This window comes from Dermacentor albipictus, chromosome 2, assembly GCF_038994185.2.
Source record: "Dermacentor albipictus isolate Rhodes 1998 colony chromosome 2, USDA_Dalb.pri_finalv2, whole genome shotgun sequence".
Taxonomy (NCBI): Eukaryota; Metazoa; Arthropoda; class Arachnida; order Ixodida; family Ixodidae; genus Dermacentor; species Dermacentor albipictus.
In genome coordinates, this window is record NC_091822.1 from 56,710,256 (window position 1) to 56,782,344 (window position 72,089).

Here is a 72,089-nt window from a genome sequence, read left to right on the forward strand (position 1 = left end):
ACGTGTCTATGGAGGAAAAAGGAAAATGCATGCAGTCTAACTGCCGTTAGTGGTGATGTTTGAGCTGATAGGATGTAAGATGCGGTAGGCTAGATGTCTTAGGCAGAATAAAATTAAATAAAATTATGGGGTTTTACGTGCCAAAACCACTTTCTGATTATGAGGCTCGCCGTAGTGGGGGACTACGGAAATTTAGTCCACCTGGGGTTCTTTAACGTGCACCTAAATCTAAGTACACGGGGGGTTTCACCCCCATCGAAATGTGGCCGCCGTGGCCGGGATTCGATCCCGCGACCTCGTGCTCAGCAGCCCAACACTATAGCCACCGAGCAACCACGGCGGGTCTTAGCCAGAATAGTGCGAGAACTATTCTAGTGCAACAAAAATTAACTGGAGTTCTTCACTAACACAGGAATGCAAGCGCATCACACAAAGCACACTTGGAAAGGCAGTTGCTCTGCGTGCTTGTGTTGGCAGCTTGGTTCATGCATAAGACAAGGGGTTGGTGATAAACTAACAATGATGCTAAGGGGCATGAAAAGGAGCTTAGGTACTTTATTCGTTTTCCTTAATTTACTTTTCGTACTAATTATAATCGTTTAAGATTGTGTTCTAGAACGCTGTTAACTTTTCACATTAATGAGCTCATACTATATCTACTTATATTTGCAAAGTCGCATCTTTAAGCTGGATTGGGCCTATACCGTCAGACCGACATACAGCGATCTAACACTTACATAACGAACTCTCTTGAGAGCTGGAATATTCGCAACAAAGCTATGCGAGATATATCTGCTACCGCTTGCTAGCATTGTCTGTATTAGGAGCTGTCACCGCATACTACAGCGTCTTTATCACAATAAAAAAAATGATGTGATGTACAAAACATCTACTCTGTTGTATTATTATTTTGTTTTATATTCAAATAAAACATTCCATTCACCCGTGTATACATGCAGGTATAATTCTAAATGCCGTTTCATGGTTGGTCCCTTTCTCGTTGGGCTGGGATGCTCATAGCTTTGATAAGCTAATTAAATTGAACATTTTGAAGCAAGGCTCCCGTAATTATTGTTCACGACTTTAAGTTCCACAACAAGCTCGCCTTGCTGCGGTGCGCTTCGCGTCCTTGGGTGAGCGTATTCAGGGACTCTATCCGAGTACAAACCACAAACCGCGCAGACGGGGCGGGAAGCGGGGTGGGGGGGGGTGCAGGGCCTGTCGGCGCTCGCGCAGCCAGATCCACATCGAGGAATCGAACACAGAGGCAACACACGCACTAATGGCAGGTGTCTTCGTACTTTTCTTTTCATAGATTCGAAGTCCACCGTTATGTATCGCGCCGTGCTCGAACTGATGCGGCTTTGCACGATCAGCCGCGAGAGATGCGTGTATGCACTGGTGCCAATAGTATTTTTGAGCATTGGCACGAAGAATACCTGCATGCAGGTCAACAACTGGCTCATGCACGGAGTAGGACGACAGTCACTGCACTAGCTCGCAGTCTTCTTGACAGGATGGCCGATCTGTCTCGCCTCGGCAGTGGAATGATTCCGTTGCAGAAGCGCTCCAGAGGATTTCACCGGTCCCTAAAAACAGGCCACTGAAAATGCGCAGCATTGTTAACTAAAGGAAAGCTACGGAGGCAACTGGCGCCCATCAGAAAAAGCCGACGAGACGAGTGACAGATCACAAGGTAACCCTGTTTACGCACTACACCCGAGGAGCGATTCAAGGTAGCGGTGGGGCTACCTTGAGATTCTTGAGTAAAACGCTCGAGCTTTGCTTAACTCAAGGCGCGTTTCGAGTGGAGGGCGATTAGTAAAACAAAAGGAGCATTTCAAGGAGCACGAACCTCAAGGAGCATTTCGAGTAGAGGGTCGAGTCAAGGTGTGTTCGTGAATACGGGGGTGAAAAACTGAAGGCACTGACTCCAACGTTCTTGATAAAGCCAAACAGTTTCCTTCCGCAGTAAAAATAAAGAAGCTAGCCGAAAGCGTGCGATCATTCCGTCGAAAATATTTCTCGCTTTCTTCGTCTGCTTCATTACCTACGATGGTGTTCCCGCTAAACTGAATGAGTCATCACATATTGGAGTCAACGCGCTTGTTTTATACCTTGAGACAGCATACGCGACCGACCAATAGTGGCGAGTGCACGTTTTAGGTCGCGTTATGGCTGTTCCATATGGCGCGATTTTCAGTCAACGACCCAGCGAATTCCGTCGCTCAGCGACCGCCGCGACCTCGTGGGCCCTACCCGACTGGATTCCAACAAGTTGGTGGCACCGTCGCTCAGTCGCAGCGATTGGCGCAACGTGGGAGGGGCAATGTGTGTGACGAAACAAAGCGCCATCAAAACCGCAGCTTTCACCACCCGTTCGTAGCTCTGTGGAGCAATGTCGCGCGCCAGTTTTAGCTATGTTAAGGGCATACCCACCAAATTGACGTTTGCGAAGCGACCTTTCTGGTTACGCTCCTCACGAGACAATCCTTCAGTCAATCACCAAGCTGACTGGCACCTATTTTGGACCACCACCACATATTCAATAAATTGCAGATGCATTGCACAGGCACGCTACCGCTCACTTTCATTTTGAAGCGCTAACATCAGAATATAGTTGCCAAGGACCAGAAAAAAGCATTAGTCCATAATGTTTGCAGCTCTACGTCACGTTAGCAAATTTTCCAACCGCGAAATTGCATTTGAGAAAACTTCCGATTCCGGGCACAATTGTCAAAGCACGTGAACTCTCGAAAGCAAATCGGGGAATCAACATGGCGGACATTCGCAGCCGTGCGGCTGCCTTGCGTGTCGGGAAATAGAGCCCTAGAACCCATCTCACGAATAAAGTCGATGTTATTGCGATTAGCAATGTTGCGATGCTCCGTATTATCAAACTCTTCGCTTCTGTGTAGCCGACTTGCTCAATTTACGGTTACAGACATGTTCACTTTTCGTATGACTCAATGGCCCTCGCTCAATGCATACCCTGGTACCATTGTGTCCACTTATTTCTCCACTCTCAGCTACATTTTATGCCGACTTTCTCACTTATCTATAGTAGATATCTTCAGATTCATGTTACCGAGCGTTTGTTTCATGCCTCTTTCCTGTCGCCGGTCTATGTGGGCACCTACCTAGTGGCACACACCTATTCTGGAGAATTCTTCATTGTGCAAAATTCCTACATACCTAGTGTCCCAGGCCCGTACACAATGGCACAAGCTGCCTGTCTGGGCACATACCAAGCGGCACATGCCCAGCTTCACATATATATATAATGGGCCAAGTTGACTACGCGGCCACATGTCTAGCCACACATGCCCAGTGGCACATACCCAAAAGCCCGAGTTGTCTATTCCCAACTTGCTCGTTCGGCATACACAGGGTGGCACTTGGGCGGTCACCCATGCAAGGTGGTGTGAAAGACGTTGCATACCTTCAGACATACCGAGAAGTGATTGAAGTTCCTAAATAATGCTGATCGCATTCAAAGGAAGCAAAATTAATGTCTTTAAATTCCACTTTTCAATGCGGTCAGGGGCAATCGTTAGGAACTTCACGCACTTTTCGGGTTGGTGTGAGTTTCTATTACTTCTTTCACACTAACTTGGGCCACTGGTATGCGCCGCTGTATATCTTCCCCTGTATATGTGCCCGAACGGACAACTTGGGTGACTGGGTACGTGCAACACGGCATGTGCCTCGGGGTATGTTCTGATCTCCACTTGAGGGACTTAGCGGAGATCAGTGACGGTATGTGCCGCCCTCTCCCGCCAACATGGGTCCGTAGGTGTGAGTCTCTCTTCTATGAAGAAAAAACTAAATAAAGGCAAGCGCGAGTGAAGAGCCCGGCCACTCCACTGGCCGTGTCAAGCTTTCTAATAAACACTCTTGTGCATATCAACCCTGTTTATGGCTCGTTACAATCATCATCGATATCATCAGGATAACCATAACAATAATTATCGAAATATATTAAAAGAACATGTAATCGCCAATTACACAACCACCATAGTGAGGACTGCTAATCGCATTGCCGCCGCCAATCATCCCTAAAGCGTGGGTGCGCCGCCAAATTTTTTGAGGCAGTTCCTTTCTTGCCGCCGCTTCTCCTTCCGCAGAATGTTCCTCGTACCTCGAGCTGGTAGTCTAGGCTTAAATTTGTGGGCATCATACCCATAAGTATTAAAGGACTCCGCTATTACCGTTCATTGCGTGTACTAATTGAGTGGGCTAGCCACAGCCTCATGATAGCCACTCTGCGTACTGTCGTCGAAGCGTCCAGAAGGTTATGCTGCTAGTGGTGCCAACTGTGGTGTACGTTAATCGATTAGATATCAAATACATGCCGTATAAAATTCTGTTGTCTTCATGTTACGCATTAGGCTCCCTTTCTTCTTGCTTCTTTTATTATTTGTTCTTGTCGTATGTAATCTTGATCCGCTCCATCCCACTCGCATGAGTAATCATCGGCGACATGCACAGGCAGAGAGAAGATATAATTATTCAATCAACTTTCCCTTGGAGCGTCTACGTGCCAGCATTTTCAAGGATATACATCTACATTTATATCTACGTCGGGATAGAGCCCCGAAATGTTTGTATTGCGACCAAAGCCTTAATTCTTGACACCCATCGGCTACCTTTGTAAAAAAGTTAATTTATTATAAGTAATTATCCAATTTCGTATTCACTTTTGCAGCATCACTTTTCTACTTTGAACGTCGTCCCTGGTAAGTAATAAGTCCTTCCACGGTAAGAAAAAATGTTTTTTTCCTAAAGCGTTTTGTACGTAATTTGTGCAAACCACCCGATTCGTGCCTGATTCCCCACAGTGGGTATGTGCCATTTGTGTATGGAAACAACAACAACAACAACAACGACACGCTGACCGAGCTTGAGGTTGCAGGCTGTCCTACGATCAAGGTCAACTCAACCTGCCTCGGTGTGCGGGCACCGGCGGCTGGGCTGGCGTTTTCCAGGGCAAAGTGGATAAGGCAGCAGTGAGTGACCACCGTTTGTTAGAGTAACAGCATTAGAATGTTCAGTGTGAATAAATCCAATGCGCTCTGGTCATTGCTTTTAGTGGCACTTTACACGGTTGACAGAAGTTGTGTATATATTTAATTACATATTATACGCTTCATACAAACAAGTACATTAATATTTTGCACTCCTTTTTGTTTCTTAACCCATAATAGTCTCTGAAGTAATCTATTTCATTTTTGTAATGGGAGAGGATATGCTATTGCGTTTGTATAGTATGGTACTCAATCGTAACTCATTAATTTGAGGTACGTCACTCATGCCCGAACCCATTTAGCGCATTTTCATCACACCCAAATTGTTGAAGAAGTGTTGAGGAACGGCTATTTCATGGGCGTGCAGTAACATTACTTGGTTTTCTACGTGCATTCTTCTTTACTTTTTCTAAAACTGAAAATTGGTCCGCCTAAACGGAGCATATGGTATCGGCGTACAAACCTCGATATTTCTTGGAGTTTGGTACGTCAAAACCAATATTTTGTTTTCTCTTTTTCAGGGCGCAAGCGCCTTTAGTGGCCAGCCATGGACGGCAATGTGTAAGTTTTCGTTGATGTTCTTTCGACAGAACGTATCAGAACACATGCGAATGCGCTGAAAAAGTAACAGAAGAACTAAGCGGAACGTGCAACAAAGTCGCGCCGAGTACGCTAGCACTCACACTTTAAGTGCCGTAAATTGTGTGGTGATCAACATAGGTCAGAAAACAGATCAGTACTCAGACTCACTCACGAGATGCACGTTTTCTCGAGGCTCACTCAGACTGAATCGCGACCAGAATCACACAACCTTGGTTATTCAGACTCGACCTAATCACGATCGAACCCACGCTGACTGACTCGGCCTGAAAGGTACACCAGAAGTTAGAGCAGGTTCAGTAATAAGGCAGGCTCACTAACGCTGACTCAAGCTCACGAAAATACCCATGCGGAATTAGTTAAGCAATCATGTCTCGCGAAATCGAGCTCAACTCCGTTCGACGGTACGTAGCATCAGATTCTGATTCGCTTCGACTCGCGCATGCTAGAGCACACACCCAGTCGAAATCACCGGAGCTCACGGCTGTTTGGCCGTGAACCTCAGTGTGTCTATTCATAGGCCAGTCTGCGAGTGTATATATGGTGATCGACGGCCTTCCTTTTTTTTTAGTCTTTCTAGAGCGATAGCTTTCATAGGCTCTTAAATGATTAGATGTTTGCAAACTCGTCTGTGGTTCAAGTTGTGCACATTTTCTCGCAATAAAGGTGCAGCTAGCTCTGAAAATGTATCACAGGGCACTAAATACAGCTTCTCACAAATATACAGGTTCTCAACCGTAACGTAGCCCTTTCTGAGGAACCGCCATTATGTGTAAGCCGTTTGCTTTGAGCCTTCTGCCATCACTGACATATACTATGGTCGACATGCTATTGACATGCTGTTGTAGAAAACGCTTAAGGCTGACATCTTACGCGTGCACTTTAGTCTGCTTGCGAGATCTACCGCAGATGCGCAGCGAACTTACAAACGTGTACAAACGTGCTTAAACTGGCATGTCGCTTTGACAGCTATTTGCTGCTAGTGAATGGTTCCCAGACTTTCAATTCGCATCAAACAACGTACCTGCTTGAATACTTTGTTTAGCGCAAAACAACAGACACAAGAAATACGACAGGACAAGTCGCTTGTCGCTTACAGATGGATGCCGTTTACAGAACCGTGATACCTGTTCTTGATGCAGGGCTATGATTTATAAACTTCGCGGGTTTATTTTTTGCGAACTTTCGAATTTTTGAAAAACCCTCTCACGAAATGCAGGCCCTAAATCGATATTCCGCTTCAAATAGTCAGTAGAACTTAACTTTCCCTCTCAAATGCAACAACATTTATTAAAATCGGTCCAAGGGCTATCTCAAAAAAGCGTTTTTGCGTTTTACGTGTATTTGAATAGGCCGCGTCGAAGTTGGGCCCGAGCTAACGTTCCTCTTAATGATTGCTTTGACCCATGATAGTATGGATAACAAGTAACTTAGACTGGACTAAACACATTGATTATGTCGTAATAAATCCAAACTGTAGGTTGTTCTTTTTACGAAGAGCTTTAAAATATACTACTCTTGATGTCTTCATGACCGCATATAAAGCGCTTATTCTCCCATCATTAGATTACGCAGCCATAATCTGGGACCCCTTCACTCGGATTAATAGTAACAAGATTTAAAGCGTACAGAAAAAGGGTGTGCGATTCACATATAACAGCTTTGGACGTTCTTCTATTTTTGCCCTTTAACCCGAGCGAACTTGCCACAAATAACCCAAAGAAACCGGTCAGCTAGGCTAAAACTTATGTATCAAATTGTAAAGGGGCACTATAACTGAGACACTTCAGATGTAATAACCTTTTCATCCAGGTATGCCAATAGACAAAGACATCTATTAACAATTGCATCGTTTCGCACACGTAACAACTCCTTTAAATACACTTTCTTTCCGAGGACAATAACGGGATAGAACCAGCTTACTAACACCCAAGTTCAACAGCCTTCACTTACCTTGTTCACATCGTGTCCAACTTAGTACTTACCGTATGCCTTCCATTTTAGTTTATGTTAGTTTGTTTACTCTTACGTATCTATGTATTTGTTGGTTGCCTTTCTTGTGATCTTTTCAACATTTGTACCTTCCTGCCAAAATCCACAAATTGGGATTGCAGTATAAATAAATAAATAAATAAATAAATAAATAAATAAATAAATAAATAAACACTGAGGATGCGCAGCGGCTGTTGTAGCGTGAGCAACATCAGTGTTAGGGAGAAATCTCAGCTATTGCTGTTCGTGTTCTGTGAACTGCACACGGCATTTCTCGATTTTTATTCTCTTAATTCCAGTTTGTTAAGATAGTGACTTTCTTGGAAGCTAAAGGTTCATAGTGAAATTAAGTGTCTTTACTGCTGCCGTGGACAGCGCCTTTGTTGTTGAGCTATATGCTGTTTTGCTTGTTCATGCTAAATGTAGGAGCAATAAGGTTTTTAGTGCCGCCTGCGATGTGTAACGACTAACTACCGCACCCTTTTTATTCATGGTAGCAATTGGTAATATAGCAGGTGTCGGCTGATTTGAAAGGGAAAGGGTTAATTTTTGCTTAACGATACCTCTCAACCCCCCCTCCCCCCCCATATCTTATGTCTAATAAATGTCTATTGCTACGCTGCTTCGCTTATTGCCTAATAATAAGCTGCACTGCGTCGTTTCACGAAAATACTGCTTCACTAGCGGAGTGATTGTCGATTCTGAGACACATGATAGTTATCATAATATGATACGGGTGTCTAAAGTGAACATTTTTGCAAAAACGAACAACAGCAACCTAGTTCTCTGTGAGTTTGTTTTAGGAGCTTTGTAGTTTTATGTGTATCATTCAAATCACCGATATGAACGGAAACCCCACGAACGTTGACCAAAACAAATTAATTCATCGAAAATTCTACTACAATGAACTATGCCATGAAGCCCTGTTTGCACTTTGCAGTGCAACGCTGCAGTTCTTCCAAACTTTGCCTAATTTTCGGGGTCAATCAATAAGTATCAAGTTACATGGTCTCGACGCTGCCCCTTTCCTTTTTTGCATTGGACAGGTACAGGTGTACCTTGCTCAAGGAAAGAAATTACTTCTTCAACAAAATGTCATCGATTATCAGTTGCTGGCGTAAATATTTGTTTCTCTTAATTTCGAGGTTACTTATTTTGCTGTCGGGAAACAAGGATGGCACTAGAGTTTTAGTTTAGCGTGTTTAGCCTAATGGCGGGCTTAGTGGAATACCAGGATTGAAATGTGCATGCTCAGAACACTAAGCGACCCATACCGCTTAGCGTACGCACGCTATTACTCAGATTTAACGTTACCGTCTTAGCGCGGTTTACGTTACCGCGCGGTTTACGCGTTAACGTTACCGTCTTAGCGTGGGCCGCCGGGACTGCCTCCATGTCTTACGTAGTTTACGTAAAACATGGAGGCAGTCCCGGCGGCCCGCTTCGAAATGAGTTTGGCGTTGCTTTTATAGAATTCGCTTCGTTCGTAGCCAATGACTGGGCAAACGGCTTTCGATTAGTCTCAGGGCGCTTCGACGACAGAGTACTATGTATAAGCTAGAGGAGTTTTCGAGATCGTTTCTCGTTCCGAACGCGTCCAAACCCCGAAAGAGAAAACTCTGAGATACCAGTGCCACCTATAGTTGAAGTAAGGAGACAGGCGCAACGAAGGCATGTGGCCTCTGAGATCTAAAGATTTCGGAGGCTATGGTAGACATCTCGTTTCGCCGAAGATGGGCGGACATGTATAGTACAATTACGATGCGCTCCTACCTTCTATTGCGCAGTTTCTCGCACTTTCCGGACGCGCGCACGCACAGAATCACTTAGGTGCATTATGTAGGCGAAATTCATAGCGTAATTGAATTGTGTCCCGCACGTAAACTACACTATCACGCTATACAAAAACTCCCTTTCTGCAAAGTTAGTTTGCGGAACAGTAACGCTACTTCCCCCCGCTTTTACGCTAACTGTAAACTAAAACTGTCTACTAAGAAAGGGATTCCATTGGACCACTGCGACAAAGAAACGAAACAAAAAGAAAACAACCTTTGCTTACTATCATCCCCGTAAAATTCAGCAACCGTGCCAATCCACGTGGAACGTACGATAAAGCAAGGTATAGCAATACGACATCTTCTGTCGTGTGTATGTAGACAAATGTTGGGAGGAATTATGCCCGTACGGCCGCGTTTGCCTGCGTGACTCCATTTGTCGCGTACAACAAATTTACCTTCCAGCACACTGGAGTGACGGATGAGTTCCTAGAGTGGCTGACAAAGGCCTTGAGCCGCTAGCAGTATAGCTACAGGCTATGTATGTATACGAACGCCATATGTTCACGATTCCCATTGATCTCACTGCTACTGCCCTTCCGGAAATGACCCAGCCAAATCACGACAACAGCGCGCTCGCTACCTTTTGACCTGTCACAGCATGACTAACGGGAGCAATCAGTTCCCTGCACGTGGGAGGCACACAAATGATTTCTCGTTCGCACTGTCCCTCGAGTAAATTGACTGAAACGACGACAGTAAGCATCAAAGGAGAGTTTCAATCGCAACCGAAAAGCGGAGATACCAAGTAACGGATGGTACTTCCTCCAGTCTTCTCCTTGGCGCCCAAATCACGGTGTACCAATTGATAGCGGGTGCTGGCTACACCGTAGAGTTGCATGAGTAGCCGCGACGCCATGTTCGACGCTATACCATACGGACAGCCGGGCTGCAACGTCACCGTCATCGCATAAATGTCGCAACGCGAGCTCAACACACTCAGGAGGCTAAACAAACATTGCCACAGACTTTTGTGAGTCCGCGTGGGAGTTGAGACGTTCGACATCGTCCACAATGCCTTAATCACGTCCATCAAATGGCTATAGACGAGGCAACCTAATGTTTGCCCGCGCGGCACCAGCGCCGAATACTCCCCTAGCGGACCGATGGAAGTTTCGAGGGTCGTCGCTGCGCTGGCGCGTGCCCTTGTTCTGTATACGGCGGGAGCGCTCGTGGGCGTGGTTTTTGCGATGCCGAGTGCGACCTCATCAGCCAAGAAAGGTGGCACGCAATACTGATGTGTTGTCGATTGCCACAGCAGCCTCGAAAACACGAAAGGTCCTACGCCGCCCGTGAAGTTCTACAGATTTCCTGGGAAGTGGTACGAGAAGGACTGACGACAAGCATGGATAACTGCAGTGCGCGGCCGAGTCAAGTAAGTCTCACACTTTCGCATTCGCGTGTAATATCTTGAAAGCGGGATAGTCATATACCTGTTTTTAGTGCACGGCCGTTTGTTTAGTCGTGTCGCGTTGTTGAATTGTGGTGGCATCCGCCGTTTGTTAGCGGTAAATGCATGCGTGTTGCGCCGCTAAGCTCTACGACGCGTGCTCGATTCCCAGCCATGGCGGCCGCATTTCGAATGGGGCAAAATGCAAGAACACCCTTGTTACCGTGTGCTTTGATTTTTGTGCACGTTAAAGAACCCCCGGAAGCTAAAATTATTCCTGAGACTCCCCATTACAGCGGGCCTCAATGATTTCGTGGTTTTGGCATGGTTTTGGCCCTTAGAACCCCCGAATTTATTTGATTGCACTGTGCCTTCCCACGCGATCGGCATGGACGAGCTCAAGAGAATTATTTCCCTTTTCCAAACGCTGCAACTTAAATTACTAGTTGTGCAGGTAACGAAAGGGACCGCGCGCTACTTTTGTGTGATAGCAGACCATATTTAAAGGGAAGCTGAAACGGTTTTCAATTTCTATGAATTGCTGGGATTAGGAAGAACAGACCTAATAATTTACGGTTCCGAAATTTTTTTCTTCGTTTTGTTAATATAAGGGGCAGAAATCGCTTTCTAAATCACCCCCGCGGACACGCCCCCATTGCTTCCTGGAGCGCCGGGTGAGGTGGTTGCCAGAGGAGAGAACCGGCGAGAGTGACGTCACTGGCGGGGACCGAGCTGCCGGACCGGCGTGCTGGCATGCGCTGGCATGCCTCTTTCCGTCCTGCGCTTTACTGAACGACGCTACGAGAGATTTGCCGCCGCCGCCGCTCACGTTTGTTTTGCGATTTTCGTAAACTGTTTTTTCCCTCTGTGCTGCGTGAGTGCCTACAGCCAAGGGCGCCCAACATGCCCTCGTTCTGTGCAGCATTCGGCTGCGCGAACACACGCGGGCGAGACGATGTGGTGTTTGACAGGTTCCCGAAGGACAAGAAGCTTGCAGCGCAGTGCGGTGAGGAGAGATAAGTTCGTGCCGACGAAATCAACTGTGCTGTACTCGGACCATTTCCGCGATAGCCGGGTAGCCTTACGACAAATGCGGAAACGCGTTGTTGCTAGCGTTGTTATACTCCGTTTCATACATCAGGTGCAACGCTGTGGAGGCTTGAGATACTTCTAGCAGTGGCTGCGTTCGCACTTAGAAAAAGTTCGGTGTGTCTTGACCCGATTTTCGAGAAACCTTTTCATGTATAAGCTCAGTTCTGAATGAAAAAAAAAGAATTTACCCATAGAAACAATCGGCGTACTTATACGGCTGCTAACACGTTCTTTTAAATCAATTTTCTTTTCGGCATTCTTTAATTGCAGCCCGTCGCGGCAGCTTCACGTGCACGCTCGCGCGAGCAAACGCCGCTGGCACGCTGCGAACCATAGACGGAAACGCGCGCAGTAATAAATTTTGGTAACCGGACTTCGTGCGTAGCTTCCACAGCGTTGCACCTGAGGTATGAAATGGAGTATAGGCTTGCCTAGTGACATTCGACGTACGGTTGCAGTTATGTTTACCACACGGCGGTGCTAAAACTGCCTGAGTGAGTGAGTGAGTGAGTGAGTGAGTAAAGACTTTATTTGAAAACAAGGTATTGACGGATGACCTTGTTGTTAGGCAGCCACGAGCCCCTGGGCCCGGGCGGCTTCTTCAGCTTCTCTCGATGACCTTGGCCTGCAGGTCAGGGTCGGAGCTGAGCAACACGGCCTCCCACTGCTCAGTATTACTTATTTCGTGATTTGTATGATTTTCGGCTGGGCACGACCACATAATATGGAATAGATCCGCTTTTTGCTGACAGTGCTTACATGTATTAGGGTATTGGTCCGGGTAGTAGTAGTGATAGGCTACGGGGTTGGGGTAGGTGTTCGTCTGAAGTCGTCTCCAAGCTACTTCTTGTCGCTTGTTAAGCGATTTGTGTGCTGGCGGGTACACTGCCCTGGCTAACCTGTAGTGCTGAGTTATTTCCTGGTAACTGACCACGCGATCCCTCCCTGATCCTAGCATGAGCCGTCCGGGTGCTCGGTTGGCGAGTCCTCGAGCGGTGGTGTGGGCGGCATCGTTGCAGGGTAGGGAGGAGTGTGCTGGTGCCCAAATGATGTGGATTGGTCGTGGGTGTTGGTTTGTGTCTATTATGTGTTTTACGGGAGCCGAGACCCGACCTTTCGCAAATTTGCGTACTGCTGCTCTGCAATCGCCTAATATCTTTATGTCAACACTAGCATGGAGCGCGCATACCGATTCTTGATCGAGCCACAATCGCAAAGTCGTCCAACCATATTCTGAATATTGCACATATAATCCCCCTGACCATCTCGATCTGGATGTGTATGACAAGCAACTTCCATGACTGTACCTCGCAGCACTGCATGTGCGCGCTTTGAAACGCGGCACTTATGTTCGCGATTGTGTATCAACGCTCAGAAAACCACGGGACTTTAGACAAGCAGCGGCAAGGTGCTTGACATCGCGGAATTGCACCCGTGTTTACAATCTAATGAGAAGTTAGTGCTTCGGCATTCTTCCAGCAGAAAGTTCCCAGTGACACTATAGCGCGTTTTTTCTCCCGTCATTGGAACGTGCAGCTACATGAAAAAGAAAGCATACGTAACAGCTAAGATTTCCAACGCGCGAGAAGGTGCACACATCGCTCTCGCTTTTGGCACACTCAACATCGTCGTTGCCGCCATCGTTTTCCGTATCGGCTGTCGGTTCGAACATGTACGGCTAAAATACAAGCTGTCCGAGACAGCGAGAACATTCCATAATGCTTACAACTCAGCTATGAAGCCAGAACAGAACAGCGTGCCTGAGCGTGCTACGCTCTGAAACGGCGGCATGCGGTGGCGCCGACCGGCGACTGCCGCCATTGACGTCACAGCGGCTCCGACCAATCACAGGCAACAGCGGCGTTCGCGCGATACCCTGAGGCGCTGGTGCGCGTTTTCATGAAAAAACAGCCGCTTGCGCTTGTTTCCGCCCTTTTTGAACGAGATATTCGTGTTCAGGGGACTCAAAACTGTAGAATGCTGCAGAGGACTCATTTTTTTCGAAAAGTGTTTCAGCTTCCCTTTAATGCAAGCCGCGGTCGTCGCGTACGTCGGGACGCGGCGGATCGGAAAGCAGCCGCTCGAGACGTGCGCGTTATGTTTGTTGTTTGCCCATGCTTTCTAAGTATCTAAGTGTGCAAGTATCATAACTTGTAGTGGTACCACTCTTGTAGAATAATATATGCACACAATCACAGGAACGTTACCTTTGCAAACATATTATTGGAAGTAATTTAATCCCCACAACAAATAGGCACACATACTGTTTCATTTATATGCGATGCAGATGGAAGCGGCGCCAAACAGACCAATGGCAATCACAACAGTCTTCTCAGCAGTCACCACCACCGGGACATGTGCTCTCGTACTGCAGCGACGCAGCTCTTGAGCAGCAGCAAGACACGTGTGAAACAGACTCCAGAACCTGCCTTTGTGAAGTTACGGAACCGTCAAGAAGCAGCCCAATGGATCTGCAGTAATCGAGTAATATGACAACAGAAGTTCCTGCTGCCAGTGTGACTTAGGTTGTAATTGAAATAAAAGTGGCTAAATTTCTTAACATGGTGCGTACCTCTAACTCGACGTCGTCTACGATCTTGTCGGACACCTGTGACACGCACTTAGCTTTCACTCTCACATAACGTCCACAATTTGTTCAACGCCGTACACGTTCGGAAGCAGACGCTCGCCTATCGTGAGGTTGCCGCCACGAAAAAAAGCTGTCAGCGTCGGCAGCCTTCTTGAAACCGCACGGCAATCTTTGCATCGCTGTTGCGCAAGCAGGCGATCTGCCGCCGTCGAAAACGGAGCGCCATGAGAACGAGCAGCGAAGATAAGCGCGGACGGCACAACATAAACGAAGCGGAGACTAGGCCACGACGCGACCGCGCTGCTTGGCGTTTCCACAAAGGGGCGCTGTCAGGAGAAGCGCAGTAGCGCCGCCTGGCCATAGTTTTCTCGTCTATACCCAACGGCCCGATAGGCGCCGGGTGTGACCCGCTGTGTGAAACTTGGCCCTGACGGACGACGTCGACGGCCAGTTCTCAAATGGTCACTACTGCTTCTCCCCATTACACTTATATCCCAACGCCATCATTGCTGAGATATATACTGTACCTCCCTATTTGGCATTCTTTTTTTTGCTATGTCTAGAAGAGAAATATATCTGTAAATTTATGTTCCTAAGTTCGGCATAAAATTTCGTAGCAAATAGCAGTAGAAAATCAGTCATTGGCACTCGCTATTACTAACTTATTTGAAGGAACAGTGAATATGAACCCCGAAATTTCGTGTGCAGCAGCAGCAGCAGCAGTAGCAGCAAAATTTAAGGCTGCTGTCCTTTAGGGATCAGTAATGCTAGTTGCGAGACAGGCCTTGAGTAACTATCTCAGATTATCATGGGGGCTCCATTGTTATTCTTACTAGTTGCAGTAGAATTTCCATCATGGGTGCGATCGGAGATGGTTGTTCGGCGCGTTCGTTCGGTTACCGGCGCGCGCGATTGGCCTACTCCGCGCCGACGTCGCCAGCCGCGGGGCGCCGCCCCGTTTTTGGTGACGTCAAAATGACGACACGCTCGTGTCAATCATCCGCCCACCGAGCATTTCGTCCGAACGCGACGGGAGTTGAGAAGTCTGGAGCGATCATACGGCTTCGCATGGCGCGTCTGGTGGATTGGATTGGATCCAACAGGCGGCCTTTTCGGCTGCGGAATGGCACGTTTGAATCCAATGCATAGTTTAATTTTAGAAAATGGCGCTTCCGTTGGAAACAGGTTGTTGCGCTGGCGTTTCTAGAGGAAGGAGGAGAGCGGGTGGCGGTGCGAAACCCGTTTGAAGAAATGGCAGAAAGTGAATTCCGGCGTCGTTTTTGTTTCTCGAAACAAATAATTCGTTGGGTTGTACAGAGAAATCGACAGCATCATCGGGGTCAGCGAGCCTCTGGGATGTTGTCGCTGCCTCTTGAAAAGTGCGCCACTCTTCCCGTCGTTTTTAGAGCGCAGCTCTTTGGCGTCCGTACCTGGGTTTCGCGTCGTCGTCGGCGTTGTCGTCGGCCTCGTAACCAGCTCCGCCCCCCTTTCATCCCCCCAGCGCTAGCAGCGACCGACTGATACCGCTGGATGCCGCTGACGCCGCTAGAGAGTCAAGATAACGTGACTGCATAGAACACCGTCGCCGCCATGCAGAAAGAGGAGGAAAGGGTCCCCCCCCCCCCCCCCCCGCTGTTCTTGTGTGGCGGATAGGGTGCTCTTCAGTTGCCGACGCGCCGGTTATTTCACGTAGGCCCCGGCACGTCGACGGATACGTGACCACCTTCCCACGGCTAGACCTGGTTCTTAGCGCTGCGGAAGCGAGGGTATCATATTGTTTGTGTCGGCATCGGCGGCGTTGTCCCTGAAACCAACTACGCAGCTGGGGTTGACTCACTATCGGCGTCAGCGGCATCAGTCAGTAGCTGCTATCTCTTCCCTCCTCCTTTTATCGTGTTGTCCGCTTGCTGCGCGCGCTTCTGCCCCCATCGTTTGCCGCTGGGTGTACACGCCGCCCCCCTCCCCCCTCTTCCTGCGAGTCTCCGGTTGTCAAAGCGCCAGCTCGAACTTAATTCCTTTCTTCGCTCCTCCTCCAATGCAACCCCTGTGCGGTGGCAATCAGAGAGCCAGATCGGTGGCGGCGGATCTGTATATATGCACCGCCCGAGCCGAAATTGCCGCTGCCGTTCGCCCTGTGCGGTGGCAATCAGAGAGCCAGATCGGTGGCGGCGGATCTGTATATGTGCACCGCCCGAGCCGAAATTGCCGCTGCCGTTCGCCACTGCGAAATTATCTGCCAGTTCTTTCTGAGCCATGAGCGAGACGACCGATGGAAGTCCTCCGTCTGCTGCTGCTGCTGCTGCTGCTAAACGAGCTGCCAGAGCAGAGGCCCAGCGCCGTCGCCGTCAGAATCCAGAGGTGCGTGCCCCCGAAGCAGAAGCTTACCGTCGCCGCCGTCGAGATGATCCAGGAGTACGCGTCGCCGAAGCAGAGGCTAAGCGTCGCCGCCGAGAAGGCCCTGCCGTTCGCGCCGCCGAAGCGGAGGCTCATCGCCGCCGTCGAGAGCAACCAGCAGTAAGCGAGGCTGAAGCAGAAGCTCATCGCCGTCGCAGAGAAGACTCTACCGTTCGCGCGGCCGAGGCCGAGGCCAAACGCAAACAAAGGCTCGCATTTGCTGCGCTCAAATTTCGCATTAGGAAGTAACGTAATCGTCGGTATTTTTTTTATCTTTTTCCTTCTCGCTGTGCGCGACACCACCTAGGGACGACGCAAAGAACGTAATAGTTGTAAATTGCAGTATTCACACGTACTACTATTTGAAAACGTGTTTGGGCTTGAGAAGAAAAAAATATTTTTTTAGATAAAGATTTCATTCAATTGGAAGACGAGAAACATTTGGCTTTGTAGTATACTGTTTGCAAGCAGACGACAAACGACGGAGGTAAACTTCCGGGGAGGTCACCGCTTCCTGATTGGCTGCTCTCTCCGCCCCGCTGTCACAAATTTTGCATACTGCAACTTTGTGACGTTGCAGCAACTGAACAGAACGCGTATCGAACAAGATATCTCCGATCGCGCCCCATGTTTCGACTACAAGCCATGAAGCCGTTCGAATCATGAACTAGCTCCTTGAGGTTTAACGCGATGCTGGACGTGAATATCCGGCTTGTGACCCCGACCCTGCTTCCATTCACAGCGGAATGGGCATGGGCCTGGAGGGAATGGACGACGACGAGATGCCCATCATGGCCGGAGCGTCCAGGCCTTGGCTCTCCACTACGGGCATTCTCGCGCTCCTGTCCGTGTTCCTCATCACGCTCGTGGGCATCATCCTGTTCTCGCTGTACTTGTACTTCCTCCAAGGTATATGCAGAGGGTGTGGCATTCATGATGGCTCCCTCTCTCTCTCTCCGTGCGTGTGTGCGTGTGTGTGCGTGTGCACATACGCTCTATGACTATGGATAAAAGTTTCCGTATGTTCTCAATATCAGCCGATCTTGAAATGGATTATCTGTAACGCCGTGCACCGAGAGACAACGACGAACAAGATTGTCGTTTCATCTGTGAGTGCAAACACTGTTACCAAACTGTGTCTCTTAAATGAGCCCATTTCTCCAGCAGCAGAGAACCTACGATACACATTCAAACTACTATTTAACGCGCGCTTACGCCCGCTAGCACCTGCCGTATTCCGAATCCAGGTTCACTATTTACTGAGTGATGTATATTTTGGGGTATTGAGTACCAAAGAGTCTGTGTGTGTGTGTGTGTGTGTGTGTGTGTGTGTGTGTGTGTGTGTGTGTGTGTGTCATTTTCTGTATTCCTCTGTGTACATATAACATAAAACTATTCCAATCTGTATTACAATGTCCAAGCGGCGACGCAAGCATCAGACGATGCCCGGCAGCGTTGCCTGAGATAACCAATCACACACTCTCATCAAGGTCACTATTATTTGCTTTCAAAACGAATAGCATTGCCTATCGTGACAGTTTTCTTTTTCTTATTTAAGGTGCTGACAAGATGCGAGGAGAACGTAGCAGAGGCGATGATTTCGGTAGGCCTCAGGTACAGCAGTGAAGTTAGATAGCCGGAGAGGAAGGTGTTGCCGGCGCATGCGAGTGGCCCGTTTCCCCTGGCTTGGCCTGTGGTGGCTGGTCTAAAGTTGCGGCGACGTGCAACACAAGGTTAAAAATGCTGCTAAAAGAGTTCCTCAGAGAACAAGAGCTAGCAGATCAATGTTGTAAACGTGCCGAAAGGCCGCAAACCTGCCGAAACGCGAATAAATTAATGCTTTAATGCCTGTAGGCATTAAAGGGGCATTCATACACCGAACATTAAAGAACATGCACAGTACATGTACATTAATGCACCTTTAATTCCTATAGGCATTAAAGGTGCATTAAAGGTGCGCGTCAAAACCATGTGGATACACATGGTTTTCACGTGGCGAGCTCTCGCAGTTTCGTTGCGATACGTGGCAGACAGGCAAAATGGGCGCAGCCTGAAAGCTTTTGACCAACAGTGGAGGCCTAATAGCAAAAAAAGAAAAAAGATGCACAATCATAAATAATTATTATTCTTTTGTTCGGTGTAATCACGCATGTTCAATGAGTACACGTCATATAATATGGGGGCACTTCATGGTTTTGGTGATGTCGCGTGACGGAAAGGCGAAGTCAGGGTGGCCCAAAATTGTTTCACTAATTGTGAATGGCAGGTTGCAGAAATGGAATAGAAACAGTTTGGAATAACTTTACGCTATAGCGCCCCTGAATGTGTTGAATTTTAGTTTCTTTCCCATTATGAATCTCGCCTTTGGCTCTGGTAAATACACCCTCGCCCTCTGGTAAATACACAGGGCGATACACTGCAAGATCAGGCAGGCTCACATGGGGAGCACTTTGAGAGCGTGTCAATTCCCACCATTACTTGCAATCATTTCTCAAATATACACAAATGCAAGAATGTATGCCACTCATAAGAAAATGTCGACAGAGTGAACCATACAACTGTCTTTTTAGTATAGCCGAGTTGAGAGCTGCCTTGGGCTCATGCAAGAGCTCCGCACCGGGTTCTGACAGAATCATATATTAAATGATCGAAAACCTACACAATGACACCCAAGTTACACTACTCACAATTTTTAACACCATTTGGGCTGCAGGATACCTTCCAACTGCATGGGAAGAAGCAATTGTGGTCCCTGTTTTGAAGCGGGGGAAAGACCCATCCATGGCGGCAAGCTATAGCCCGATAGCTCTTACAAGCTGCCTGTGTAAGCCTTTTGAAAAAAAATGATTAAACGCAGACTCATACATTTCCTTGAACTCAACAATATACTTGATCCCTATCAGTGTGGCTTCAGAGAAGGCCGGTCGACAACAGATCACCTTTTACGCATTGAAGGATATATTAGGGACGCATTTGTACATAAACAGTTTTTCTTATCAATATTCCTTGGCATGGAGAAGGCATATGACACAACATGGCGCTATATACGGCATCTTGCGAGACTTGTCGGGAATGGGCATCTGTGGAAATATGTTGAAAATAATTGAAAGCTTTTTGTTGAGTCGCATCGTCTGCGTGAAAATCGGCAACGTATTCTCGCGACCTTTCACACAAGAAACAGGTGTACCCCAGGGAGGCGTGCTTAGCTGTACGCTGTTCATCGTGAAGATCAACACGCTTCGTGCTTAGCTACCACCTGCCATTCTTTATTCTGTCTGCGTGAACGACATTCAAATCGGCTTCAAATACTGTAACCTCTCAGTATGCGAGAGAGAGGTGCAGCAGGGCTTGAACAAGGTTTCTAAGTGGGCAGACAAAAACGAATTTAAAATCAACCCCCACAGAAGTTCTTGTGTTCTTTTTACTAGAAAGAGAGGCCTGGCTCCAGATCCTTGTGTTCTACTGTGTGGAAATCAAATACCTATCAACAAAGAACAAAAATTTCTAGGTATTATACTTGACTCCAAGCTTACTTTTATACAGCACATTATATATGTTAAAGAAAATTGTCTAAGGAAAATGCACTTGCTTAACATTGTATACCACTCAACTTGGGGTTGCGACAGGAAGTGTCTCATGAATGTTTATAAGAGCCTAATTCGATCACGATTGGACTATGGTGCCGTCGTATATAACTCTGCCGCTCCAAGCGCACTAAAGATCCTAGATCCTGTCCACCATCTAGGTATCCGCTTAGCCACTGGCGCTTTCAGAACAAGCCCGATTGAAAGCTTATACACGGAATCAAATGAATGGTCCCTCCATCTACAGAGAACTTACATCAGCCTTACATATTTTCTGAAAATACACTCCAATCATGAACACCCATATTTTAACACTGTTAACGATATGACGCGTACTACACTTTTCCATAATCGTTCCTCTGTAAGACAGCCTTTCTCGCTTCGTGTGAGGTAGCTTAGTGATGAAATACATGTCCCACTCCTCGAGCTTCGCCTAATGCATCCAACCAAGTTGTTACCACCTTCGGAGTGGCAGGTCATAGAATGTGACATCCTTTTTAGATGTAACAAAACACGCACCAGAGATCGAAATACGAGCGCATTTCCTAGAACTCCAGCACGAGCACTCCTGCGCAGAGTTCTACACAGACGCTTCGAAGTCTAATGCCGGGGTGTCCTATGCTGCCGTCGGCCCATCCTTCTCAGAATCCGATGCACTACATCCAGAAACAAGCATATTTACGGCCGAGGCCTACGCATTACTGTCTGCTGTGAAGCATATAAGAAAATCAAAACTTCAAAAGACAGCGATATATACAAACTCCCTAAGTGTCGTGAAGGCCCTGATGTCACTCTATACACGGAAAAATCCAGTACTTAATGAACTATATTCCGTCTTGTGTAAAGCGTACATATCTAACCAGCATATCATTATATGCTGGGTGCCTGGCCATAGGAGCATCGAGGGTAACGTTCTGGAAGACGAGATGGCCACGTAAGTTGCCTCGCAAGCTGTTAACCCTACCGCCGAGGTGCCTGTCACAGATCTGAGGCCTTTCTTGCGAAGGAGGCTGCGAGACCACTGGCAACACATGCGGGATGCGGAAAAAGATAATAAGCTCCACCTAATAAAACCACAGTTAGGACAGATGTCCTAATATGTCGTCTCAGAATAGGACGCACATTTGGCACCCATAATTTTCTACTCACCGGAAGTGAGCCTCCATTGTGTGGGAGATGCGGGGAGAGGCTGAACGTGCTTCACGTCCTTCTGGAGTGTCGGGAAGCCGAATTTGAGAGAATGAGACATTTTTGCTTAGCATACAGGCAGCACATTCCTCTTCATCCCGTAATTTTTCTCGTTCCAGAACCGCTTTCGAATTCAGACACAGTACTAGGTCTTAAATGTTATTGGTCCCATGCATTCGTAGCGCTTCTTCTCTTTAGAGGATGCCGCTGCGATAGTTGTACTGTACAGCATATGCCTCCAGGCCCTTGTGTTTCAAGGGCTCTAAGGAGGCAGTAGTGCTCTAGCATATATTATACCCTTACATATTTTTACACATCGTATTATTTTTCTTTAATGCATCTTAATGTTCATAGCACACGTCATACGTCATCGTCATAATCTTATTATGCAGATTTTACGCACTTTAGGCCGACATTTTCTAAAGCCCCTTTACAGCCACGTCACACCAATTTCATAGAACTCATAATTACACTGCGAACTCATCACCAAGGACATGGCGCTCTTCGGCCATACCTGCCCCTTGCGCCAATAAACATCAATCATCAATCAATCAATCGCCTTTGGCTGTTTCCTCACAGGAGGGATTTCATACATTGAACGTGAAGAATGGGAACCGAGGGGCCCAATTTTTGTTAGTCACAACCATAGGAAGCCAACATACAATTACACCAAGGAAATCCCAGGGAAAAGTATTATTTTTCAAGTTTTAATTGAAGTTTATAAGCAATAAACAAATCAAAAGGAAACTGGGTGAAAAAACAAATTGCCGTAGGTTGGATACGAGCCCACGTGTTCGATTTACACGCGTGATGCTCTTACAAACTGAACTACCGCGGTGCCGCATCGCCGCCCACTTTCGTGGCTGTATATGTATATATACATACTCGAACTAATCCTGGAAAGCTGTTAGTCAGCGTCACAACTCACGGCCATGGTGGCGGTTGCGCCTTCCGGGACTTTCGTAATTACGACAAGCATTACCACGTTATGACCGAAACTTACCGCTTTTCTTGAAGGGATAAGAGTATAATCATTGATTTATACAGCACTAACGCATGGGGAAGGAACATGGTGGTTAACAAAGAAGCTTGCGAACACGTTAAGGAATATGCAATGGCCGATTGAACGAAAAATGTTAGGCGTCACAATAAGAAACGGCAGCCTGCATGAGAAAGCAAAGCTGGCTAGCCGATTTTCTAATTAACATTAACAGAATGAAATGGAGTTGGCAGGCCATGTAACGCGTAGGACAGGTAACAGGAATACTATCAGAGTTACAGAATGGGTGTCAAGAGAAGGGAAGCGCAGTCGACGACGGCAGATAAATAGTTGGTGCGACGAAATGAGTTCATTCGGCGTAAGCTGGCGTCAGATGATGCAAGATCGCGTTAATCGGAGTTCGCTGGGAGTGGCGTTCATCCTGCAGTGGACTTAAATACAGGCTGATAACGATGACAAACTGTCGCAATCGTGCAGCCAAACTGGAATGTCCCGATTGCAAGGTGGCCGACGTGGCGACGCTCAAGAAGAAGAAACTCACCACGACCACCACGTCGACCGAGTCCATCCTGCGGCAGATCGTAGCGCCCGAGGAAGAAGTGCCGGCCCGGCTGCTGTGGATGCGGCTACGGCGCCAACGACTTCGCATGCGAAAGCGGCGTCGCAGGCGGCTGTTGCGCATCTGGCGCCGACTACGTCCCTACTACCAGGCGCGCCTCTATGCGTGGCTGTGGCGCTCGTTGAGCGCAGAGATGCGGCAGAAACGACAACTCCGAGCTCGTACGTCACTCGTCGCAAGCAGAAGTCGTCTTGTAGGAGGGCGTCAGCGATTACCTTTGCGAGGTAAGAAAGGTTAATGCTATTAGTAATACTTGTTGGGGGGCTAGTTGGTGCATGTTTCCAGAAGAGGGTTATGGCGCCGAAAAAACACAACACACAGCAAGCGAGACGGGACAGGCGCCTGTCCCGTCTCGCTTGGTGTGTGTTGTGTTTTTTCGGCGCCATAACCCTCTTCTGGAATAATGCTATTAGGCTTGATGCCAACCAACTTGCATTTCATGAGCGATAGTCGACGCCAGTTCCGTGCTGTTTCTTGCTCGTGTAGAAAAGGCCGGACGTTTCCTGAACGAGCCCCGGAGCACACTTCTTTTCACGAGTGCATTAAATGCTTTAAAGTCGTTCCCTACTAAGCCTGTACTCCGTAGGAGAAAGCGACGTGAGGATGACGCCGTGCTGCATTGGTGAAACGACTAACGAAGGGTAGCACATCCGCAACTATTTCGCGAGCTCCAAGATAACCCAGTGGCATTTCAGCATATCGGAAACGCAGTTCCTTAGGCGTATGGAGAAAGACCGAAAAAACGAAGTTATCGCCAATACATTAGCTTCACTCTGTCTTCTAAAGTCCAACCAAATACACAGAACTTTTGTTGCGATGAATGTCTTTGCAAGATTACACACAGACCTTCACCATTACCAACATTAGCGTTACGACTTCTGAAACAACACAGCAGAAGTTACATATGACTACAAACATATAAAACTCTCCAGCTGGCACCAGGGTTGTCGTACAATTAAAATGCGTGACGGATGAATTTTAATGCAATATACAATAAGAACGCTACTTACATAATATCCACGCGGAAGGCACATTCTTTATATCTGAACACATGAAAACCATGTTCTCATAGTAAACCGCGGGACAAAATAGGCATTTTTCCTTGGCTAAATTTGCGGCGATAAATGCAGGAGCAGATGTTTTCCGGGGTCAGAAACAAGCTGCCGCTACAGTGAGAGTTAAAGGCGCTATTCCACTCGTCTCTTTGAGAAAAACACCACGAACAAACAATACAAAGTTGTAAGCGCTTTGTCATCGACATAGTACACGTCAAAACGTTTTGCATATTTAATTTCTCGATTAAAATATTCATGCACCACAAGATGTCCAGGGCTTTACGGTAGGTAAAACTGTCATATAAAGTCATCTCGACGTTGCTGCTCTCGTGCACGCCTTCTAGTAAGCAACTTCATTTCTTTTATCGTGCAGCCATCCTCAGGCACACTACTCTAGAGCACGGTGACAATGGGGCCGCCGTGCGACAGCAAGTTGTATACAGAAAGAGTGGCATAGGATTCGGTATATTCTGCGTTTGTTGTGTCTGATCTCACGCTTCAAATCGGTTGTGTCCCCACAACTTGAGCCTCTTGCCCGTCTACTGTATTAACCCGAAAACTCCCGGTGCTTTCCTGAGCGATCGAGGCTGCTGGCTGGTGCTGTAGTCTTGCAGAATAACTCCCAACTTTGGTAACCGTGTAGTCCATGACTGAATACACGGAGCATTGCCTGCTGTGCTGAGAGGATCGGGTTCGAAACCAACTGTCGAACCGACTTGAGTCACTGGGTATATAATAAAACTAAATTGCGTGCACGATGCACATACTGAAGCACATGGCCCCATAACAGGAGCTCTGTTTTCTATTAGGTCACAATCTCGCGTATACTGCTCGTGGGCCAACTCCAATTAGCTCGCTGAGATGACCCGCCGCATGCTCATGACGACGATGATCTGTAATATGATACACATCCAGATTGGTAGATTGCAGAGGAACTGAGCACTACATTAATGAAAAGAATCGCAGTTCCGCCCTCAAGGCGAAGCACCCATTGCGATAGCAAATTAGTAGATAGTAGATAGTAGTTTTATACGCCGTGTAAATTTGTAAACCTTCACTTACGAACTAAATGCAGAATGATACAATGTGTAAGCGCGACTGAACGAGGGCGTAGAGAGAAACTGTCCCACAGACAGCGCTGTGTCTGCGTGTCTGTGTTTTTCTACGTCCTTGTTCAGTAGCACTTACACATTATATCCTGAATTGAAACCGACTTACCTGCCAACCTGTTTTAACTTAATTAACAAGCACGGTGTCACATGCACATAGGTAAACATGAACACATCTCTCTATATGAGCGCACAAACACGTTGCCAGAATGCTGGAGGGAGCGATCGCGGCAGCAGCAGCGACCGACTTGACCATCGCGCAGCTCTCGCTTGAACACGAACTAAACGTCCAAAGCACAGCGCACACGAAGCTACCGGCACTATGAGCGCCCTGCAAACATCTAAAAACGCTTTGAACATGAGGCCAGTGCGGGCGCGCACTTTGGCCACGTCGCAGATTGCTTGCAAGACACGGTGCCTGCTCGGCCCCACGGTAAGCAGCAGCCGCCGAAGAAGAACGGCCCCCTTCCTCGCCTCACCCCCGTGCCTCGCGCGCGACAAGAGAGGGCGCGCTTCTGACCCACGTACATCCCTCGCAGACGCGAAATTCAGCCGCGTTCGCCAACTCACCCTTGCACGCTTTCGCTTGCACATACAGCATACGGCGCGCGGCGACTTTATCATCCTTGAACTTTATACGGACCCTCACGGCGACGACGACGGAAATGGCGACGTCGGCTTTGGCGTCTGCTGCAGAAATGCGCCTGGAGTGGCCATATAATTGCTATCGAAATAAATGTTCCAGTTTAGCCCGAAAGGTGAAACATCGATAGCGAATTCGTAGACAGTTATACGAAGTAAGGATAGCTGCTTTGTCGGCCGTATAAGCTTACGAAACACCGCTTAAGCACGCAGATGCAAGCATGAACACATTACACTCCATAACCGCGAACACTCGCTGTCAGAACGCTGGCGTAAGGAAGCGCGGCCACAGTAAAGGGCGAAGTGACCTTCGCGTCCTCTATCGGATCAACGCAAACTGAGCAGAAAGAACACATCACGCACAAAGGAATGAGCCGTCTGCAAATCGCTGTCATAATAGAGGGTGCGTGACCGCGCGTGCCTGCGCACAGTACGCAATTGCAGCCGGAGTAGAACGCGCCGTGCTCCACTCTCTGCTAAGCAGCGCTCCACTTACCTACCTTGCGCGAGCGAGATTGAGCCGCGAACGTCGGTTCCCCTTGAGCAGGGTCGCGAAATGGGCCATTGCTGCCGTAGAACGCCGCCCCGTTCTGTACCCCCCCTCCCTCCCACCCGGTATTTTACGCGACGGAAGACGGCGCGTTTCCTGTCGGCTTTCCTCCAAGGTTGAGCCGCAATCGTCAGCTCTGCGCACGCGCTTTCACTCGCACATGCCGCATACGGCGCGGAGCGGCGGTGTTATCGCCCTTGGATTTTATACGGATCATCACGAGGATGGCGACGCCGACGGTAAGAGCGCCCATGGAGTGTTCACTTAATCGCTATCGCATTGAAGTTCGCAATTACGTGCTCACGTGAAGCACTAATAGCAATAACAACATATCCCGATGCTCTTGAACTCTTCGGATGGTGTTCTAAGCATACGTGGGTGCGACAACAAGCAGATGTCACATACTTGTGTTCGCCGGGATTTCTGGTGCCCTTAATGTCTTTATGACGCCAAACAAAGCATGGAATGACATCGCTAAGGCGTCACTTGGCTGCCCCTAAAGAGCGGCGCCAGGGAAATTGCATCACTTTCAGATTTTGAGCACTGCGATTGTTTTGCCCTGTTTAGTAGTCGGAGAAGATTTACGATAAAAGCATGCGCTGTAAATTGAATGTTCCATGCGTATCCCTCACTCCCAGAAAACGTCGAAAATGCTGAGAATTATTGGCCAATGATCTGATTTGAGAAACTTTGGTGATGGAACAGTATAGTATGTACTTAGGATATCATGGATAAACATGTAGCACATATATGCCTGAATACATGCGGAACATCGCGACGACAGAGAAAATCTGACTGGAGCTCGCAATGTGTTTGTGTTCGCGATACATCTCGCAACCTCGGCCAAACAGTACTGCTACGCCTGTTGAGAAACGCCATCATTGTTTAAAGGGCCACTGACCAGGGCCCATAGAAAATTTTGGCTATACGTTGGAAGTTGTTACGTGTACTCTAGGGAGTGTTCTGCCACAATATGTTTTGAAATCGGCTTATTAATAGCCGACATATATTTCAGTGCCATGAACCGATGATATTAGCAGGTGGGCTATACTGCCAAGCAAGACGCTCTTTCCAATCGGCCCGTCTAGCCTCCGCAAGCGAAATTCCTTCCCTGTGTTCTCCCATACCGGACCTCAAAGATGGCGTGAAAATACGTCACCGGCCCCACCTTTACTTTTTTTTCCTCGCTTTTTTTCTCGGCGCTACGCACTTCCGCTGAAGGCGTCGCGCGCGATCTGTTGTCTCGTTCGCGCAGCGAGAGATTTTGCGCGCTGTGAACAAGGAAAATGGCTAGTGGTATGATTCAGTGCTACACGAATACTGAGGCAGGGCATGATCACGTGCTGAAACACGGCAGAAAATGGCATAGTTTTGGTACCTGTGCATGTGACCGCATTACCGTGGGAACAAGCAGACGAAGCGGAAGTACATATCTCTTGCTTCGGTGCGAAATAAAACAAAAGAACACGTAGATATTCCGTTTGTGTTTTTTTATTATTTCTCTAAACTTCTATTCGTCAATTCAAGCAACAGATCGCACAGATAACAGATGTTGTCTTGAATAGTTCTCGAGGTCACGTGTCACCAAGGGCGACGTTACATTGCGGACACCAATACGTAGTCGCAGGCATACAAGTACGTCATCCTCCTGCTTGGAGCGTGGCGGCCACGAAAAGGAAAGCGGCGTTCGGTTTCAAATTTCAGATCTTCCCGCGCCGCGTAGCGGTGTAATACTTCGAGCATGCACGCATGCACGATCTACGAATGCACTCTCTCTCTTTCCTGGCGCGCCACTCAAGCTGCGCATGCTGTCTCTCCCGTTACTTGCGGCGCTAACGTACTACAACAGCAGTGCGTGGACTGTTTGAGAAATGGCAACGATACTTTTTGTCATCGATAACAAACAACGATACCGTTTGTAGGAAACTGTCTGATGTTGAATGCCATTTTTGCGGAGACAGCACCAATAATATGCAACCGTCTGAACTGCTTCTCATTTTAAGACGTTAAATAAGATATGCACATACACTCTAAGAACAGTTTACACCCTTTGGCTTGCCCCTTCTGCCACACAAAAATAATCGTCATCTGCCTTGATGCGTTTCCTTTCTTTATCGCTGCAAGCCCGGAACTTTCCAGTGACGAACGGCACGCGCGTTATCAGAAGAGGCACTCCAAAGGGTGTAAACTGTTCTATGCTGATAACGCGCGTGCCGTTCGTTACTGTAAAGTTCCGGGCTCGCAGCGATAAAGAAAGTAAACGCATCAAGGCAGATGACGATTATTTTTGTGTGGCAGAAGGGGCAAGCCAAAGGGTGTAAACTGTTCTTAGAGTGTAAGACGGAATTAAAACATGGCCAGCCGCACAAGAACGTTTACCTAAACAGTCCGATGGTGTGGCTGGCCCTCATAACTACCAGCTTGGAATACCAATTGTACAAAAACAAAAAGAAAGCGAGAAAAAGCAATAAAAAGATTACAAGCGCGGTTTCACTCTATAATGTGGTTGCGAACAACAGCCTGCGCACATGCAAGCAGTTGACGTCCTATTGTTAGCAATTCTTTGCAACCTCATATTTGTAATGTGTACTGAATAACTGAATATTTTTGAACGCGAAAACTTTAATTTGTGGCTGATCTCTCGCTGTGGAAGGAATGGAAGGATCCGATTCTGCAGTTAATCAGCTTATGTCGAATAAATTGTTGCTAATAACAAGTGCAAGCCCTGAACTCCTCTATACGTCTGTAGAAGCCCGCGGGATCTTAGGTAGAGTTCCTAAGCATTCGTGGAAGGCACGGTAATCACTTAAAAAAAAGAGCGCATATGCCGTTAGTCGTTGAGTATTAAGTATGAGCTCACTTTCACATAGAATGGTAGGAAAAGGACTGATGCATTCTTTTTTTTATGAAGGTTATGCTTTGGGAAAATGTACTTCTTTCGAATGTCATCGGCAATATAGAATACGAAGAATGCCGTCGGACTGATGCAGTGTTTAGCAGTTTGGTTACGTAGTGAGAGAAAAAGAGTTAAGATGTAATAAACTTTCTGGGCCTGGACCGACGCTTGACCAGGGTCCTGTGAGAGCGTACTGAGAAAAATGAACAAATGATTGTTGTTGTTTTCATCTGGCTTGCGTCCGCGAACTACAGTGGTTTATGTTCTTCGCGTCTGGCATTTCGTCTGTAACAACGGCATCGATTCCACCGTGCTAAATTAGTGATCTTCAAAGGTATCGTCGTTTGGCAATGTGGGGCTAGAAAAGTAGAGGGGCCAGAGCTCCTGCCGAAGCATTATTGTTAAGCAAGTCATGTTATTACCACAAAAGGGGTAAAATATATTTTGCGTAACTTTATTTTGCGGTTGGACGCTAAAGTGAAACGCTTTGGAAAGTTGGACACTGCTATGGACGTTTTTAGTTGTCATTTGGAAATATTCGGTCCCTGTAGTTCAACTAAGCAAGGGGCAGCACTTGTTCAACGAAGAAGTTATGGTGCTTATTACGTGCATACCGATCATTTTAATAATTTTCACGCATTAGTGATGCGCAACTTTGTCATATTAAGCTACGGCCATGTCTGCTTTAGGATATCCCTTTTGGTTGTTTCCAGGGTCAAGACGACGGCTTCACTGGAAGGGAATGTGGCGGAACCGACGTAGGCGACGAAGAGCAAGCAGACGAAGTCGATTCGTGACTTTTGTGTGGGGCCGGAGGTTTCGGGCCCGAAATGTAATGCGGTACTGATGTACAACGGCCGTAAGGCCATACGAAACACTTGGAAAATAGAAAAGCAGCGACGAGCAGATGCCAATGCCAGTTCTACAGCACTAGAGGCTCATTAATCCAGCACCCTCAATAATGCGAAGGGCATAGACGCTCAACCTATGTGCACCAGAAGTCGTGTTCGTATGTTGCTACATTGTGAAGGCTCGATGTGTTTAGGAATCTGTTATGTTCTTTGTTGAGCCGCTTTGTGAGGCTTTGTTTTCACGGCTTAGTGATGCAGTCTTTATCTTGTTAATTTAAGTGTTAGCCGCTGTACCGAAACTGTGTTCTCCAAAGCAGATCGAATGAGCTCTATCTCCTTGCACATGATGTGTCGCTTTAAAAGGATTCTCGTCGATTGCCTAACTATTATCCCAGTGTTCTTATCGAAACGCTTTCAATAATAGTTCCAGGCAGATATCCTTCTACTAATAACTATTTGATATCAGTACGTAACTACTGTAACATTCAAGTTCAATCCAGCGCAAACAGCGGACACATAGGTGTCATTGTCATTATTGTTCAACTTTTTATTGATAAGCAAACTACATACGTGCACCCTCGCGACATATATGTTTATGGAAATTAAACAATGTACCCCAAAGTCCAGAAAAACTTGCTTCATGATAAGGATAATTTTTCAGCTGAGAAGTGAATGAGGTTGATTGCCAAAACTACCGGCTAATTAAGGCAGACACTGCCCAAATTACTTCATCGCAACTTTTTTAAATGATAAGAAAAGTACTGAAAATTCAATTCGTCAAGCAAAGTCCTGTGCCACTTCAGAAAAGCTACTTTAATCAAATGTCTTCCTGGGCTAATCATCATCTTGAAATTTTTTTCCCACAGCGTGGTGACGCAAAACTGGTCGCAGTGACCTCTTACACTTCTATTTTAATGCCAGGCTGTCATTTACTCCTGTGTTAAGCTTACGTAAAAACATACAGTGGGTGTTGCTTGCCTAATTGCTCATAAAATCTTGTTTATTTGAGCGATATCTCTGGAACTACTCATTTTACCTCTTGTTAAAGGCATTTTGTGTTTGTGGAGTGTGTACTTCATGTCGAGATATTTGAGTTGATTTTGCTTCAGTACGTAAAATTAATATTCACTAACTTATTTCTCAAATTTGTGCCGCGATGACATTATGTTACTGTTTTTGCTCCAGTATATAAAATATTGGAGACAGGACTCTAGTCAGGGACCGAAGAAAGTGGTTAATCCCTGTTTTACTCGGTTTCTTTTTCCTTTCTCTTAATTTTTCCCGTGCTCTAAGTAAATTTAAAACGAACAAACAAACTAAAACTAAAAAGGAAGCAGAAGAGAAGAACGTGACGTTGTCTACATTCTTCTTTTCGTGCTCAGGGAGCTTCATAAAAAAAAAATAAAAGAAAGAGAAAATCATTACGCTAGATGGACTGTTTCTATGAGCAGGCGCATTGTAATCGTGACGTTCGTCAAATGATTAGCATACGCGTCCCATCAATTTCAAACAGAGCTTACGGAGAGCAAATATTTCGCTTTAGACGTTTTTCGAAATTCCAATAAATGCATACATCACCACATAATGTGATGCTTAGTAGCACTGTAATCCTCTGACCAGCCACGTCTCACCTTTCATCACCTCGTCGTCAGAATACATTTCGCCTTCAATCACTTTCTTCTGGTTCTTCTCTTCAAATATAATGATTTTCTATCGGTGGTGATATAAAATATCTATACATTTATCCTCCTTAATAAGTCTTCTTTTCCTTTCTCTCAAAGATGGTAGCCTGATTACATCTTCAGTCCAAAAAAATATATATAGCTGCCGATGGTTGTTCTTCGCATACAAGAAGATTACCTCAATGAATACTGCCACACATGTTTTCTCACATCAACCTCCTTAGAACCTGTTTGCTTAATATTGCACAACGGGTATTCGATATTCTTTTTAAAAGTTCACTCGAGAATGACTGTACATAAAATATTCATTCCGCGTGCGAAATCCGACGCCACGTCGAACTACGAACACTGGTGTTCTTATATTTTGGCCGCCAGCTTTGCATAAGATCAACAGTAATTTGACCTGGAAGCGTTTTGCTGCTGCCACAAACGACGAAGCGCACCCGTGAACTGCGTTTCGAATACCACGAGATCACGTGAAAGTTACAAGAAAGCATGAGCAAGCCAACCCACCACGCACTGTTACGTCTTCATCTCTGCGCTTAGTCTGCGAGAGAAAGAGAGAGGGAGATATTTTAGTCCACAGAGAAAAGGAAAGCCTGCTGACCGCAACAGCAATGCTTAACGCGCGGCTGACACCAGAACATTGGTCAGCAATGCGGATAAGAAGAGGAGATATGGAAAGCTGACCGACCGCGGTAGCCCAGTGACTATAGCATTGCGCTTGAGTTTGAGGTCATGGGTCGAACAGGAGTGGCCAAACCATCCCGGATCTGGTGGGACAGCCTCAGGTATTGTGCAAATGTCTTGTTTTGTGACGATCCAGTCGAGACGTCAAAGTGCCCAAAAATCTGCATTTTTTCCCTACTGTATAACAATACATAGACCACATTATCTTTTTATAATGCCTCACAACTGGTTTGAACTTGCTCTTTTGTGTGTGCTTTGTTACATTCTCGTAAACATGAAAATCGTTTGACTTTCATAGTGGTACTAGTTCTGTTGTAGGCAGTAACCGTTCGCAGCGTCTCTGTTCGTTAACTGTACGTGTCAGTCAGCCAAATATAATACACCTTTGTTGTATGTCACGGCACGGTGGAACTTAAAAAAAATTCTGACAGAACTCATCTCACGACGACTGTTGACGGTGATGCGTTTAGCATTGAATCAATACTGACTGTTTTCACGGAGCAGTTTGTTCTAGAAAAAAGAGATGACGCTTTCAGCGGCATGCCGCACATTGCATCAGCAAAGGCGCCCGAATTCGAAACCATTACCGCTTCATCCTCATCTCTGGGGGACCAGCTGTCGGAAATGCAACTTTGTTTGCGCTAATGCACAGTGCTCCATTCAAGCTACAAAATGTGTAACAGTGGATTGAAGTCGTGCGCCGTAGTTGACTGTAAAATGGAGACTGTGAAAAGAGAGAAAATAGAAAATGGTTTAACCCATTGGGTACCAGTGGGACCATATGGCCACGCAGATGTGCACGAAGCCTTTAAACTTATACAAGTTCCATAAACCACGCCCATCTTGCCCCAGATGAATTCCCTAGGTCGGCTTTTGTCATGTAGCGACAAGTTCCTCCTCTCCTACCACGCTCTCCCTTGCGGCTCGCGTCGGTCGCCATGTTCTTCCTAACGCGCTTTTTCTTCTGCGCATTTCGACAGCGGCGGCGGCTGCTGCGACTGCTGCAGCAGCAGGCAGCAGGGAGCGTCCAGGAAGGTACGCTGACTTCCAGCAAACAGTGACAGATATGCAGACGTCACCTTCGCTGAAAATCTGCAGCCGACACAACTGCACAAGCAAGAAAACATGCGTGCTAGCGCCGTCGAACTCAACAGCTGGACTGGCCCAGGAAGAACATGGCGGATGGAAGCAGCTCTCAGCCGGAAGTGGGTGCTGTTCATTTAAGTGCGTCGGCGCCACCGCAAACGTTTTCGGTACTTAGCTGTTTTTAAGAAAAACTCATAAAGGTACTTTAGCCCCGACGTGCCTTTCGAGAGCTTATGATACAGCTTACAGACACCGGGTCGCAGAAGTTGCCTATGTTTATTTTGGAGCACTCCAAAAGGGCTCGAAATTATGGTTTTCAGTTCGGCACGTCAAGATACAGCGCTCCCGGGGTTAAGTGCTTTTTCGCGGTATTCATTTTAGCAATATCATCATCGCCATTTGTCTATATACTTCATGCAATACGTGACTTGCAGTGATCTTTTGTAAGAGAATAATGTTCGTCTATTTTGTGTACGAGGGTGTTATTGTATGTGTTGCCATATGGTCACACTGGGCCTTTGGGCTCCCTCTATTGTCCGACAGTGACCACGTGTGTGCGAAGAGCACGCGCTTTGCGACAATGGGAGAATCATAGAGCGCTGGATGGAAAACTCTGTTGTAAAATTGCAAGCACGGTACACGGCGTATAGCCTACATCGTCTGCAGACAGATATTCGTGTGCGCAGAAGAGGAGGGTGACAGGGCCTGGTCGAGATGCTGTTGCCCAATATAACTGCTTTGTGGGATACAATGGACCAGAAGGACGCAAACATAGCCGTCTACCAGATGGCAATTCGTGGTAAGAAATGGTGGTTGTCAATATTCACTTGGCTTTGTGATGTGGTCATAAGCAACGGTGGGACGTTTATTCGCAGCACAAGGTCCAACATCACTCAACTGGAATTCCGGTGGCAAATAGCCCCAACCTATCTCACAAGGTAGGACAACAAGCCGAAAGGACCTGGTCGCTGAAAAAGATGTAAGCCTGGTGACGTCGCTTTTTGTAGTGCAAGATGTGGCAAAGTGACCCACTTTGCTGGAGCCGTACCTGGCAAAAGGTGCCGGTGCGTTGGAGACCATTGCAACAGCACAGTGCGAACACAGTGCTCTAAATATGACATCGGCATGCGCATTCCATTCTTCGAACTATACCCCTGCTCAGTGGCTATGGTATTGGGCGGCTGAGCACGCGGTCGTGAGATCGAATCCCGGCCACGGCGGCCATATTTCGATTGGGGGGGGGGGGGGGTGGGAGGCGAAATGCGAAAACACCCGTTTACTTTGATTTAGGTGCACGTTAAAGAACCCCAGGTGGTCGGGATTTCCGGAGTCCTCCACTACGGCGTGCCTCATAATCAGAAAATGGTTTTGGCATGCAAAATACCATAATTATTTTTAACTATACCATAGTAAATAAATGTCCCACAAATATCTAAATATATTTGTTACGATGTAACAAAGCCGGAAATAAAAATTGCCGCCCTGTGCTTTTTGCTGTAACCTAGGGACCCAGCGTGAACATATGGTCACGGGCCGTATTTTGTAAACTAAAAGCACGTTCACAATGAAAGCTTTCATGTGTATAATTAAGATGCAGATGCGATACAAAATTACATTTGTTGCGACAGAACACACAAAAAATGATATCGGTCCTTAATGGGTTGAGGAATGGAATAATCTGAGTGACAAGTTCACGGACCACTGCCTGTGCTGCCCGTTATTCGCTATGCACGACTTTCCTTCACGATAAAAAAAAACTTCACTCATCCGCCAGTGTTGTATCGCTAACATTGAAGGAAAGGACTTCGACTCCAAAACTTCGCAAAGGGTGAGCGCCGATCGTTAAGCAATGACAAAGGGAGTAGGTCCACTTCCTAGCAGATCCAATTTCATGGACGTTACCTACACACGTCTACCTCAACTCGCACGCAAGCTTACGCACTCTCTATAGCCAACGTATCATTAAGTGGACGGGGGCACACTTGAATCTATGCGCCGAATCACGTGTGACGACGAGTACACCGACTGCACACCAATGGCCGAAGCTGAATGTTCTGCAGCGGTACGCGGCAGTAAGCGAGTTACTAGCACTAATACATCTTTTTTTAAAGCTATTACATAGTAGAAAACCGCTACATTCCAAACATTGTGCGCAAGAGCGACACACTTATACCAAGTGAGCACACACGCGAAAGATTGGGCTGAAAATAATGACATCGTGAGAGCACCGAGGAAGTTTGCTGAGTCAAAAATGGGACAAGCCCCTGCTTCAGAGTATTTGCTAAATAAAGGACGAATTAGAGACAAGCACTGATCTTGATTCACTTCATAAACGGTATGTCAGGATAGCTTCGAAAACATTTATAGCCCCGCTTTTAGAACAAGCATCATATACGCTGCTCACGCCGTTTTCACAAAGCTCTGAAAGCGCTTTTGCATGTTCTCTGAAGCTGTGGCTTAAGCGTCGTGTGGCTCACCTAGTCACCGTCTATGATATCCCCTGAAACCGAGGTTAGCTGAACCGCACCGTGGGTAATGTACATCTATTGCAAGCACGAAAGGAACGGAGGCAGCCTAGGTAAGGAATGGATGCTTCACCACACGCTCAAACATTGCAGCGCCCACGGTATCGCCGCGAAAAGGGCGTATACCAACACAATGTATTGCAGCCGTCGAATCGACTCATGTGTGAGGCGTGCACTGCAGAGGGACTCCACTTTCACGTTTCCTTAAGAACACTTGGCGCCATCCAGCGGTGGCGTCGTAAAGCCTGCGCGTGGCGTCCGAAATGCATAGCGCGCCGGTGCGTGCGAACGCTGAGAAACGCGTCATGTGACAACCGGGCTCTTCTCTCAAACTTATTTCTCTGCACGCTTCGCCATCTAGGTGGAATGTCGATAGGTCCCCGCGCGGCCTTCCAGACTAGAAGCATGGCATGCCGGTACATACGAAAGCTGAGACTTATTCCCACTCTTATCGCATGCTCAGTGGCACGTACTCAGTGGCCGAAGCTGGCCAAGCATTCATTGAAGAGCGGCACGTACACAGCGCATAAATGGCGCAGCTCAGTAAAACGTTGGTGTAAACGACATTCATTGAAAAGCGGCAGATACACAGTGCACATGTGGCACAGTTTGGAAATGCATCGGGTTGTTGAACTAGGGGAACCCTTGTGATGAGAGTGCGACTCCGCTCAGCATTCAAGAAATTTAAGGGATTTTTTTCGTCAGTGTACGGTACCCCATTCCCAGTGTTACCCAAGTTGGCTTCAAAGCCATTAGCTAAAGTGCGGCATGCACCTACTGGCACATACCAGTGATCGATGTTGGCATCAAAGAGGTTCGTTGGAGGCCAGCACAGACCGGGTGGCGCATTCCTAGCGTTACAAGTCGGCATCAAAGAGATTCTTCAAACAGCGTTACCTCCCCACTGCCTTGTTAACAATGACCCATGTCGGCGTGTATTAGGTTCGTTGAAGAATGGCACATTGCCACATACTCATGTGACCCAAGTTGGTCCGATGGTTAGATTGATACCCTGTTAGCTCAGCGCAGCAGCCGTAAGTGCTGCCTATGCAACAACGAACTATTCAGTGAATCAGGCAGGCCGGAAAATGGCTAGATAGATAGATAGATAGATAGATAGATAGATAGATAGATAGATAGATAGATAGATAGATAGATAGATAGATAGATAGATAGATAGATAGATAGATAGATAGATAGATAGATAGATACCGAAAAGTGCTTAAAGACTCAGAAAGTTATGACGCACTCAATATTTATTCACCTTTGTTGCACGTACAAGGGGGCGGCTCCTAGCACTGACAGGGGAATCGCCACCAACTCACTGCCCCTCCTCGCCCCTTACCGGCTTCGCTCATTCCAGAGTTGACAAACGTAGTTCGAATCCGGCCACGTTCGGCGCAATGCAAAAATGATCGTGCATGGTGCATTGGGTGCCTGTTAAATAACTCCAGATCAGTGATGAGAATTGATCCGAGCCGTCATTATGGCGTGCCATGCGAGATGCGTTCACATTGTCAGAGTGATTGTGTACCCCGAGCGTTTTGCCAAGGTGAAGATCGTGGTTTCAATTCTCGCCTCCACGGCCGCATTTCGATTGGGGCGAAATGCAAAACCGCTCGCGGTACTTAGGTTTGGGTGCACGCTAAATAACAGCAGGTTGTCAAAATTATTCCCTATAGTCCCTCAATGCAGCGTGACTCGTAATCAGATCGCAGTTTCGAAACGCAAAACCCCAGAATATAACTTACAGTTACTCCAGCGTAGTCTTGATGTAGATAAATAATAATATAGCAGGATGGCACGATAACAGTGTCATCCGATTTGGTGACTACGGGCGCGCTTGTAGTCTTCACCGATACTGAGCTGCAGTAATTTAGGGGCACAGGTTCCTCTATTAAACGGTTTCCTTACAAGTTAGTTGTTTGCATGACTGGCTGCCGGACAGTATCGTAACTACCATGTGGTCACACAATGCCTTTCCCTAACCCATCACAGCGATTACTCCTCTGAGAAGCAGCCACCCAAATACGTCGCTCGCATCCATTCCTTTCTCCTAGAGAGAATGATAAGAGTGGTCAAATAAGGCACAAAAAATTGCCCAGGATTTTTTTAAGCCCTCCTGGAGCACCCTGTTTAATTAAGTCCAGAGGTGGCGCAGCCCTCAAATTGTTTGAATTCTGAAGGAGATAGGAATTCACGCTTGTTGTCAACAACGTAATGGTAAGCCTAATTTATTCAGTGCCCCGAAAGAAAGACAGGGAGAAGGAACGCTGCTGACGGTTGTGATGCGTTTCCGTAGAATTGCGACTATTATCCTTCTGCGGGTATCCTTCGCGAGTTTCGAATATTTTTCCATCAATATAAAAGAAATCAGTGGTAGAAATTAACCAGGTCCAACTATGTTCGACGTTGAATCAAAACAGATCCTTGCGTTACTATGTCCATACTTCCACCACTGTGAGCTCGGCTACATCAAGTGTCGACAAAGGCCTATCACCTATTAGGATGGACGAAAACTGAGTGCGATGCTATAATGACGGTAGCGTGGAAAAGTTGTCTTGCTTCGTCTTCAGAGGTCATTTGCCGCTAGTACCCTGTTTCATTCAAAAACGTTTTGCCAATATTATTCGTATTCAAAGAAGAGGACGAGCGCGGTCTACTTCGTCTTCCTTTCACGCCCCCTATTTCAAAGCGAGAGCCTTGTATCCTGCCAAGGAGCTAGCAGGACCAAGGCTGCTTAATCTTCAGGTACATCCGGGGAACGACGGCACCGTCGAGACAACCGCGCTGCACCTGGGAGCCGCTCTATCAGGACGCGAACCTTTCGCGTGCTCTGACGACGGCTTCGCAGCCCTGAGGGAGTCAGCGGCGTAGCTTTCACCAGGCGAGTGACCTTCGCAACCCGTATATGATGTAATTAGGTGGTATGTCTTTGTACTCTGTATGTGTCAGTCATTCCGTAAGGCTTACCTTTTTTTTCGAAGCAGCGCGACACGAACGAAAGATACGGGGATAAGCGCACACATGCACGTCACAACAGGGGAAATGCAGGGAATTGTTGATGCTTTCAATGTTGGATTTGTGTCCGCAGTTCAGGAGCATTTGCCAGAATATTTTGTTGGAACATTGCAAATACCGAAGTGGATAACATCGGCGGAGAGTCTTCATATTGCCGGGGAGAAGGTCGGAGGGCCGGCGAACTGCCCTTCCTGCTGGTGGCTCTCCCTCTCTTTATATATATATATATATATATATATATATATATACACACACATATATGTATATATATATATATATATATATATATATATATATATATATATATATATATATATATATATATATGTTTGTTATGTCAGCCTTTGTTGGGTACATTATAGCGATTACTATCAATTGTTTCTGTGGGGTTGTTGTGCGGTGCATATGTATTAATGAAAAAAAGTACAGCATGACTTGAAAAAGGCAGTGAAATTATATGCAGGCTGCGGAACAGGTGGTGTTTACACAGCAACTACCGTCTTTTCTGCACAGTGAGGACTTTAGATATGCTCTAGCTGCAATAATATTCAGCGCTATCGAGAATGTAGCAAAATACATTCACAATAAATGTTAAACAAAACGCCAATCCAATACGCCTCAGATTTTTAGACCACATGTTTCGAAAGGGATGCAAAGCATGAAATTTCCAGCGAATTGGTATGATTTGCGCACAGACAGCTTCTATTTTGCATTGCAGCTGCCAAAACAGCTATTGCGATCTTTATTAGTAAAATTTAGGTAATCACGCGGTTGGTCAGTGGAGCGGTTCGCGCACTTAATGTCCCCGGCGGGAAGCATAAAAGAGGCCACATACCTCGCATTCGCTTCTGTATGCAAGTGGTGAGGCTATCGTTATTGATAAATGTAAATAATTGAACACTTACTTCGTGAGCCGTTAGCAAGGCCTACTCGGAGAAGAAGTAACAATGCTAAGCCACACGTTTTTCCCGTCTATTTAGACGTTGTAAACGACTTCCCCGTCGGAATCACTAACGTCTCCAGGTTAATGTTTCCACAAGTAAAATATGTAGCAGACTTCTGCAGCCTTGCGGAATCATGAGGTGATTACCAATGATGCTGCTTCTTTCGAGCACTCGCATTACAAATCTCACTCGCTCGTCAAAAATCACACATTGTAAAACATGGTCCGCATAGGACTCATGCGTTGGCACTATTTTCCGTAGACTATAACGCTTTCTGAAGCTTGAATGCTATTTATTTCTCATTTCCGTGTTGTTATTAGAGCTGTTTCATCGTGTTATTGTAGCATCTCGCCCAGAGCTCTGTACATTTGTTATGAAAATTTTCAGCTAAGGCTGCACTTCACCCCCGTGCGTTTACCCTCGCATGACTATAGATCACGATGTTTCCCCATCCACCAAATTTGCTATCGGTGACTTCTTCCAGGACGGCGGGGGTAAAAATTGAAATACAGACTTTGAACTAAGCCGCCAGATCACTCATTACGTTCCCCTCTATATCCACAGAAGAAAAACGAGGAGACTCGTTCATTCATCTAGGGCACCACAGGCGTCTTACATAACGCATGAAAACAAGGAGAAAACGATGGTTCCGTAATTAGTCACAAAGCTGCTGAATAATATAAAAACTCTAACGCTTCTTTATACATTGCACGTGACACGCCCACGAATTTCAACAAATGTGAACATGTTGTGACGTAGAGTCCTGTCGGGCCATTGGGAAACAACGCATTACAGCCGTGTAATGCGTTCGCGTATTCTTCAATTAATTTTGATGAAGGAATGACAAGCTCGAGACGCGAAAGCTTCCAGATGCACTTGGCTTGTTCTCAGTTTTGTACTTCGCCTACACATTGCCTTAACATTCCCCTTATCTGCACGGAATATAAATAAAGTATCTGAATTAATAGACCGACACCATCGGGAAAACCATGAAACTTGTATAACGCATCAAAAAAGAAGGGAAAAGAAGGAATGCTTTCTTTGTGCAAAACTAGTAATCAAGCCAGGAACGCTAAGTTGAGCTACATATTGCCCTTAACATGGGCCTCTGTTCTGCAGGAAATGTAAACTCGGCGTGATGTAGAATTATCGCGCGACACTGGGAAGTAACCGATAGTTACCTTATAAAGCTTTCGAATGACGAATATTTCGCGAAGCATGCAACCACTTTATGCTCGTTGGAAATTTTGTGTGCGTCCCGCATAATATGCCCCCTACTGCCTCAGAATTTCAACATTGCGGCACGTTCGGCTTTTTGGCGACTACGGGCAAACTCCTTGCGCGGTTCGTAAAATACGCTTCTAAGGCTTTCAGCGCACGTCACCCGCAACATGGCACCCATTCTGTGGAAATATAAATCGCCACCACCTTTGCTTCTTTCAGGATGGTGGGGAACCTTTGCGAGCTTTTTAAACAACGCCCCTATACAGCGAAAAATAGAAGGAAGGTTTAGTTAGTCATGAATTAACCAACACACTTGAAAATTTCTCTGTGTATTACCGCATTTCATCTATACATAGCTTAATTATATGGGCAGCATACTTTTAAGAACACGGAGACAAAAATATGAAGCACTGAAAGAAAATCTGCGCTTGTTGGGTGTCCTCATTCTTTGTGTCCGTGTTGTTTTCAGTTGCGCTATTATATAATTGAGTGATTAATTACCAACTCGCTTATCAGAACCTCTTAGGCTGCGATCATCATCAGCAGCACCCTACCTTTACGTCCACTGTAGGACGAACACAAACTCCGTGAAATATCTAGTTCTTCAAGGCGTCACTGTAACAAGCACATAAAGTTTTCGAGAGCTTCTAGTCTCACAATTTCCATGGCTCTGAAAAATTCTAGAGCCATGTTGTGAACAATGTGAACATTTGCCAAAATAGTGATTATTCAGGTAGAAGCTGCCCGTTTACCATCAGAAATGAAGATTAGGGCACTAAGTTCCTCTTTTGCGATTTTCCCTTGATTACGAGCATTCGCAGAAATCTAGAGAAAATAATTGACATAAAGCGGGGCACGCCTGCTCGACAAATAAATTAACAAGCTTTTAGTCAATCAAAAGGATGTTAAGCGAAAAGTTAGCAACAACATTGAAAAAAAGAAACTCGTATGTGGGCGACAGAGACCAGACAATTACAAATTGAGGCGGGGAGAGCAGGAGGTGCCGGCATCGGCATCACCGTCAAGACTTTCGAGGTGGCTGTCGCCTCCTCTTTCCTACGTAGTCGGCGCACAGTATTTGCGCCGACTACCTCCCACTTGCGTCAGACAGGTAACTGCCCTTGCTGCCCATGCTACAGAGTGGACTATACCCGGCTAATATATTTCAACAACGTGAGTATAACGTTTATATAATGCAACGTCGAAGGACAAAATTTCGTCGCCTTTCGAAACTGTTTGCAGGTCAGGACGTTGTGCGATCCCGCGATGTTTTTTTTTTTTGCGATGCTTTCTACAGCGAAGTTCTAAATGCTAGCCAATTCGTCCGTCCGCCCGTCTGTCCGTCACCTCTACGCCGAAAACACCTCCGTCGCAACCCCCTGTGCCTGCGCGAAAAAAAAAGAAAGAGAGGCGTGCGATTGGCGGCGGCAGTATTGGCGTCGTTGCTCTCTGTTGCAGCCGAGCGCGCGCGGCAGTTTCTCTCCTGCTCCGAAATGGGCAGGCCACGCGTAATACGTACTCCTGAGGAGCAGGCTGATTTCTATCAGCAACGCCGCGAGCAGAACCAAAAACGAGCTCGTCTACGCCGTGCCGATGCTGCAGCCAGGGCACAAGAACAGGCTCGTGCAGCCGAGCGCGAGCAGCAACTGCGTACCGAGGATCCGGCAGCCTGACAAGCCCACGTTTAATGAACTGTCGGCATTAACGCAATGATAAACACCGGCGACGCACGTTACGGCTTTGCTGGTTAACCATATTGTACTGAGTGCTTGTACGGTGATTTTTTGGTTGGCCACAAGCAACCTGTTACGTGATTTCGGGTGTTCTCTTACATTCGCATTTGATGAATGATAACGTAAGTGGTTTCAAGTCTGAAACACTTTCATGTGCAGCTTTGATAACGTAACGCTTTTTTTCTATTCCATTTGTAGCTTTTTTCCTTTCAAGGTTATTCAGAGGTCCGCGCAGCGCGCTGCTCATGCCTTAAATCGCAAAGATCGGATGGTCGTGAGCGTTGGAAAATAAGGAACGAATCAGTAAAGCGAAAGCAATCTTTACGTTGCACTGCCCCACTTTCTGCTCACTATCTGTCCTAAGTAGATGGTAAGGGAATACCTCTACTTAGGGCAGACAGTGACCGCGGATCCGGATCATGAGACTGAAATAATCAGCAGAAGAAAAAAAATGGGCTGAGGTGCGTTTGGCAGGCGTTCTCAGATCATGAACAGCAGGTTGCCATTAGCCCTCAAGAGAAAAGTGTATAACAGCTGTGGCTTACCAGTACTCACCTACAGGGTAGAAACCCGGAGGCTTAAGAAAAGGGTTCTACTTAAACTGAGGACGACACAACGAACTATGGAAAGAATGATGGGTGTAACGTTAAGGGATAAGAAGAGAGAAGATTGGGTGAGGGTACAAACGCGCGTTAATGACATCTTAGTTGAAATCAAGAAAACGAAATTAGTATGGGCAGGGCATGTGATGAGGAGAGAAGATAACCAATGATCATTAAGGGTTACGGGCTGGATTCCAAGAGAAGGGAAGCGTAGCAGGGGCGGGAGAAAGTTAGGTGGGCGGATGAGATTAAGAAGTTTCCAGGGACAAAATGGCCACTATTACACATGACTATGGTAGTTGGAGAAGTATGGAAGAGGCCTTTTCCCTGAAGTGGGCGTAACCAGGCTGATGATGATAATGATAATGGTCCCACTTTCTATACCAAATAGGAATATTTGCCTTACCTTCTACGAACTCTTGTGTGGCGCGGCAGTTTACGGCCATCCGACGCTGCACAGTCAGGTGTTCACGCGAACATGGGGAACGAGAACTCAAGGCCTCAAGATTCTTTGCTGCTTACGCATATTGCACGTCATTAATAAACCAGAGGCATGATTTCTTGAATGAAGCAATGAAGCAGTAGTAATGTTCGCGTGAGTACCGACTATTGATCAAGTCACTGTGACTTTCGTTTGGTCATCCTTCTTCATGTGCCAAGAACAATCTGTCATTGATAGCGCTTTCAACAGCTATGTATACAGGCGCCTAATCCTTTCCAATAGTACCCTTAACGAAGGTATTTCATATGCTTGTCAGAGACGGCTTCTTAAAGATCGTACAGAACACTATCTTATCTATAAGTGCGGCAGAAACGTAACGCCAGTTACACGCACTTGCGTCATATCTAATCAGGGCTCTTCACCCTGCTTTTTGTGCAAGATGAATAAAACCTCGGAGGTGATTGGCCCTCTAATTTTGTATATTCACGTCCTGTCGCAGGAAGTAAGGCGTTCCCCAAGCCACAACCATGGCGGAAGAGTAAGTTCACGTCTTCCTTATTCCTTGCTAATTGGGTGGATTTTCCGTAGTTTAAGCTGCCATTGCAAAACGAGGACGCGCAAGAAGTGTTTTCGAAAGGGAAGACCTAGTGGAGATACGACACAGTGATGACAATGCGAAAATGCGGAGATGTTGCTTCGTTCGCGGCTATAGCTGAAGACTTCGGTTTACACCGCAGAACATATTCTTCAAAGTGTCTGCGCCGTTACCTCTGTAAAGAAAGAATATGACAGCGACAGCTCTTAATGCCTATAATCTCCAGTATGAAGCCGAACAAAGTGCTAATTTTGGCTCTCATCAGTACCAATTTGCATGCTCTCATAAGCTTGAGATTTGTCCTAATTTGGCGCCTTCTGATTTCAGCAAAGATGCCACCGCCGCATTAGTCGTAGCTACGCCAGCGAATGTGGTGGGCAGGTTTTACATATTGCGCTTCTGCTGTAAAAGAGGCTTATGGAAGCCTTCACGGGGTTTCATAGGAGAGGTTCTGGCCGCATCTCGTATTTACAGAGTGCATATGCGGGTCGCAAGGATAATCGCCATGTCGCAGTGACGCACACGTATAACGCCAGGACACTCTTGATGATGCAGTGCACGAATCACCGCGCTAGTGGGTGCTGCTGTGAACGTTTCTAAAATCCTATCGAGCTGTAATATTCTAAAATCTGCATGTAAAATTAGTTCTACCTATAATCTGGTGGTAGCGGTCACGCTAGTCAGCACATATAGCTTGATATCAGAATAGTAATGCTGCACCAAGGCATGCATTTCAGCCATATCAAGCACGGTGGTGGGCATATCCTGCTCATACATTTACACTTCAAGAAAGTACTTCACTACGCGATAGTGAATCCACGCGATGAGCGCCACACGACTTGCCTATGAGTTTCGGCTGCCAACAAACGTTTCACACGGTTTACATTTCCCGTCATGTATAGCAAGTCAAATCGTTAGCTGGCTTGCACCAGCACCGCGTTTCTGTACGCCAGCGCTTTAGACAGTAACTACCAAGAATTTAACTCTCCTATCTGTGCAAACTTTGCGAGCATGAGCCTAACTAATACTATTCCACAGTAAAGCGCCTGAAAGCAGAAAAGTCAGCGCTGGCTTGAGCTACAGTTACCGATTTTCTCGGTTCTATACACGAGAGAACACAGTTATAATGTTCCACGAAACTTTCAAGGATTCCTCAGTATCCCAAAGTGCTATTGAAGGACTGCGAACGCAAAAAAAAACAGCACTGGTAAGAAAGCAGTATTCGGTGTGCACCATAACTCGTATCACGCATCAGTTTCAGCCTCACCATGCGCGCATCAGGACAACGTTGGTGTCCGATACCCACCTGTGCGGGCAATCTAAAGAGTGTTGCTTTGTGATTGCAACTGTGTGACGAGAAAAGGTGTGCTTTCATGCCGGCACAAGCTTGCACACTTCTCTCGTCTGCGTTCCCAGGAGCATGATGAGCGGCGTGGAGGCCAGTGGCATGCAGAGCGGCATGAGCGGCATGAGCGGCATGGAGAGCGGCGCAGAAGGCGGAGGAGCAGCGGGACCTTCGCGGCCCTGGCTCTCTCCCAAGGGCATCTTGGTTTTCCTCTGCGTCTTCCTCATCTGCATGTGCGCCATCATCGGCTTGGTCATCTACCTCATCATGCTCAAAGGTGCGCACCTCATTCCTTTAACTTGACTAGCGTCAATGTGCAGTGTTCGAGCCGTGTGACGGCGGATGCAGTAGCCGATAAACGTCATCCTACGGGTACGCTCTCAGTCTCGTTCCGCGTATGTTTCGCCAAGGCGAATGGATTCGCAAGCGTGTTTCCCTTACTAAGTAGAACCTATGTGAAACCGATGTCCTTGATATTCGGCTCTTCTTCCGCTGGACCTTGTCGCCACCGCTACCGCATTTAACATTTATTAAATTTACTTTTTATTTGGACCTATAAGTTCAAATTATCGCCACACAAGAAGGCATCTTGAAGCACCTGTAGGGGACGACGGCACAAAACATGCACAGCAGAACTAGCGCTCAGCGACAACTAAGTTTATTTGGGAAAATCGCCAGCCATTTAAAATCGTATGGAAAACAGCAAGCATAAAATCCGGTTGCGCGTCATGCGCTCTTGTTGACACTGCAGCTCCGAGTGCGTATGCATAAAATGTCAACTATTGTTGAGATAGGCTAAGTGACACTGCTCTGCCAAACTTTTGTTTCTTTTTTCATGCAGCACACTACGTCTCAACATTTTTTTTTTTACCGTGGCAAATGTAGTTGGCACTGAAGTCTAGTGTTCTTGCGTGTTTTCTGTCATCGTACCACCACGTGTATTGAATATGGATTCAGCATGAACAAACTCACGAATAATAACAAATACAATGAAACAGTGTAAACATTAGTAGACGTTGTTGACATCACGATATAGTACATAATGTTGGAGTCTGAGGTAGAAACTGTTCATAGCGACAGCTTCAGGAAGCTGCAGCCCCCCACATTGATAGCTTCATGTACAGCGATATGTACTTTCAACCCGAAGAAAACCTTTAGGCGATGCCGTTGGAATCGTAACAAGAATAATAAGTGAACATTCTGAGCCAATAATATTTACAAAGAAAAAGTGTTATCAATTTAAGAGAAGCGGATGGACACACATTGCACACACTGGATAATAATTTCGCGGTCGTTGTAGTACGCTATAGTGACGATACGCAAATGCAGCAACGTCCCAGGATGTGGGTGAAGTTTTCAGAAACTCATTCACTTTTCATAGGGCGCTATAACGTAAAACTATTCCAAACTTTTCTATTCCAATTCTGCTATCAGCCCTCCGCGATTGGTCAAAAACTTTTTTCGGCCACCCCCCATTTCACCTGTCTGTCACGCGACGTTACAAAAACCGCAACACCTCCCCATCTGATATGATGTGTGCACACTGATTATGCATGATTTGACAGAAAAAAGAAAAACAGTTATTTCTGATTCGACTCCTTTTCGCTATTAGCCCTCGGCTATTGGTAAAAAGTTTTCGGGCTGCACCCACTTCACCTACCTGTCACGCGACGTCACAAAACCGCACGAACTCACCGCGTCAAAGTGACGTGTACGCGATAAAGATGCATTAATATGCCGAACAAAACTGAATTTTTTTCGGAATAGCCGCAGGCTGCCCCGTTCCGAAAGGAATAAAAGATAGCTGCCGCCGATCGCTGAGACGCTGGCTACTCGCACCTGCCGGAGAGCATGGCTGTATTTGCGTATTATAAAACTTCTTGCGTTACCGTGTAACGTTTTTAAGCACTTTCGACACGTTTACTACCTCATTCTTCCAACTGTTCTTTGCTGAGGGTCAATTTTAACTTCATTCTTAAGCTTCCGTTGCATGCCGTCGCGATTTTCGACCAGCCACCACAAGCTATGAAGGGAAAGCCGACCAATCGCAGGCGCCGGCACCACCCTCTTCATCCGGTTATCGGTTTTCAGTGCACTGGCTCTGCCCTAGTGAATCCCTCTCCACTTGAGCGTTCTCCTCGCCTCTTGTCAGCCAATTAGATACAACAAGCCGCTCAGTGTAGGCAATGTTATTCGTTTTTCAAGCAAACAAAAGGGACCTTTTATGAACGAGGAGAGCGTTTGATTGGTCTATTCAGACAATCCTATGGGTGACCACCCGGTGCTTGCGTCGGTGGTTACGCAAATTTGACGTCAGGAAATTGGAATAGAAACATATTGGAATAGTTTTACGTTATAGGGCCCATAGTCTGCGTTCTTTCGTTTAAACTACTTTTTGTGAAATTTTCTGCCTCGTAAGCTAAACACGAACGTATATGCTGTTTCTTGCTTCCTTTGTTGGTACATGCATAGCGGCGTATGGGATGCATGTGTTCTTGTAGCGGCCCAAAATAATTCCGCAGTTGTGACGGTGGCAAGCCTAACAACAATGTTATGCTATACTAGCGATCTTCAACTTGCAGGCAGCCAATTGCCCGGTGGTAAGGATAACGCGGTACCAGAGGGACCAGAGCGCTAGGGTAAGTGGTAATTACGCAAACTGACATTTTTCTTAAACATAAGTCTTTTCCACTGACTTAGGCAGCTTTGCAGAAAATTTCAGCGCGAACTACGTTGATTCGTAGCCCTCAGTAATGCATGCTTCATCATTTAGTGAAATCGATAAATATGCTGTGTGCTGGCATCAATTCAGCAAGAAAGAAACAAAATTGTCTTTGTACTTGCGCCGACAGAACACATCGGCGTGTAATAAAAATTTGCATTGAATCGGAAAGGACTGACCCAGTAACGTAGGTGTCCACTGCGAAATCCGTAGCATCGTGCTAGCCGTTTCACCCACTCAGCTGCTCAGATTTTATTATGTCTGATCACGTAAGTGTTCCTGCTTGGGTAGATTCTAGCCTAACCTAAACCTGACTCAACTAAAACTAACCTAACCAAAACCTAGCCTATCATAACCCAAACTAACCTAACCAAGGCAGATCGCACAGGTTCATTGAACAGACAGGCAAGCTCTGTGAGGTCACGTGTCACTAGCCGCGTACCTCGTTATAGCCACAAGTATGCTTACAAAAGTAAATGGGTCAGGCGATACGCTTTCTTGAAAACATATTTCTTTGAACTATGAGGCACATAGGTAAAATGTGCGTCGCGTTAATCTGAACCGCGTACAAATGTAATTTCATACATTGTAATAATACAGCAGCTTCTCTGACAATTTTTTTTATTTTTAAATGCGAACCGATGCGTCAGAAAAAGCTCGCAAAACTGCCGTTGTTGACACCGTAATTCAAGAAAGCATGGCCGTTACAGCTCGCTGGACCTGACGCAAATACCCGATACGTTGACTAGAAGCTCGGCACTCGGGCATAGCCTCCGAGATCAGATGGCACCGGTGGCACGCCGCAAATCACGGGTGCCGTGTTCTGGGATTTCTATAAGTCTACTAACCAGCAGGTGGTCGCGTCGTTTATTTGGATATTAAACAGCGTGATCATTTTTAAGTTTTACAGAATTTTTAAAAATCAGGTCCGGCAGATAGCATATCTCTTGTCGCCGAGCTGGGTTATTCGAAGAGGCGGACATTACTAGCACGCGAAATCTAAGCACATATTTAAATAATTAGCGAAAATTCACTAACTATCTTCCTCATTACAATACGGCACATATTGCAATCAACGAGCTGTGGCCTGTGAGTTGGCAAGACGCATCCATCTGAAATGGGTTTCCAGGATTAGAGTAGTTTCAAGATATTATTTTCCGAAGTGTGAGACGAACTACATGGGCGTTCTAGTTACAGTTGTGCTTCAGTGCGTAAGATATCGTTTTGTGAAAGGTGTAGGTCGACTAGCAGCGCACTTTTACGGAGACTTTAAAGGCGCATATCTCCAAATTGGTGCCATTCTGAAAATGCATGCCAAGTCGATACTACTGACAACGTCAGCGGCTACGCTCAGTAAATTGAAATATTCGCCGCAAAAGTAATTAATTAGGAATGTCATCAGTGAAATTCCGGTGCTTAGTTGAGTAGGTATTTCTATTTTTCATGTAAGTAATGTCCGCCTCTGTGAACAGTCAAACTCAAGGATTAGAATTATGGTATCTTCAGCAGGCGATTTAAAAAAAAATTACAGAAGACTTAAAAATGATCACCTTCCACAAAAATTCTTATGATAATTAGAAACGACACGATAACACCGCAGGGATTTTCTCACGAGGTTGCTTCTACAGTATTTACTAATACATAAAAAACAATTCAGGCCAAAATAAGTATTTCTTGTCATTCATCATTTAATAAACTTCGAAGGTTTCACAAACAAGGAGACAGCTCTTGCAGTGTAGCTCACCACAATAATTTGGCTAATTAAAATGTAAACCACGACAGTTCTCTCCCCTATCTCTGCGATAGTAGAATGTCTAAGAAGAGCCCGTTTTGGCACCATCGAATACGAATAAGAGTAATCCAAGTGTTGGTGTTTTCACCAGCGCTGAAACCAACAGAGCATAGGCAGTGTGACTTGAGTTGACTTCTCTGCTACATTTTCCAGTTCCACATGACTGTGCTTGGTGAATGGGTATGCTAGCGGTGAGTGGAAGACAGGCGGGCAACTGTGCCTGTTGAGCCTAGAGGAGCGCCTACTTGCTGAGCGTGCTTCCTCGGTGTTCTGTGATGTGCCGAACGAGGCGATGTCAGCTAATCGTTATTGTTGGTGCACGATGGCACAAGGACACACATGCACACTCATCCACATGCTAACAAAAAGGCGTACGTATATACTAACACTTACATCCATGAAACACGCACACAGAGGCAAATACACACACACACACACACACACACATACATGCACGAACACGTACATATACAAACACACGTGCACATGCACGCATACATGCACAACTTATATGCACACACAAACACGTGTGTGTACTCGCACTCACTCGCATACGTGCATAGAAACATTGTTTCTGCATGTGTGGTTTCCTTCACTATGTCGTTTTTTGCGTAAGAAATAAAGAATGTCCCCGTTTGTTTGCGTAAATAATGCTGAACCAGACTATTTTGATGTTATTTCTGGTGTGCCATAGGGATCGGCTCCGGGAACAACGCTGTTTGTTGTACATATTAACCATTTGTACACAAGTGTGGAACCAGGGGTTACAATAAGGCTTTCTGCGGACGAGTGCGTCATATACACACCTGTTAAAACAGTCGATGGACAGACAAAGTTTAACAAGTCTCTACAAAACATCGTTACCTGGTGCGAAAAATGGGACATGCAAATTAACCCACAGAAAACTATGGGTATGACTGTAACACGTCCTAAACACCCCTTAAATTTCACATGTAGATTAATTAATACTTCGTTAGAACGAGTAGACTCAGTCAAATATCTAGGTGTCACAAGAACAAGATCGTTGAAATGGGACGTACATATCGATAACGTTTGCGCACGTGCGTTCAAACAACTCGGATTTTTACGAAAAAAGCTAGCGACAGGCCCCACCTCGGTGAAATTAACTGCTTATAAAAACCCTGGTTAGGCCGATATTAGAATACGGCAGCACAGTATGGAAACCGCATCAAAAAATACTTCAACTGGGCATTAGAAAAGATACAAAGCAGGGCGCTCTGATCCATGTATACACAAAGTATTCAAGGTACGACTGCGTCGCACGCAAGCAGGCATAGCAACAATTGCTGATTGGAGGAGGTTGGCCTCTTTGAAGTTGATTTACCTTCTTTACCATGACCTGATAAACTTAACCGAATCCGACTGCGTGGCGCCCCCTGGACGTCACTCCAGTCGAGCTAACCATGACAAATGTATTAGACCATTCTTTGTATATTGCAACTCACTAAAATACTCTTTTTTTCCTTCAACAATAGATCTGTGGAATTCCCTCTCAAAGGCCATTACCTGCTCCCACTCTGTGCACTCATTCGTCCCGGCACTCGAATTGCACCTCGAGTCATTATCCGAATGATGAACGCATTGTGGTCGTCTTGGCTGAGCGCCCCTCAAAAATTTGTCAATGACGTATTGCCCTGCCCCAACCTCTTCCACATGCGCCGGTGTCCGTATGCTCTCTCGTACTCTTCTGCGCTTGCTATGGTAATGTACATTAGACTTCATACTGTTTGTACATTACACGGCACACCCAGTGTGCATGTTTTTCGGTAATAACTGCTGCTTACACTTTACATCACGTACGCATCGTATAGTTTGTTTGTTTCCTTGTATTTACTTCTTGCTTACATGGCGCGTCGATTATAACCTTTGTCTTTTTGTTTGAGTTTGCTGCAAACCCCTGGATGACTAAGCGCTACGCTTGTGCCGTTCGTATGTCCACTCCCGTATGATCCTTTCAAGGCTTGCAGTATTGATAAATAAAAAAATAAAGTAAAAAAAATGTCCGGCACACCTCACCAACTTCTTCAAGGACAAGTCGCTTTGAAGATGATGGCAGTCACATAGAGCAAGCAGCTTTCGTAGCAGCGGCTCTGATTTGCTTCATAAAAGAGTACGACGAAGCCTGCCATGATACGTGTCTTCGGCCAAACTTTTCGTAGTGCATTTGGGATAGTAATGGCTGCTTCTTAACTACATTTTGCTCTACCGAAAGTATAGTCGCACACGCTATGCGATATGATCAGACGCTTGCTGAGCCTAATAATCGTGGACAGAAATGATGGGGACCACGCATAGCCATGCGTGTCTGATCCTCCTATTCTTCTGTGCGTGTTTATAAAAATCACCGTGCGTTACTGTGGTCAAACAATTCTTCTACCTATGTTGCGTGGGATTATTTTCTGGGGTGGCTGCTATAGAAAAAAAAGTGACATCGTAGAAGCTGCGAGGCAAGAAGTCTGCGCCAGAGCGGCCCAGCTCTGACTTAACGTTCGTGACAGGTACCGGAGCGGCATATTTTGGGAGCCAAAGATGGGATTGCGCTTAACAACTGGTGCTAAATGTAGTTGCTTCATAGAGGTGCATAAAATCTGCTAAAGTTTAATTACATTTCTAGGGGTTTTTTTTTTAGACATTGTATCGAGCAGTATTGGGTGCAATCTACCCGCCGTGGTGGCTTAGCGGCTGTGGTGTTGCGCAGCTAAGCACGAAGTCTAAGGATGAAATCCCGGCTGCGGCGGCTGTATTGAGATGGTGCAAGAAACGCAAGAATGCCCGTATCCATTGGGAGCCCGTCAAAGGCACCGGGTGGTCAAAAATCCGCAGTTCCCGCTACGGCGTGCCTCGTAACCAAGTCGCGGCTTTGGCACGTAAAACCTCAAGAATAATCAAATAATTGACTCAATTGAACACTCGAAGCACGCCATTCAAAGCGTTCATTAGCGGTTGCAGGATTCCAAAAAGTTGACATTGCTAGTTTTTACAACTTTATGAAATTGTAGCATATTTCCCGCAGTAAAATAAAAATGAACAGCCGAAAAGCGCGGCTATCAATCCCACAACAGACGCCCATGAGTGACGTTACTTAAGCTGTAAAAGTTAGCGGCGCAATGGTATTGATGAGAGAAGAAAGGGGAAAAGACTTGAGAATAGTTACAAGCTTCTCGGGGGACACGCTTGAAGTCTTCCAATGCAAGAAATCTTAATTGTGTTTTGGGTAACAAGTTAATTAGTCTAACTTCAATAACACTTGAGTGATAATTACTACATTGAGTCATGTTGAAATGCATGCCTTTTGTGGTTAATGCATTCCAGAGGAAACCATTTAAATATCCGGCAATAACTAACGCTTTCCGGAACGCCCTGTATCAATGCCTTCTTTTCAACAATATAGTTGCGAATATATGTAGAAAGGCGTTTTCCAAAATTCATGGTTTTGGCACCTAAGACCTCAGAATTCATTGGGTGAATTCTCCAACTCCATGCGCTCTTGCTCGTGTATAATTTTGTGCCACCATTCCTTATTATTTGGTTGTTAATACATGATAACCATTGTCTAAAAGTATGTCAATTGGTCTTGTTTCTAGTAATCGTAATACTTCACCGTCGTCACTATCGTATTCTTCTCCACACATATTTTTGATAGATTTTTGTTCCTGGCTCTCTCTCGTAGTCTTTTTGGTAATATTCAACTTAACTGTTCGTGCTTTCTATTTCACATTTTATTTCACGTGGTACGATTTCTTTCCCATAACTGCACTATTACGCGTCATTCATGGTGCTTATGGCACTATAAAAACATTTTGGTGATTGGCTGCACATCTTTCTACAAAATAAGCGTACAAAAACTCGCATAGTGCGAACAGCAATCACACTATAATATCATACTTAAAATCATACGCCCGTTACAACGGTCCTGACCTTGTGCTGCATCCGCTCGCTGAAATGACGCGTTATTTACTGCCTTAATTGCAAAAATGTTGCCCACGTTCCGCGGCTCAAGCCGTACCACAGTCCCCTCGAAGTTTACCTTTAATAACACAGGGTTAAGGCTATACATGACAGTTGCAGACAGACTTGACTGCTACAGACAGCAAATACGACGAAGCGCTCTTGTGTTACTGGGACTCAATCTACCTTAGCGCAGCGTATATTGTATAAATTTATTTTGTACATAGTCTTGTTCGTGTATATCATTCAATCTAACAATGTTATTATCTCCCTACTTTTGTAGGTTGGCCGGACGTCAGCGATTCTCAAGGAGCGGCGAGGACAACTGTCTCGAAGGAAGAATATTGTCCGGAAGGCAGACCGGAATTGTGCGTTCATCAAAGAATCGAGGAATTCTTTTTTATTTCTTCGAGGAGGCCTCGGTTGGGGCATTTTATTTCAGCACTCATTCCCTAGACTGTTCGCCCAGCTGATCATCTCCTGTTCGAGAAACAAAGCGCATTATCCTTCCTTAATATGTCTTAATGTCAATAAAGGAAGCCTAAAAACACGAGGACCTTTAATTTTTTTTTAGTATGCTATAGAAGGGTGGCTGAGGGTGAAAATTGAGACAACTAGGAAAGTACCCGAACAAGAGCAAATTTGCAAGTGCCTTACTTTGCGAACCTTCACTGCATATAAACACCAGCGATGCGCATAATGACACAAGGAATGACGGAACAACAGGTACAGAAGAAATTATCAAAGCCAGTCTTCGTCAACCTATTCTTACGTTATTCACTGTGTCCTTATGTGCATGTGCGGGGCTTAATGTAGTGAGCGGCCGGAAAACAAATCAGCTGAAAGCGTGCGTTCGTTCCTTGTCCCCTCTTAGTCCTAGTGTAATTTTTCCTTCTCCCCATTCTCGTCGGGTATCAACTAGCCGACAGCAGGTACCACTAGGCTCTCTCAGAGTATGCTACAAATACGTTGCGTCACTGCTACGTCAAATTATTTTGTTGTAGCGAAACAGTTGCGAAGATGCGCCCCAACTCGACCCTAGAGTTCTTCCGGATAAGTCATCTCTGTACAAGAGCGCGGCATGGTACACGCGAAACGTTTTGCTAATAATGGCGATGGTTGAGGTATAAATACCGAAGACAATGTTCAATAATAGACAGGAATACAAACACTGGCATTACACTCGAACGTTCACACACTCGCTAGATTCCAACTTAGCAAATGAGTCCGCAGCCTGCTCATCGATATTAAGTAATCGCAACAAAGCTTGTTCAAAATGTGGTTCACTGTATTCCGTGCCCGCATAGGAGTTTGCATTAAGCCACCAGTAACCTTTCGTGGTTCTTTTTCAACCGGGACCAGAGCTTTTGTCAACTTGTCGACGCCAAATAAGGCGGCAAGCCTTATTGGTAAAGTGCCACAACGAATAGGGATAGCAGTTGAACCATGATTTTAGGAAGTCTACGGTGAATGGTATAAGTTTCCTAGAGACCTACGATTTCGTAAAATGAAAAAAAAAAGGCAACAACGCCTTATTTTAACGCCCAAATATTTTACAGTGAGAAAGTCGGGTTATTTTGCCTTTCCTACGGTTCGTCAGCGAGAGGGTTGCGCACCTCTCGTAGCTGGTCGGGACGATGAAAGGCCTTTGCCCTCTCCCTCTTCAGAACCAGGAAATCGCCTGAGGCCCATGGCGCCTATGAGTTTGCCAGCTTTCGGCACATGATGTACGCTAGCGTGCGTAGTACGCTTCTAAATGGTATTGTGCTTCTTAATTTGATGCATGCACATTTTGCACTCGTACTACCATTACGATACCACTACACCCTGCAGGGCAAATCGTGCTCTGTCCTTTCTTTAAAGATAATTAGTAAGAACCTTGTGGAAGGTGTCACAAGTGCAGCAGATACATCGCATTACATAAAAGGTAGCAATTGCTTGCAAAAAGAAAAATACATTTTAACATAACTCCTCTAATAACCTGTAAGAAAGACAAAAAAAAATAAAACCTTTTCTAGTATTTCTATGGAAATTCTGTGGACAACACGTCATCCTGTCTGCAGAAAACATGCCGACAGTCTGGTGATTTTCTGCCACGCTTCGGCTCCGCCCTGCTACCATTGTGAATACATTTTTCTGCAGAAAGTCTTCAGAACCTTGGTGGCTCCAGGATACCAAAATTTGGCAGGAAATCTGCAGAATATAAACTTAAAGCAAATAAGCCAGGATTGCAGTAATTAGCATGTTCTGTGCCGAATTTCCGCCATAAGAGTTCAGTTTATTCTTTGACATTGCAGTACAAAAACTGAGCAAAATAGCGCAGCCTTGGATCAAGCATGGAAATGCACACACGAGACCGAACGAACAGCTTCAAATGTGCACGGGACATGTCACAGAAATCAAGCATTTCATGATCTTGAGAATTCTAAGTAACCACAACATAAAAACACTTTAGAACCGGGGAAACGCAAAAGTTATCATTAAAATACGCCTGAAACCCTGCGCGTACGCGATACAGAAATAGTAGCAACGCTACCGCTATATTTAGCCGCGATTTCATGAACTGCGTCAAGGCGGCCAAGTGATCAGCTTCATATATCATAATTTAATAATTTCCACAATTATGATTCTCACTTTTGCGCACACGACAACTGTAACGTAAGGCGTAAACCAGTACATAACTGTTAATACCAGATCAAAGGCAAAGAAATGAAAATCATGGCATAATCTTTCAATATGATAGCATATTGCGGTGGAAACAGAGGGACTTCGTGCACTGACTGCATTCGCGGTCAGGAATTAGTGCGTCGAAATTAGAGCAAGCGAAGAAATATAAACGTTCGTACTTTGTTGCAAAATTAACACCCTAAAGAGTAGTCGCAGTATAGGAATAACTTCAATTACAAGTGAGCCCGGCGTGTAGTCCCAAGTAACCTCAAAAACTGCGAATTGTTACGTGTTTTCGAACGCAATACTTGCTACTCGTCCAAGCGTGGACTCTCAGTTGTGAAACACTGCGATATTACCAATCTGCCGAACCAATTCTCACAAACCAAGCCATCAGGCATGCTCCCAAATGGTGCCTGAAGAACGGTAAGGCAAAAATTGGAGAACGCTTAAGGTTTGCCTTTTAGAGTGGAGCGCGATAGTATTCAAAGGTCCCGGACTGCTTCTCACGCTTCCGGGAAACTGCAGCTTATACATAACCGTCATCTTTACTGGGAAACGCTCGCGGTGAAGCCTATGCACGAAGGCGAGCTTTCTGGCAGAAACGCGGCCTCCTGCATGCTCTGATTTTCCGTTATTGTTTCGCACTTTTGATGTTTCAGTCTGAGAAGATTTAACCCAAGAGGCATGCGCTGTTAGTGTTTTGTTTCATGGCATTTGTTTCTGGGCTGCCATTCTCAAAATTCGAGGAATAACTTTCTAAAAAAAGCGTCAGACATGGTATGATAAGCTTTAGTGATAGAAGGACAAATTTAGTGCCGTATATAGAATATACGCGGTTCGGGATGGTTTTCTCGGCCGTGGACGCCGACACCTGCATGTTCTGGGACACGGGGCTGTTAATGCTATCGCGTCAATATACCAAGCTACGACGCAATGGATCCCTCTGATAACCCTCCGGTTTACATCGAGTGCGCCAGTTCATCGCAGAGCTGCTCGGCTACATACGCACCGCCATGACCGGTGACACAGACATCGGCTAGAGAAGCTTGTTTTCGATGCAAAATATTAGCCGCTGGAATAAAGTGATGCCCAAGTTATACTATTTATGAACATAAATGGCCCCTGGCAAATGTTGGGCACGAACCAGACCGGTGATACAAGCCGCGTTGAAGCCAAGTTCAGCTACACTGCATGCATACGCGGCGACCACTGGCCGGTGCTTGGCGAACCGGCTCGGCCGTGGGCTTATGCAGCAGGACGCCACCGCGAATGTTAGCACACTTCCTTCTTTGCGTAAAATGACTGCGTGGACAGCGTCACGTGGCAATAGCCGTGAAAAAAATTGAATCCTGCGAGCAGCAGCTGTTCTTTCTGAAGCGCCGTCGATCCGCTACCACATTGAAGCAATGAGGACAGGCATGGCGACGATATCTACTCCGAGCGATCGGCGACTGTGGCACCGGATCCTAGCCGTGGTAACCACGTAATCCTCTGTCGCTGATTGCGTAGGTGGCTTTGGCGGGTGTCACAAAAAAGAAAAAGGAAATAAATGGAAAAAAAGCACGGGCCAATTCTTGCAGATCACGAGGAAAGCTGCCGCCGGACGCCGGTTCGCGAAAGCCAAACGCAGTGCAGCGTTTTGGCGAGCCGCTAATGTGGATGCGCCTTAACAGGTACCTTTAGCTCCGGGACTGTTATCTTTATACATGGGAAAGAGAAATTGCTTTTCTAGGCAACCACTGTGCTAAATTTGATGAGGCTGGTTGCATATAAACTAAAAAAGTAACAATCTAATGACTGTTTGCAGGGAGTTCTCGATTTGGCCATTGAATTGTTCTTAAAAAAATTGCTGAATATCTCAAATTTTCAGAAAACGAAGCTATCATATTCGCAACTGTAACTCGGGAAAGAAAAATGATATCGCAGTTTTGGAAATTGTATGTAATTGAACATCTAATGCGCTAAAATTAGATGTATTGTACGTGGTTCTCGACTACACCACAAATGTGTGACTAATCATATTGCAAAACCTTCGTAAACTTTGTAGCAAATTCCCGTAAAATATAAATGAATATATCAAAGTTTCCGCTTTGGATATTCGGACGGATGCAATTTACAGAACTGCACTATCTGTTCCTGGCGCCAAGTCGCGTACTTGTAAACTGCGCACTTCAATTTTTTCAACCTGACCAATTTTATGCAATTTTGTAAAAAAAAAATGGCTGTGGCTTAGCTAACGTTAAGCCCAGGATGCGAAGCATACTAGCCTTTATTTTAGCGCGACAGCGTTAAGGAGCTCGTGTCGTAAAAAAGCCGGTGTCGTCGGCATCGGCTCAGGCGTGCGGCGCTTGCTCAGGCGCACATTTCGTTGTCGCGCCGAACGCTGCGTTGCTCGACGCTCACCGCGTCCGATGCGGGGGGCGATGCCGCGAGCGACGGCGCGAGTTGGAGCGCCGTTTCTCCGTGTCGTGACGTCACGGTGTCACGTGGTATTCAAGGCGACACCGCCGCGCCTGAGGAGCTGGGTTGAGCCCTCGTAATATGCTTCGCATAAAAAGAATTCAGGCAATAAATCTCAATTCTGCTTCATACAGTAACTAGAATTTAACTTTTACTATCAAGTTCCACAAGTTTCATTGAGATCGCTACAGTTGCTATCTGAGAAAAGCATTTATGGGTTGTACATGTATTCTAATGTGGTGTTGCAGGTTCGGTTCGAAATTTACCACTGCCAACGGGTGTCTTTTCGAATTTATTCTGTTTTTTACTATAATTTCTTCATAGCGATTCATCTTACGTGATGGATGGATATGTTTCTTCGTTGGGTAGGCATAGAATCGCTTACGCATTTAGAAAACGACGGTACGCTGGTAGGCGTCCTACGTAAAGGGGCTTCACCAACTTCCGCCAAAAATACCACGCACTAGTGAATTTTTGAGTGTGGGACAGAATATCCGAGCAGTGCAGGCTATTCACGCATGTGCTCAAACATGACAGGTTGGATATAAAAGGCAAGGTGGAACGCCTCCTAGTCAGTCCGTAGGTGGTGAAAAATGATGATAGCAGGAGTAAAACGTAAGCGAACGAAGCTTCCTGCTAATCTGAATAAAAACAGAAATATCCCCACAAGTATAATTTTTTAAGCTTGATTCGCTTTTATGGACGACTCATATCGCGGACGATTTTCTTGGCAAGTGGATGCGCCCGTATTATCGACACGTGACCGTATCGATAAAGTGAGCAAATAAGCTTCATGAACAGGTGCACTTAAATAAGCCCAAAACAGCCGGTGCTCCTATTGAGCGGTTTGCTTGTAACACCAATAACTTTGCAATGCCTGCGCGACTTTACCCTTCAAAACATGCTCCACTTGGCGGTATTGCACGTTGCCACGGTTGCTTATGAAGAGGACACTTAATTTTCGATGTATCTATGCACGCTCCAGGGTTGTGATTTGACAGCTTGGTCGCGCTCGTGCAGGCTTGTGAGCTCTGTCTTTTTTTCCCACATGCTGTAGCATTTCATGACAGGAGGTCTCTCACGCACTTCAAAGTTCTTCAGTTGTGTGTCGAGCTACTAAATATACTTACCGCTTTTCCAATCAAATTAATTGAAGATGTGCGGAAGCGGTCTCAGACAAGTTCTAAGATTGTATGATGCAAAAGATAGAAATCTTAAGGGCACCGAACCCAGCTGGAGAGATATCCAGCAGTCCTAGATATCAAGGCAATGTCATCGGCGAATGCCATAATAAAACAGCATTTATTATTAGACTTCCCATTTCAGGCTAAATTTTGTTTACTAATTTCCCAGTTCTGGCGTGACCACCGCTAAAGGGTTCCTTGGTGTAGCGGCAAATATATTTGTGAATATATATGCGAAGGTAATATGTGCGCCAAATTCACGTAGAAGCAAACGATGTTCAACCATAGAGTTAACAAAACTAACTGTAGGTCTTAAGTTAAATCCTGTATGCTGACCGCCAAAGTACATCTAAGCGCACCTGCGTTCTGCTTAATAAAAATAATTTTCACAGAGAAAATGAACATGCAATGTGGACTCATGAATACTTCTAAACCACATCAACCTCTCAGTGGAAAATGTTCTCATATGAACAAAGTTTTTACTTACTTCATTTTCTTGAATTCAGCAGTTCGGTATGCTCGACTGGGTGTATGCCTGACTACGATCTCTGCATCTACGGTCCGCCACCGAGGTAGCTGTCGGACTTCATCGAAGACCACTTATTGTAGATGTGCGTGCATATAATTTGCACGTTTCACATATGTCATAACCCAGGACAAACTTTCGAATTAAGGGAAGAAAGAAAGAGACTGGGTGTGTGCGCATCCTTGACCAAGCTTCCAGAATGAGCATGCATCGCTAAGGCACTAGAGATATAGAGCCGTTAGATGAAGCCAGATGCACGTATCCGTCGTATTCGTCAGCGCGCGCGCCTGTTGTCGCCATTATTCCCACGACAAGCCTCGTACGTCGCCTTAGTTCTCTTAACGTCACCGGGTTGGCGTCTCGCACGTGAATCCACCGAATTTGGTGTTTTTATTTCTTCATAAATTCTGCGCGGTGAAGTGCATTAACACGCAAATAGCAAGAGAACGTAGTCGTGACTTTTGTGGCGGACAAAAAAAAAGTGCATTTCATGACCTTAAAGAGGTCGCACACGATTAAAGTATAGACAGTTGCACGCACGGCCGTTACTTGACAACATTTAGTTTGGCGATTCACTTGTGTTTAGTTTCACATAGATTCAAATCTGTGTGTTGAATGGTCGTAGATGTCTACTTAACATGCTCGTATCTGCAAATTTGCTGATGTCCGACGCGTCGACAATAGAGACGTGGAGCAAGGGCGTGCAGTGTTGGTCTTCCGTGGCTCATCATCGCTATTTTACTCTGTGTAATGTTATGATTGACCCGTGTTAATTGCCGTATTTCCTCAATATGCGCGCAACAACCTAACGAGGAAGTAGCATCATTGGTGCTGCCTCGCGCGCCAGTTTCTACGGTGAGGCATACCTCAACCAGATCTTGGAATTCAGTAAAGTTCTTCACTAAAACATCTTGGAAATTTGCTCGAGTTTCTCTTGTGATATACACTCCTACAACATTGCTTTATAGTGTGTCGGAATCACGTGTGAACTTTTTCACATTTGGCGTCTCTCTAGCCTATCAACGTTCTGCCCACACATATGGAGTAACCCATACGAAGGAACTCATATATATATATATATATATATATATATATATATATATATATATATATATATATATATATATATATATATATATATATATATATATATATATATATATATATATATATATATATATATATGTGTATATATATATATATATATATATATATATATATATATATATATATAGTGAAGTAAAAGGGAGTCCGACATACTTTGGATTTCCACAATATATTTTGCTAACGTTTTAGCTGCTGGCCCAACCTTTGTCAAAGTGCCGGCTACAAATGCTACGAAACTGCTGCATGAGAAATTGGGGGCAGTGCAAAGCTCCCTTCGCAATCGCAACACACCATGGGAAACTGATGCCTTCGCGCATCATAATCATGAATATATGCTCTCCAAAATAAGTTTATATAACAGTTGAATAGGAATAAAATATGAATTTGAGTTCAAGATGGTACAGATGTTTCATGTTCATGGTTCGAAATAACAAAGTGTCCATTTTGCCATTTTGTCAATGCGGGAGACGTAACATCAGTAATATTGCCAATTTTATGAAAATAAGCACATACTAATTAATGGGAAGCTTAGTCAAGTACTTATGCGGCACCTAGGTTCTTTCAGGGAAGCGAACTAGTGCAATTCAAACAGGCAGGCACCGTATCTATCGATGCTTTCTGGTCTGCTAGAAGCCTTACTATGCAGCACAGGCGTTGAGCTTTCCATCAACTGGGCCTTTCAAGGCCCACATCCTGCACCAGTATGCCAATAATTGTATGTACACAGGGCGTTCGCGTGCTAAGTAAATTCAGTGTGCTTAAGTAATGGACATGAAAAGCCATAGCGCAACTAAAGAACGTGGCCATTGCGTGAACTTGAATGCACAGATTGTGAAGCATGCATAAGAAGTTGGCGCATAACACACTGAAAAATGTAAGGAGAGTCACAACTACATTATATATATATATATATATATATATATATATATATATATATATATAACTTCGAAATTAGTCAAAATATTAGAAAGCGTAATTCGTGTCCGGCTCAATGATTTCATTTCTTCCAAGGGTATCTTGTGCTTGCGAAAACTAGAATTTAGGCCTCATTGTTCCACATGATGAGCTCACGTTGGCTTAGAAGGCCGCATTCGTTTCGCAGGTCTATCAAGAGAAGTTTAAGCTTGGTAACTTTAGACATTGCGAAAGCAAGTGACAGTGTTGAGCATGGACATTTATTTTCTAGATTAGCGAGCTGTGCTTTTCCAGGCCATCTAGTGACCTCGATAGAAGAGTCCCTCTCTGATAGACAAGTTTTTTGCTTCAAAGATGGGCTTACGTCGGGTACGTATGAGCAAACGAGAGGCGTACCACAGGGATCTGTTCCTTCTCCGCTATTACCTAATATTTTGTTATCGTCCATATCAATTTATCAGGATGTGCAACTTTACCTCTATGCAGATGATATTGTATTTTTTTCTTCATCACGGGATATCAATAAGTTACACCAAATTTTGTACTTTTATTTGTCTGCACTCGAGTCCCGGTTCAACGGACTCCATATTTCCCTTAACGTCAAGAAATACTCGTTACTTGTGTGTAATGAGCCGATTGTTGAGCCGATGAGCCGATTATCGAAATGAGCCGATTATCGAAATGAGCCGATTCCGCAAGTTGCAGCTTTGAAGTACTTGGGAATAACGTATGATGGTAGGTTAAAGTTGCAGCAGTAAATCGAAACAAAGGCTAGTAAAGGCGAACGTGCATTGGGATTGTTGCGCCGTCTCAGTAATAAAAAAGCGGATATGCCTAGGGCTACGTTGTTCATGATTTATAAGCTTTACGTCGTCGCCATTCTAAAATTCAGCTGTGTTCTTTTTTTCAGTATGTCCTGCATACAAGCTTAGACCTTTCAAACTAATAGAAAGGCAAGTGCTGCGTCTATTTCTTGGGCTGCCACGTTTTGTGGCTAACGAAGTGTTTTATCTGGAAGCTGGAATCGTTTCGATTGAGTCCACATTTAAGCAACTCACTGTACTGACTTTTCCGAATATATGCGATGCGCCCCTCTCCCGTTTGTAATCCATCTTCATCAATGCTCCCTATTGATTTTTCATAACACATTCGCGGCGTTATCAACGACCAGAAGTGATTTTTGTTCAGGCACTGTTATCAAAACTTGATGTTCGGCTAGCGTGCCTGATTTCTCCACAAACTAATTAGTTGAAGGTGGAACTAATTTTTGAGGACATTTTTCCAAAACACGCAAAATTTCTTCTAGCGCGCATACTTGAAGGTGTCCTTCAAGAATTTCTTAGTAAGTTTCCGTCACAATTGCATATTTCTACGGATGCAACACAAAATTTAGAAAAGGCTCGAGGTGGCATCTTTTCATATGACCTTTACCCGTCTTTTGCTTTCCGTCTCGCTGATTATACGTCAATATTTGTTACAGAATTTCTGGCAATTATTCTAGCTAAGAAAAATGGGTCCATAGAAATCTGAAGTAATAGTTGTTACTGATGCGCTTTCACATCTATTAATCGTTGACACCCACTGAGTATATTTTCGAAGCTTGCCCCGAACAATTTGTCTGAAGTCCACATTGCCTGGGTCCCCGGTCATAGCGATATCTTTTTAAAGGAATCAGCTGACTCATTCGCCTCAGCAACACTAAATGGCCCAGTCTTAAGTATTCTTCCTGATTTCACTTTTATAACAGGAGCTAGATGCAAACGTCTTTTATTTTTTAAATTGTAATGATCCATCCCTACTATCAGCAGATGATTTTCGACACTTAAATTTCCTATAGAACATGAGAAAATGCCTTTCCCGACAATGCAAAGCGACCTGAACAAGCTTCCGTTGTAGAATTCTCCACCTTAATTTTTACCTCCATAGATCTGGTTCATCCATAACTATCCTGTGCTCTTTTTGAAACGAACCAGAAACTATTCACCATTTCTTTCTTTCTTGCCGCCGCTTCTCCTCCCTCCGCAGAATGGTCCTCTTATTGCAAACTAGTAAACTAGGCTTAGCGCTTGCTACACCAAACATCCTGTCCTTTGGCGCCTGCTAACAAGCCAAGGGTAAAGATTAGAGCTTTACACAAGTTCATTGAAGCGTCATGAAGGTTTCGCTGCTAGGGTACCGACTATGGGAAGCTATTATTTTCTACTCACTTTTATTAGCATTTAGTTATCTAATGCTTTGTTTTTTTGAATGGATGCTTTTGCACTCTTTTGTAATTTTATGAGATGCATTTTTCAGTCAACTCAGTATGGCCAATCACCCCTTTGGGTACGAGCCATGTTTTGAGGCAACAACAGCCCGGTTTCACTCTTGCGATAACAGTAACCAGAATGCGGGCCCAAGAAACTTCCGGTCCGGAGCCGTACCAGTCTACTGCGCCGGAACCCCGGAAGAGTGGCCAGAACACAAAGCGTGTCCTTAAGTTGTTTTAATGTGCGAAACGCTTATTTTTAAGTTCAGAAATAAAAAAAAAACGTTCGCATTATGCCTCAAGACTAATACATCGAGTGTTTCTATAACTTTCGGCTACATGTGCTTGTAAAATTGCCGTTATGTAGAGAGGAAAAGTGTTGCCAATCTGCGGGCTTAGATTTTAACGCACTCCTGCTACTCGTTATCACAGCGAATGTCTTCCTTATTCGATAAATTGAGTGGGCTACGTCAATAAACAAAACCGGAAGCCGTCCAGGGCCTATGTTTGTAAACAGTGAAAGGGCCTACAGAAGGATGATACGGTGCAGTAAAAGAAAAAGAGGTAGATAAAGAATAAAGGCAGTGTTCGGGGATCATCATCATCATCATCATGACCATCGAATCTCCCTTCGTCGGTAGTAGCCACACGCGCCATATGCAATAACGACAACAACGACCGTGTTATCTACTCCGGCAACCTACTGCTAGCGTGACACAAACCGACAGGATAACGATCTGGCAGCCACCGCATCATCCGCACATCAACATATAGGTACTCAACACGACGCGGAGAACCTAGAGTGCACAGCTCCACCGCCGATACCGACCAGCATCATGACCGCATCACCGCAAACCTTGGGCATACCCAAGTACACCGCATCAGCGGATGATGGACCGTTGGAACACTGGTTTCGCCTCTTCGAGCTACACGCATCATGGTCGCAGCGGGAGACAGTCGCCTACTTCATTGATTACGTCACCGATGAGGCATTTTGCTTCTACCTAACGCACATATTTGATAACGACGAATCGCGGGAGCAAATCAAGGAATAGATGATCAGTCGACTTAATCTATACGCTACCGACTCTCTCATTAGCCAACACCTGAAAACATTACAACTTGGTCACCGCAATCCCCCACAGTCTCCACGTAGCAATCACCATCAGTTCCAACCAAAGCCACGTATGAACCGATCGTCGACAACTTTCTCCTATAGTCATCCACCCGAGAAGAGGATGCACAAACGTATGCCTTGCATAATGATGACGACTGCGGAACCATTTTCACCCTCTACGCTCTGGACATCTGGCACGCTCACACCGTTGTCTTGTACATGAGGCCCGCCACCGGGTGTCTCGTGTCGTGACACTTCGGCGGCTGTCAAACAATGCCCCATCTCAAGCACACCTATTGCTTATTCTGCTGAAATGAAGCCAACTTGCTTACTTCCTGGACAAAATCAGAATACAAGTGCCTGCACCAGCGCACATACCTTTGAAGGCGAAGACAATTCGGAGCCATATACATCTAGAGATCTAGCTGCTTTGCGAGTTCTTAAGCTTCCTCGTGCGTACTAAACCTCAACAAGAGGCTGCCAGTACAGAAGCGTCGCACATGCAAAGCAGCATCACGCACTGTGTAATGAGCGAAGCGCCCCTTTGTCACGTCGTTGTGGCAGCCTCGGAAGAGCCTTGTGATAAGGCTGCCGCACTGCACTCCCCACCAGACAAATCTCACAAAAAGAAGCTGTGTAAAGGTTACGTATTTATCTCCTCGTCAATCAGCGCCAGAAGTCAAAGGCATATTCCGGCAGGTACGCTACCTCGACAACTGTTGCAATAACATCCCAAAGATCAACATTCTCAACTCCAAGAACAACTTCAGCGACCGCGAAGGCAACTTCGAAACAGGCGACGACAAAGAGCGGCGCCACAAGCCGAGATACGACGACTAGAGAGAAGTCAACGCGGAAGCCAACACAACTTAAGCAGAACTGAACAAGTACGACATTTTCTCACAATAAATGTCGCCGAGCACGGCTTTGTCAACGGTCAAGACTGTGCCTACGCCGAGAACTTCAGCGACGCAGCCACACAATACGATGCAAAGGATGCGGACCATTGTCGAGCAAGATAGTCCAACAACCATTGAAGCGAGCACATTTCTACCAGCTGCGACAAGTGGATTAAGTTCAAAAGAACATGACCAATGCCAGACATGAAACAAGTATAGGTCACACTATGCATCATTCAGTCCCTAAAGACGTCTATCATAAGCTGATATGCTCATGCTACGTGGGGCCGCTGCCTCATTGATTTGCGACCAGAGCACGCGCTGTGACACCGGCTGTGTTCATGTGCGGGGCACTCATATGTCGCCTGGGGCCCTACAGCCAGCTTTCTGGTTGTACTTTACATGAGAAAAATATTCTTGCAAAGATTGTAACAATAATTGTGGGCAGTTTGAAGGGTATAAACCACTTGTAATTTAGTGTACAAGTCAATTATTATGTTGAATCATACCAGCCCCTTCAGTGAGATAACATCGAGAGTAACCCTCTAAACGTTCAAATCACGCGCAGGCACGTAGATGCGCACATTGGGTACAAATTACTCGCATATATGAATAACTTGAAGTATATTGCTTGAGGTATTTGATATATATTTTTTTCAGTTAATGTTTCGAAATTTCCTGGCCAGCCCTGATTGTGAACTATTCGCTGGCTCTGTCACAATGGTGAAAGAAAGTAATCATGGTGACGGTGAGAGTGACACACTGCCGCACTTGCCCAGTGGCTATAACGTCCTCCTATTCAGCGCGCGGTCGTGTGTTCAATCTGCGGCTGCGGCAACTGTATCCGTGTGTTCATGGATTGAATAAATACTGAAGCATTGAAATTGCGGATCATGTCAAAGAAACAGGTAATCGAAAATGACAGCTAATCCGTCTGTGTGGCACGTAAAACCAGGTGGATGAGTTCCATAACTGCGGGTCGTGTCTTTCATTTCATTAAAGCATATGACTTTTTTTTTGCTATCTCACCACGCAGCTGCAGCGTTGTCTTCTTCAATAGTTCGTTGTAAAGGAGCGCATACCTTGTACAGTAGGCCTTCAAGGGTCTGTACTTTCTATGCATTAGTGCTGACTTAAGGTATTATAATCATCTGGGTTTTCGCATGTGCAACACTGTGACGGCAATAGGGGCAATAGGTATGTTGCGCTAACCAAAGCAGCGCTATTATTTATTTATTTATTTATTTAACCTAATATTGCGATAGCAATTATATGGGCACTCCAAGCTAATTTGTGCCGTCGGCTTGAGCGTTGTCGTCGTTGTCATGAGGTTTCGTATATGTTTCGGTATATGTAGGCTACATGCCACGCCAGGCTATACGACGTGCGATATATGCGGGTTATATTGCCACACCGTTCTATCATTAAAATTACTCGTACGAGGCCTGACATTCTTGACAGAATTATTACTCAGTATTTCCATAATGGTAGCACGCAATGAAATGTCACGAAACAAAACGCCGACGGCACATGCATTTTATCCTAAATCGTATCAGACTTGATCATGAAAGGGGCGGAAATTAACAGAGCTCAAGCCTCAAAATGATATAATTTTATTGCCGAGGTTGTGCTCTGGGATTGGTCTAGGAAATAGGTGCCAAACATACCCGGTACGGACAAGAGATGGTCAAGTCGCTAAAAAAGACTTTGGCTTTAATTAATAAACATGAATGAAATTCTCCGATGGCACGATTCGAAAAGAACACTCCTAGTACAACAGCTCGTTTTTACTTCGTCAGCTTACGTTACTTTAATTTATACTGCCACTACAGCTATGAGTCGTACCCTTCGTGCGTTGTTCTAACGTGCTGCTATCACACTGACTCTTTCGCCCTCATGACGAAACTGCGATATTTTTATTTATTTATCGATTCATTTTGTCAATTCATGTGTTGGTTCGTTCTTTCATTCGTTATTATCCCGTCTTAGTCGAAAAAACACTGCCACATATGTAGGGCAAAATTCGTAAAACTACAATTAAAGGTATGTATACGAGTCATCTGTCACGCGCTTAAATTCTAAGTACAGCTGGTCAATCTAACGCTCAATCTAACCTTTAGGCTTTACGCGCCGCCTCCTACTCTCGGCCGCCAGTTTTCCGGCTGATATCCCGCAGTGGGCAATCGCCACGGTTCGAGGGGCAAGCAAGCCAGCCATCGGCGAATGCGTGCGGTGACCGGAGCGCGCGCGGACCTCGGCAGCTCCCTGTTCCTGTCGAAGCCTGGGCCGCCGGACTTCGGTTGCGCCCGCTGCACCGATCGGGTCCGACGGCCGCCTCCGGCACCGGTTTCTACTCCCAGGTGAGCCCAGCTTTCCCGTTTTCGTCCTACAGCCGGGCCCCGAAGCTCTCAGACACAGCAGCCACAACGTCGTTACGGCGCTGCTGAGCCTGCGTATACCATCGGCGCTGCAGACGTCGCCTTCTGGCAAATGCGACTTCGCTAAGCGAACCACTATTCTTCACAAATATCAATCGACTGTAGTGGTATGAGTGACGCGCCGTCAATTCGGCGGCCAGGGCACCGCACAAATTCCAGCGAGGTATGCTCATGTTAGAGGCTCAGTAGGGGATATTTCTTACTCCAAGCATTTGATGTTTCCTAGCTTGAACTATAGCGAATTCGCTAGGTGGAATGTGCCGCTTATCATCTAAGGTTCTCTTATCGTCCATCTTCCCGGAGTGATAGGGTCGACTATATTCAGCTTCAAATAACACGGGGTAGGGGGAACGCTAAAGGACAGTGCCAACCCGCCGTGGATGCTCAGTGGCTATGGTGTTTGGCTGCCGAGCACGAGGTCGCGGGATCGAATCCCGGCCACGGCGGCCGCATTTCGATAGGGGGCGAAATGCGAAAACCTCCGTGTACTTAGATTTAGGTGCACGTTAAAGAACCCCAGGTGGTCAAAATTTCCGGTGTCCTCCACTACGGCGTGGCTCATAATCAGAAAGTGGTTTTGGCATGTAAAACCCCATAATTTAATTTTAAAGGACAGTAGCATTTCAATCTATTTATTCATATAAATCTACAGGTTTTCCCGCTCAATTTAATCCAAGCGCCAGTCAATTTAATCCGAGCGCCAGTCAATTTAATCTAAGCGCCAGTCAATTTAATCCAAGTGCCAGTGATTTTAATCCGAGCGCCAGTCAATTTAATCCAAACGCCACTCAATTTAATCCAAACGCCAGCCGAAATAATCCAAGCGCCAGTGAATTTAATCCAGGCACAACGGAATTCAAGAACCTTTGGATTTCAAGACTTCTGAAAATTTGCGAACATATTATGAGTTAACACCTTGAACATGAAAGAGCGCGGTGGTAAACCAGTAGCTATCCTGCCACGGGACTAACGACAACTTCTGGAGGTTTTGAAGCGAAAAGCGCGAGCCGGCGTATTTCGGAATTGGCTCCGTGAGCGTGTTCGGAGGTGAATTGGCTCCATAAGCGTGTTCGGAGTCGACGCAGGTGGCCACTGCCCCGCGCTATGCGTCATCGTTTGACGTTCGCCGCAAGCGCGTGTTTATCACGGAGGCCGACTATATAACCGCTTGGTAGGGTATAGACGTGCGCATTCAAGATGGCACCTCCCAGTTATTAAACTTGTATTGCCATTTGACTCAATTTTAATTTGATACGCGAGACTTTAGGCTGCAAGAAGTACGAAAACAAAGAACTGAGCTTGTCACTAGTGATCACTACTCACCCTTCACTATCAGGTAGCAATGGTAGCAGACCAAATGCTCAGTGATCGTAAATGAGCATAATTGGATCATTGTTTAAAGGTTTCATTTGACATGCACGACGCTATGAACACCGAACAGAACACCGAACAGAGCTTATCGCTAGTGATCATTAATGGCTCTGCGATGTAAATTAGCAATGTTGACTGATTTAAACTCTCATTTATTGACACTTTCATTTATACCATTCACGGCGTGCCTGAACGATGGCTCTGACCATCAAACTACACAAAGTTATTCTTCATCACTAAAGTGAATCAATCTTAGTATTTCCTATAGTTATCAAATTATAGTTAGTGAATAGCCGTTTCACATCTATCATAACCATTTAATTTTCATCACGCTATTCTGCATGAAAATTCGAGAACATCGCAGTGAG

General features: G+C 45.7%; 1 protein-coding gene across 1 annotated transcript; it reads left to right on the forward strand.

Moving 5' to 3' along the window:
• The first annotated feature begins 4,872 nt into the window (after positions 1–4,872).
• Positions 4,873–31,137, forward strand: LOC135901875 (uncharacterized). Its single transcript, XM_065431703.1, has 5 exons — positions 4,873–5,009; positions 5,549–5,588; positions 17,663–17,829; positions 23,170–23,535; positions 30,277–31,137. The coding sequence occupies exons 2-5, from the start codon at positions 5,575–5,577 to the stop codon at positions 30,408–30,410; spliced, it is 681 nt and encodes a 226-aa protein (XP_065287775.1). The 5' UTR covers positions 4,873–5,009; positions 5,549–5,574; the 3' UTR covers positions 30,411–31,137.
• The last annotated feature ends 40,952 nt before the right edge of the window (positions 31,138–72,089 follow it).

What these genes read in the sequence shown, in the direction of transcription:
- LOC135901875 (XM_065431703.1), top strand. An exon ending in GTACTTGTACTTCCTCCAAG is followed by an intron (nt 17,830 to 23,169) that starts GTATATGCAGAG and finishes GCAATCGTGCAG; the next exon opens with CCAAACTGGAATGTCCCGAT. An exon ending in TCAGCGATTACCTTTGCGAG is followed by an intron (nt 23,536 to 30,276) that starts GTAAGAAAGGTT and finishes GGTTGTTTCCAG; the next exon opens with GGTCAAGACGACGGCTTCAC.